The following is a 71,443-nucleotide window of genomic DNA, read 5'->3' as shown; positions in this document are numbered from 1 at the left end:
CAATAAAGTTTCTTCACAAAGGCCGTAGACGTACGTAAGAGTCGTTTAGTATAAAAACCTGACCTACCAAATTTAGGACCATGGTCGAAGAAGCACGGATTCTTCAAGTCCATTAAACTGTAAGATATATTTGCAACAGTTAGTATTAATTAGATGCATACCCTCTTCAGAGATTTCAGGATCTGACCGGGACTAACGCCAAAAGGAAGAAATGAAAAAGTCGAACTGTTTCATATTTTTGCAACAGTTAATATTAATTAGATGTATGTTATAACACGCACAAATTATAATTAGAATGTTGTAGCAGGAAACACTACCGAAACAGAAGCACGTAATATTTGTGTTTGTTACTTGAGTTAACTTCAGAGAATTCAATAACAATGTTTCTTACATATTCCATGACACAATAACAACTTAACTGAGTATAATAAATCATAGTGCCGTGTGGTTCTCGGCACTTTAGAATAGGATCACTCCATATCTATTCCATGTTTGTCGGAAAAGCTGATGAAGGGAAAGACTAATAAACTTGGGATTATTATTTTAATTTCAATTCCATCATAAAGTCATTCAGCTGAACGTGGCCTTTCAGTATTTTCGAGATTGTTGGCTCTCTCTACCCCTTCAGGGATATAGACGTGATTATATATTAGAATGCATGTATTAAATTATACAAGTACACCTATTTTTTAATTGCAGTAGATTTAGATGGTTGCAATTTATTATTCTTATACATACATACATATGGTCACGTCTTTATCCTCCCGGGGTAGACAGAGCCAACAATCTTGAAAAGACTGAATGGCCACGTTCAGCTATTTGGATTAATGATAGAATTGAGATTCAAATAGTGACAGGTTGCTAGCCCATCGCCTAAAAAAGAATCCCAAGTTTGTAAGCCTATCCCGTAGTCGCCTTTTACGACATCCATGGGAATGAGATGGAGTGGTCCTATTCTTTTTTGTATTGGTGCCGGGAACCACACGGCACTATTCTTTTTCATTATTATATTCTTATTCTTCTTCAAAGTTAATTCCTCATAACTTCCAAATCTTGGATAGGCGCACTGTCATCTAGTCCAAGCTAAGGTGTCATGGATCGTGTTTGTTTCAATTGAAATCCTTATATTCTATACTAGATCGGAAACCGTAAAACCACGACCATCCCAAATTACACGACCTTCGCGACCTACAGCTAAAAATAAAATAAGGAAGTGCAATTGCGGAAAAATGTGTGTGTGTTCGTGTGGCGATAACTTCTAAACTAAGGTCGAGGGAAGGCCGCCGTACTTTGCCTGCTCTGCCCGCATGTCTCGTATATATTACTATTTATTGATTTACATGGAATTTGCATAAGAATTTATATTAGAAATGTATATTATGTTCCCGAAACGACATTTGCCCCTCGGGCGCAGTAAAGAGGAATTGATGCTCAAAAAATTGGTTTCAAAGAGGTCTCTAACCGCCTTTCTTCTTGTCAATTTATTGGTTTTATAAGTATACCTTACAGGTTCAAATTGAATTAAATTTTTAATGAAAAAAAAAACAATACGTTTAAAATAAAAAAAAGGATTGCTTGCACGAGTAGAGAGATTTCACAACATTGAGTTAATTTCTCAAAAACTGAAGTTTTGAAAAAGATTTTTTTCCATTTTTGTAACAAGGTTACAGAGGCTAAAAATAAAAGTTTCCGTTAATAATTATATGAAATTTTTCAATGTTACGAGTACGGCAAAGCAGCCTTCCCTCCGACTTCCGACCGCATCATTTTTCTTCAGTTACTTCTAAAACATTTCCCGTTTCATCTCCGCAGTGAAGCTAAGATGAATATTTTCAATAAATCTTACATGTATACGAGTATTACTCATAAAGGATCGGTAGAACAACGGTTAAGGCGACTAAAGGAAAATGTGTAATGTGCAGGTTCACGGTTCAAGGCCTACCGCTGCCATGTGCAAAAGACTTTTTACTTTACCTACTATTAGTTTGATTATAAACCGATGTTCTTACGATAAATTTGGCTAGAAAATATGAAAGCTTATTCTATATTTAAATCAAAGTTTTCAGTAAAATATTACAGGTTTAATTTTGTTTTTAATGTTATATATGGTACAGTAAGCAGTTACCGTACTATTACATGTAGGTATTTCTCCATAAGTCGCCGTCTACTAAAACTGTGAAAAATGTGATCTTATTCTTTCTATTGAAAACAATCTGCTTCTAATTTTTGAGACTGTTTACACTATGCAGGGTTCTTAGCAATTAGAAATATATAATCTCTGTCTACCTAAGGAAAAGATGCACATAAGTAGGTATGTAAACTCAACTCTACTTTCTATTATCATAGTTAGGCGAACGTTTACGTTTAGGAATCCTTGAAAAATAATCTCTATCAGAATCATTTAATTCAGGCTAATGAACAAAATGTTCCAATGCACTTGACCAACTAAATACAATAATTATTATTATACTCATTACCATGAGGAGACCATCATTACGGAATTTTGAAGATAGGTATTTAGCGCGACAAATGCTAATTTATATGATTAGAAATATGAGTACATGAATTTGATGGTAAAGATTTTTAGAGAGGTCACTCATTTCGTAAATTATGAAAGTATTTAAAGTAAATAACTAAGTATATATAAATTAAAATTATGTATTATAAAATATACTTGAAAAATTCCTATTTAGCTGACATAAAAACGAACGAAATATTAATTCAGTAATCAGGAATTTCATATGATACATGAAAAATAATAATTTATAGATACAAAAAAAAATATATATTTTTATTAATGCATAATAAAATTATTTTGATAATTATTTGTAAAATCATTAACTCCCCATTCCAAAACTTTTTTACTAAATACATAAAGTAGCCAAGCAAATTTCAATAAATTCGTAAAAACATAAAATTTGGTCACCATATCACAACTTACTTACACCTGACATTGAAAAGAAATATTTTGATAACAAAATACATTTATTTACACAAATGACAGTTCCGCGATTCCTATCTCTTATCAGCCGAGGCTGTTGCGCGAACCTGACAATGAATTCTTTATAGTGTTGTTCCAATAAAATATCGACATCGATAAAATACTTGAATAGTAAAAACAAACAAAAATTGCTAAGGTTTTACATACAAATATATTAAATTACACACACAAACACTTAATTAATTTTGATAAAAAATAGCAAAATTTTTTTGATATATAACTATTCAATGTATGGAGAGAGGAGCCTCCTGGCACAGACATTCAAAAACTCAAAAGGAAATCAGCGTGTACTAAAATTAATGCTCATTTAATTATTATTATTTTTATATGTCAGCTCATTTAAATATTTTAATATGTCATCGCCATCTCGTAGATAATCACCATCATTTTCAATATTATTGATTAAAAGTTCATAAAAAGTTTATTATTGTCATAGCTTATACAAGTCAGAGAAAATTAAGCCCGCCGTAACGAATATTTACAAAATACAAAAATAGTTTTCATTGTTTTCATTTATGCCACAAGGTTGTGGATTTATTTGTAATTTTAATTATCTATCATTACGAAATCTTTGGTTTAAACCTCCTTGGCAGAATATAATAATTATATTTATCGTACCTTTACTATCCCAAACTTATTGCTATATAATAATACACCTAAATAAGAATAATTCCCTTTGTTATAATGATTACGTAGTTACTAACATAATAGTTGTACATTCAGCAGATGCGAGTAAGTAATATAAAATGCGTTTTATTTCATCATTTTTAATATTTTGTAAATGATCAAACCGTTTAGTGCCGTGTGGTTTCCGACACTTTAGAATAGAACCACTCCATATCTTTCCCATGTATATCGTAAAAGGCGACTAAGGGATAGGCTTATATAATGGGCTAGCAACCTGTCACTATTTGAATCTCAATTCCATCATGAAGCCGTACAGCTAAACTAGGCCTTTCAGTTTTTTCGAGACTGTCGACTCTGTCTACTGTCTGGTTATAGACGACTATATATATATGTACATATGTTGTTAAGGAGAAATTTAATAACGTTTAACATTTACCGTCACTTACGAGTTTACCTGCGAAACCCGCTGTGCACAAAAATCTATCGATACTTTTAAACGTGCGGCCCCATCACTAAAACTATAGGGGTCAGACCTTCAAATGCAAAGGAGGGTCACTTCAGTACAAATCATAGAAGTTATATATCCTTATTTATATCACTTAACTTTTAGTATTGGACGCACTTTGACACGGCTGGTGTTAGACTTCAGGACTTTTTTTTAAATATATACAGACATATAAATATAACCTAGACCCACTTTGAGTTGAGGAAATATATACACTTGTATCTAAGTGTCAATCAACAGATAATAATTTGTCGCAGAGGAAATGTGTCGTTTGTTTGTGATTGTTCTAGTGTTGTTTATGGATTGTGGATTATGTTTCGTTAATCGTAAGTATTTAAGAATAGAATCTATTTTTTTTCAAAATTGGATACAAGGTATCACTTATTGACATCACATCACTTATATCTAATTATAACTACTACCGCTTCCAAAGCGCATGTGAAGAAGAAGCGGCGGAACAAACTACACTGCAGCATTTTCACCGGACACCAATTTACAAATATCGAATCTTAATCGTGGACGAATGCATATTGTCTACATTAAAAATATATGAATGAATTACTTTTCACGAGGGACTTCTTCACACCCTTGAAAATTTTCAGAAAAAAAAGGAATGCGAGTAACCAACTATGTCCGTACTAAATTTAATCCTAATTGATCCAGCTGTTTAGCTGTAAAAGCATTAACGGACAGTCATAACAGACAAAAAAAAACATTTTTTTGTGCAATGAAGAGAAACAAACAAAATGCTGCAGTGTACATATACTGTTTGTTCCGCCGCTTCATCTACGCCTGCGCTTTGGAAGCGGTAGTACAAATACCGCTTCAGCGATCAGTCAGCGATACCTTGTATCTTACTTTGAAAATAAATTTATTTCTATTTTGGCATACATACGTAGGTCCTATAGTATGTTAAAAAATAAGTATGGATGGAATAAACACTTCTTGCTGTAGAAAAAATAGAATATATATTTAATAATAGTGTAATCTACAGTATAATTTTTAAATGATAAGATTTTTCGCACAGTAAATTTCCATTGGTGTTAACATTTTTATTACACGCGGACAACACCCTGCGCGGTTTTCTTAATTAGAATAAGTTTTAGTTAAGATAAGTAAATTCTCATTTGTTTAATCTAAATAAATAATTTCAGTCCTTCCGGTAATTTCAGTCTTTAACCTTTATGGTATAAACAGAACCAATAAGCCAACAATGATGTTATATCTGAATTAATAACGGATATTTTTTTTATCTAAAAGGAAGCATTTGTTGGTATTTCCATAACCATACTTTCATACTAATGTTATAAAAAGGAAAATATGTTTGCTTGTTTGTCCACTCTTCACGCTGTAACTACTTGACATCATGTGTATATACACATTCACACATCTGTAAATCTTTATAAAATATACATCCTCAATTCATACACATCTACACACTTGTACATCTTTATAAAATTTGTCACTATGCTATATGGCACATTTCTAAACTCAGGTTCCATCAAATTACTGACATGATCCAGGTCTGATATTGTATTAGTAAAAAGGCTACAATACTATATGGTGCTCGCGGAAGACGAAGTTTTCGCCTAATACATATCTATATCCCTTGCGGGGTAAACAGAGCCAACAGTCTTGAAAAGACCGAATGCCACGTTAAGCTATTTAGCTTAATGATAGAATTGAGATTCAAATAGTGACAGGTTGCTAATCCATCGCCTAAAAAGAATCCCAGTTTTGTAAGCCTGACAAACAACGTACAAAATATTGCCTTAGCCGACCAACTGACTGACTTATAAGCTGAGACTATTCTTTATCCTTATCCTTTTTTTCTTCTTTTTTAGTAGCCGATGTCGAATGCGGAATCGATATTGCCCGTCACGGCCGTATCGTAGGTGGAGAAGACAGTTTGCCAGCGGAGTTCCCCTGGGCTGCTAGTCTCTGGAGGCAGGGGACTCATCAATGTGGCGCTACGGTGCTGACAGACCAGTGGTTGTTGACTGCTGGACATTGTATTTGCAGGTATATATATACATACCTATACTGATGAAATTGATTTTTTATAAAGAATTCCCCTGGGATGCTGGACTTTGATGGAAGACAACTGCAAGATTTGTGCTTGGAAGACTCCGATACTGCAAGATTTGTGTTAATAATCACTTATTCAAATCCGTTAACTTTTTCAATAGTATTCGCCTAGGCGAATACTATTGAAAAAGTGTCCCCTGTCGCTGTAGATACCTAGGTATCTACAGCGACAGGGGAAGGATTTCTACTAGTTTCCGATTAGTTTTAGACAGGAGATTGAGTAGTGTAGATGATAGAAATTAGATTACCATTGTCTTATTGAATCAACATGTTGATTTTAAATAAATGATAATGAAATCTTCTATATTCTTACTTTACACTACTGATTAAGTACCTTTTTCCACTTGAATCCTGGAAGAAACTTAATTAACCAAATTGATATCCGTTTATTTTTGCAGTGTGTTCGATGAGTTCTACAAGTCCAAACAATTGACAGTTGTGGTCGGGTTGACTGACATATCGTCGTCTCAGTCTAACGAACCACTCTCCAGAATAGTTCCTCACCCTGAATACAGGTAAGTATTGTACACATCGTACTGGTATATAATAATATTGTATAATAATAATTATTCTAAATTCTTATATAATAATTGTAAAATAATAATTATTCTAAATTCTTATTTAATAATTATATAATAATAATTATTCTAAATTCAATGACTGTTTTCTATTTATTGTTACATTTCTTTTAATGTGCATTAAAGAGTTTACAAAAAAACAAACAAACTGTTATCTAAGCTAGGTAAGGTTGCATAGTTGCGGACATCATAAGAGAATCTCTGGGTTTAAAAAGGTACCTGGCTTACCTACTACTGGATTGTGGTCAGAACCGCACTTCGTCAAGGAGAGGTCATAACCGGGAATAACGTCTATAGTGATGATAGATAAGATACTGAAATAGTTACGATGACTAAGAAGGAAATTTCTAGGGAAGCGTAGTCATAGAAGAAAATAGTTTTATTACTATGATAAAAATATCCTAGTTTTTGGACTACGGGGGGATCTCTCGGACTGAAATGTTGAAGAAATGTATACTGATGAAGTAAATATACCATTAACTCGTTTTCAATTTGTCACATACTAATTCCAATTGCAAAGGTGTCAAAATACGCGTGAATTTTATTCTGGTAAATTTCTAATAATTATATTTGGGCAAATAAATTATTTAATCTGTTCAAAAGTTAACGTTATTTGACAGCTGTTAATAATTAACAGTTGTACAAATTTACATTCAATGAAGTTCTGAGATATTCTGTTATTGTTTGCTATTTTAATTGAGATGCCTAAGAGATTCTCAGTCGTAATTAAATTTCATATTTCAGTTGAGAAAACTTGAATTTATGGCTGATATAGATAGAAGGAAAATTTGACTTTATGACGTTATTTTTTTTATTTGAGTGACAAATGACTATAAAAATTTCAACAGATTTGATAATAGAGTATTTAATAAAAGTGAAAAGATATCGCCTCTATAAAGTGGTCCTGGAAAAACAGCGGTAGAGTAGATAAGGTATTCGATATGTACTCACTTGTTCTCAGTTTCACCTAGATATATTTTGCATTACTTCATACTCGTACCTGTCTAAATAAGCCGTTCAAAATTTGAGTAACATTTTCTTTCGATCCATGCAAATAAATCAAAGTGTGATCATCGTTTTCTCTGTCCAATTTAAAGGCAAACGTTTCCTTAAAATACTCGTAGGTATCTAACTAATCAAAATGTTTCACCAGTCAAATTAATCTCAGAACAGTCAATGTTAATTAAGTTAAAAGGTACTTAAGAGAATAGCCAGTTGATTTATCTGTACGCCGTTTTATTTTAATAATACTATGAAAGCTTTTCTGTATGTCTGTTCGTGTCATTATTTTTTTCTTAGGCAAGTTCTCTTTAGTTGTTTTGTCACAATTCAGCTGTAAAATTTGACAGATGAATTATACTCTAAGAACTCTGAACTGAAAATAAACACGTAATAAGGTGCAAAGTTTTAGAGTCATTCAGATTTTATGTACAAAAGATTATTTTTCCGAGTTCAGTTCAGCTCAGTACCCAAGCGAAGCCACGGGCGTCCTCCAATGTCAGGATAAATTAAATTTACGCCAGATGAATGTCAAAATCCTATCTGACGAGTTTCCTTTACACGTTGATAAACCCTTTGATATCTAAATATAATTTCGAGATGGTTCATTGCAGGGGAAATGTTCCCTTTTTTACGTGGGCTAGGTGAAATATTATGGCAAACATTGTTTTTTAAAGTACGATTGTGCCGTGCAGTTCCCGGCAGTTTAGAATAGGACCACATCATTATATAGGCGACTAAGGGAAAGGTTAATAAACTTGGCCTTCTGATCCTATAAGTATTTATATATACACCTACTTAGGAACTTAAAAATACTTATATCAAAAAATGTTGATAGTGTAGACTCATACTGAGATTTTGATCCTGTCCCCAGATGCAACCGCAAGTCCAACGACGTGGCGTTACTGAAGACAGCACGACAACTGAAATGGACCAATGAGCTAAGGCCTGCGTGCTTGCCGCAGCCTCTCGCGACAGACTTCAGCGGCGCTTTGGCCACAGTGGCTGGGTGGGGGTTCACCCATGAAGACAGAGGTAAAGGTAAGGGATTAGTTATCTACATACATAAAGACATTAACACGTCTCTTTCCTAATGGCTAGACATGGGTGAGACAGACAGATCTTTTCTTTTTGCCTTAGACATCAACATCACTCAGAAAGGACGCAAGAACTTACTTGTCATACTGATCATCGCGGGAGCGAAGCCGCAGGCGAAAGCTATGTACTATAATCCATACTTATATGAGCAATGCAAAGATATGTCTGTCCGTCACGGCTAAACCACAGGATTTTGAGTGAATGCTAAGGTCAAACATGGGCTTCTCTGGAAAACAAAGCCAGTTAGAAATAAAAAAGATATGAAAAGTTAATAACTTTTTAAAAAACCGGTTGTAAGAAAATTTCTGTTTTTATCTAGGGTCAAGACCCAACGTCTTACAAAAGACGGTGGTGGTGGTAGTGACGAATGAAGAGTGCAACAACTGGTACCAGTCTCAAGGCAGCAAGGTCAAGGTCATCCCCACTCAGATGTGCGCGGGACACGAGCAAGGTGGCAGAGATTCTTGTTGGGTGAGATTTCAGTTTAGACCAAAATTTGTTGTATTTTAATATATCTTCACTTGCCTTGGACTTCCGAATAGGGACTGTACGAATCTGTTACCAGTTGCGAGTTACCTATAGTTCTCTAGCTTGGGGCCTTCCATAAAAGAATAGGCTTATCATAACATCAAAAAAATTATAGCGGCACAAAAATATTAATGACACTACGCTGTTACCCAGCTTTTTGGATCAGACCGAACCCATACATCAGTTTCTAGCTAATCGGTAAAGATCTATCATTAAGCTGAACGTGGCCTTTCAGTCAGCTCTGTCTACACCGCAGGGGATGTAGACGTGATGATATGTAATGTTATATGTTATGTTTAAACAATCGATTCTAGGTACCTTGTTTATTGATAGTTCCGTATCACATTTACCTCAAAGTCTCCATAAATTTTATATTCTCAACAACTTCTTTACGTGCGTTTATAGGCTGACAGCGGTGGTCCACTCATGTTCAGAGAAGACAATCGCCACGCCATGGTAGTGGGTGTCGTCTCCACTGGGAGCGGCTGTGCCAGGGCCCGAATGCCTGGGGTCTACACGCGCGTGTCCAGATTCACCGATTGGATCAAACAAAGCATTGAGAACGATAATGCTAGAGCCGGGCTGAGCTGGTATTCAAGGCGTCTATGAAAGTGAAAAGTTGTCATTAAACTTGAATAAAAAAGTGTCTACAGTCTACTTAATAGTAAATCCAAAAATAAAATGCAGTTTTGAGAGACAACCATCTTAAATTAACGAATATAACACAAATGTATCTTCTGGCTAAAATTTTAATTCAGAGGCATGAATTCAATCAGTGTTTAGCCTAAAATTCAAATATTAGTCAACAATTATACGTACAGCGAGAATTTACCATAAAACATTCTAAATTCTGCTGTTCCTAGCACCAGGAGGCCTTTGAACTTGATTTACATCTGTATCTCAGGGCCCTTCCAACTCTAGTGTAGGCGTTAGCTAAATAAAAGCAATTGTGCCGTAAATAGTTATGAAATGAATTTCCTAACCTATAAATATTTATTTATTTAAAAACTTTATTAAACAACAAAATGTAAAAAAAGTTGACCGAACAGAAAACTTTAAGTTTGTGGTAAAGTGCACAAGTGTAAGCATACAAACAAAATGCATAAATACATACAAGATAAATATGTATATTAGTATATTACATACATACATACATAAACTCACGCCTCTTTCCCGGAGGGGTAGGCAGAGACTACCTCTTTCCACTTGCCACGATCCCTGCATACTACATTAGTATATTATCAGGTAATAAATCTTAAAGATACAAGTACCTGCTTAGGATTTTACAGATTCAATGTTGGTTTGTTACAATATAAAAGATAATCTGCTATTTCCTAATTATGATAATTTAGAATGAATTATTAAGGTTGATTTGAGTTTACTATCATGGAAAGTATTTAACGACCTGCCGGCTATAAATCTTTGGGTTAATCAGGTTGACAACAAATTGATTATTTGGAGACCATTCAATGCAATTAAGATCAATTGAAATTGACATGTTTATAAGTGAAACAAACTCAAGGCTTAATTAAGTTTTATTGGACATTTTTTTATTTAAATATATCAAGAATTATAAGTAATGTGTTACAAAGAAATATCTGTGATATTACTGTAAGTTGTACAATTATAAATGTATTAAATTATTTCAAATGCGAATTTTCTTTTCTTTACAGTACTTTTCGAAATCTTTCTTACTGTTCACGATTACTTTGAAAAGTTGTTTTCCCGATTTTTCTTCTATATCATCTTTTAAAGAATTTAACGCATTTTCTAATGCTAGTTTGGATTCCATAATTAATGGTTTTATTTCTTCCAAGGTTTTCGGCGATCCATTACTTTTTGTCTTTTTTGCTTTCAATAGCAAGGCTGAATGTAGTTCATGCTGTAGAACAGCATTATACAAACTTAATCTAGCATTACCTGGATCTAATGTCTTAGTAATAATAATTAAATCTTTACACATTTTTATTTTCTTATCTAATATTTCCTCTGACATGTAGTTCGGCTGCCTTCCATACAGTTGTATCAATGAATGTTTAATTGAATATAAGTGATAATGATTCGGATGTAAAAATGTTGATAATCTACAAAGAAGGTTTTCCAATGACGTAACTGACCCACCCATCATTTGCACATTTTCCACTTCTTCGCCCATTTGTGAAATAATCATGTTAACTTGGGAATTATTAACTTTCATAGAGCATTTATTACATTTCCAATCCGTTTCATCATCTAAAGGTTCTTCTGGGAGATGTATTCCATCACAAACTTGATTACCTTCACCTAGACATTTCAAAGCGCTCAAATATGTACCTAATTCTGTAGGATCACTACATCTAGGGCATCGACAAGCAAAATATTTGGTATCTTTCAAGTGCTGCCTTCGAGCTTGGGTTCCCCATAAGGCATGGCTGTACATTGTTGTAATGTGGTTACCTTTTTCTACCGGAACAACAACTTTGACTGTTATTCTGTACATGTCATTTTTATCTTTCGCTGATAGAGTAAATGTATGTTTAGTATTTGGTATACAGCTATGTTCCATGATACATGTATTAGTATATAAAGCTAAGAGCTCTGTGCCTTCAGGTACACGAATTTCTAAAGCGTTAGTATCTATAATACCACACATTTCATGGATCAGTTCTGGTGACACCCTGGGAAGATATTTGTTTCTGATATCTTTATCAGCCTTATTTATAAAGTCCATAAGATACTCAACGATGAATTCGTTAGCTTCACTGAAAAAAATAGGGATTACATTAAATCTAAATATTATTCTATTTAAATTTTATCAGATGTTTGAAGATTACTAAGAACAAATTTAATGATTCGTGAAATATTCTAAAGAATTTCATGTCCATTCTAAATACGGTTTTCCGTCCAATAAACTTCAATACTGCTCTATCGGCTACGTACTTGACTGAACATTTAATATATTAGCTAACTTGGACGACTTATTGATAAACTGGATATAAAAAGTCAATAATATCTTAATCTTACTTATTTGAGTTTAATTTTATTTATTATTACATTCATGCATATATGTTATCACGTCTTAATGTCTTGCGGGTAGATAGATGGTATTACATACATATTTGTAAATAATATATTTAGAGTAAATTTTAAATTAGCTAAAAATTTAATTTCTAAGATGCGTCAGTTATTGAATGTGCTATGACTGATTGAAAATACTTGAAAAAGTATTTTATCGGTCTTCAACCTTCACTTATTTTTCACTTTCTTTTATTGCATCAATTTTTCTTTTCGCATTCAACTTTACCAACAAACTCCAACTTTGTACCTCAGAAGGAAAAGCAGAGCCTCTATAAAATTGTATCTTTTCGGCTCTGTTATCCCATTTTCACAGCTCACTGTAAAGCCAAGTCTATCCTCATACCATGGCAAGCGCGATGTTGTTATTCACGCCATAATAAAAAGAGAATAGTTTTTCGTGCGATAAAGGCGTCACGCGTGCCATAGGTACTACGGGGGTCTGAAAAATATGACACTTAGGACAACTTATTAAAGTTGAAATTTAATCACACGAAAATAAAGCATGCGTCTTTGTTCTCCTTTTTAAAAAAAATTAAGCTTTACGTACTTTATTTGTTTTAGGCTCATTAAATTGATTATGAATTAATTATGCGTTAAAAGAGGGAATGAAAAATTTACAGAGAATTTAAAGTAGCAGCAGAAGATCTTCCCTTTGGTGGCGGTCGAAATAAATCATCGCTCCCGCTACAATCTTTTACGGCGAACGAAGTCACGGGCAACAGCTAATGGGTCAAAAAATATATTTTAACCGAACAAGTGACTTACTCATAAGCCTCGCTGCCTGGCATACGGCACTCCATGTGGGATTGCATGTTGGACAGTTTCTTCCACTTCTCCTGGTCAACTGTCTGAAGCAATAAGCACCTCAGGGGGAGCAGAGCATCGTGCCTGAAAATCAAATCAAATCAAAATATATTTATTTCTTTAACTAAATGGTACATAATTTCACTGTGGTCGTGGCCTCCTATTAAGTGAAATACACCTGTATCAGGAGGTCAAGCTCTTTCATAGCCAATTTTAATAATAAAGTACCTAATTAATAAAACACAACTGTTAACAATAAAAGTATTACAAGAATCAAAAAACAACTAAGAGTGTGTATATAATAATAGTTTAAAAAAAACTAAAAAACTACGCTTTTATTGCTAATCAAACTAAAAAATAGAAAATAAAAATTAATGACAAAGGAATTATAAAACAGTAGTAGCAAGTCGAACAATCAGTTATAGTCAATTACCTCCGATTAAAATTATAACAAAATTAAATTTATAAACAAAACAATTTAAATCTGATTAAAAAGCGTGCCTTTACAACCAGGAACGCAACAATGTTTACCTGAAGACATCGTGGCACTTTCGTTGTAAAACTGTCTTTCACAAAAACAAACACAAACTTGGGACTCCTATCTCAAATAATCAGGTACTTTTTACAGGAGTCCTATCTAAAAAATATCTGCACAACACAGTGAACACAGTCAGAGTCCAATCTCAGATGATAAAATCACACGAATATCCGGAAGAACAAAGCTCGACTCAACGGAAGATTCCACACTACAAATAACGACAAGTTATCAGCACAAAACAAAGTGCAAATAGGTAAATACACAGGCACCGGTATAAAAAAACAGAAAGAAAGTTTACAGGTTTTCTAATCGAATTCAAAACTTACTGCATTGCAAAACTTATTTGACATAAAACTGTCACTCATTTCTTAAACGAGTATTACAGTGTTGCTATTATAAATAGGCAAAAGATACCTAATGTTAATTCAAGAATTGCATTAATATGTTAAATACGTATTAAATATCGCAAAGTTCTGTAGGTAGTAACTTTATTCTTGTATTGTTGTAAATTTAGTTGTTCAATTTTCATTTATTACTTTTGTTTTATTACTTATATATTTTTTATTGTTTTAAAATATTCTACTAATTCTACTATTGTTTCTAATGGTAATTCTAAATGGAGCGATGCGATGAAATAAAAAAGCCTCAGGTTAATAGTAACATTATATGGAAATATATTACATCTCTTTTTGGACTCCTTATACGTCAGAACTTCTTGGTTTCTTGTATGGAGATTACTGGCACTGGTGCTATCTCTGTCTCTCTTACTCTCATACGAAGGATCTAAAAATGAATTTATTAATCCTGGCAGTTTTAATAAGGATAATGAGAAACTCTTATCAAAATATTGCATTGTCATCGGTCCTTGATACGTGTGCAAAGTTTCAAGTTGATCAGACGTTTAGAAATCAGTGAAAATTAAGCTCAAAGATTCCGTTACATACATACATACATACATACATACATACATACAACCCAAGCTAATAAAAGCGTAGTAAAAAGCAAATTGATCCAGATTCCGAACCCAAATGTAGAAAAGGGGAAGTGAATTTACCGCGTGAAAATGTAGGCGTATTAAAATTAATTCAATTACCGGTTTTAAATTGCACTGTAGTGCAACAGACAGGTATATATACATACATACACTTACATACATATAGGTAGTCTATATCCCTTGCGGGGTCGACAGAGCCAAAAGTCTTCAAAAGACTGATAGGCCACGTTCAGCTTTTTGGCTTGATGATAGAAATAATTATAATTAGGTATTTATTGGTTCAATTAAACCTCCTCTGTTTGTGACAGCAAAAGATCTGACCGTCCACGTAGTGTTCGTAAGAAATGACAATCAAAGCAGTAAGGGGTATTCGTAAATGAAATTGCGTACTTGAGTATATGGAATCCAATAATAACAACTCATACTGTCACTATAGTACCTATTTCAAACTTACATATAATTATCTATATTCATAATAATTGTATCATAATGTTCTAGGCATGATCAGACAACATGACAATGGAGATGTTCCAATCATTATCATACATTTACATTGAAGCAAGTGCCTTGGATGGAGGCCAAGGCAAGATGCATTCCGTTTTCTTCGGATTTAGGGATTTCAGACTTGGAATGCTTTTATCTTATTACGTTAATTGTAAGTACATTGCAGTATATTTTTATAGTGCCCCATTTTATAGTAACATAACACAACTCTTGTAACTTAATTATTTTCTCTGCGAAATATCATCATCTTACATAATTATACTATACATAAATATAGACACGTTTATATTCCTTGCGGGGTAGACAGAGCCAACAAATCTAAAAAGACTGTGCCAAAATAACGCCATGGAATCGGGGCCCCTTTTTACCGCATAAAATATTTCATCCTATTGCTCTTTGGCATAACGGTTTTGGCATAAAATATTTTAGCATAATAGGTCAGGTCTAAGAAATAATTGATTTTTGGCGTACGGGTAAATGTGACATAATCAACTTGTTTAGGTCAGGTTAGATACCTAATGCCTTAAATAGTTATGCGTAAACCTTTATGCGAATGAAAGTTATACTAAAAAATGATATATATACTCGTACTACTATCTCAGATTATGACTTCATTTTTATATTTTTTAATAGATTACGCCATAATGTAACGTTTGTATGATTTTTTAAAGATCAATGTGAAATCTTCTCGCCAGATAGTACAGCTTACCTATAATAATCACCCATATTGTCCAAGATACATTCGGGGCGAGAGCTGAGGATATGACATTCCACCCCGTGGTGTCTAGGGTCAGTGAGACCGGCACAGTTTCCAGAACAAACGGGCCACCCGCACCTGTAATTCGTTCCACAGATTATGAAACAAAAAGAAAGTATCGTAGGTAAAAAGCAGATATTAGGTAACACATTTTAATCCAATTCAAAAACAAAACAATAAATATATTTAAAGTGCATTCTACATACATAACCACATCTTTTTTTCCTTCCAGAGTAGACGAAGCTAATACCTAGTCTAATAAATACTGAGAAGAATTCCATTCAATTGTGCCGTGTGGTTCCCGGCACCAATACAAAAAAGAATAGGACCACTCCATCTCTTTCCCATGGATGTCGTAAAAGGCGACTAAGGGATAGGCTTATATAATTGCGATCTGTTTTTTTAGGCGTTGGGCTAGCAACCTGTCACTATTTGAATCTCAGTTCCATCATTAAGCCGAGCAGCTGAACGTGGCCATTCAGTCTTTTCGGGACTATTGGCTCTGTCTATCCCGTAAGGGACACACACGTGACTATATGTATGTATGTATGAAATCCTTAATTTGATAATAGTCGTGATTAAAATTGCTTGCCTATACATCCACCTGGCTTTAGAGCCAGGCGATTAGTCGCCTGGTGTGGTTTCTACCATCTCCTAGTGTTCATCCCGTTTAGACCCTCACTTCATAAAAGGGGAGCCCGGGGTGCGCCTTATGACCATGATCCTGGAATGAGTAAGTTAGGGTTTTCCAAAAAGTGACTCCCATCCGACCTCCGCAACCATTAAAAGGGGGCACCTAACCCACACTGGATCCTTAGATTACGAGTCGATGATCGTAAAAGTTGCACTAGATGAATGTGTCTTCCTTGGTACACTTTTGCGACATCTAAAGGAAAGAGATATAGGTATAGTAAAGTCTAGTTCTAAAGCCGTCAAGGGACATTGTGTATCAATGGATGGATACCTAAGTCTTTGTAATCGATAAGGAGTTTGCTTAAACATCTGATTATGCCAATTGTTTGGCTTAATATTGCTTTCTTACGTATGTATCCAAAAGTTTCCCTGTGAATTTTCCCAAAAAAGTAGCCTACGTTAGAATAAAATAGCGGAACAAACTACACTGCAGCATTTTCTAAATTTACAAATATAGATCTCTTAAATCTAAATCGTAGACGAATGCACATTGACGTTGACGACTTGAAGTAATTATAACTGTACAAAATTTTATTGAAATCGGTCAAGCGGTTCGGCAAAATACCTGAGAAACAGATAGACTTTTGCATTTATAATAATTAGTATTACTTGTGATTACGGTACCTAGAACACCTTTCGCCGACATCAGTAGACACCTGTTTATAGCAGCCCACACATGGCATAGCATCCAGGTTTTGCATGCCCTTGGGGCCGAAGACCAGGGGCCTCTCTGTCAGGACCAGGTCACCTGGAGCCAAGTCCCGTGCTGCAACAAGGTATCGGCCAAGCTCTTCTGACGTGCGAGCCTGGAATTTAATGACGTTTGTGAAATCATTGAAGGCGCTTTGAAAGCTTCACCTTAAATACATACATGTACATAAATAATTACATATAAATAATCACGTCTGTATCCCTTACGGGGTAGACACAGCCATCAGATTGAAAAGGCTGAATGGCTACATTCGGTTGTATGTCTTTGATGGAATTGAGATTCAAAATGTGACAGGTTTCTAGTTCCATTCCTTGACTGACTTTTGCAATCAGAATGAAAAAAAAAGTAGCTGGCATTTACTAGTAGTACTACTTAGTTACTTAGTTTAATGTCATTCAGTTTTTACAGAAATTAAGTACTGGCTCAAAAGTAGACTTAGTTATTTAAGTTATTTTGTGCTACAACTTAATTATTTTACGCATACGGCTAAGAGGAAAAGTGAAAATCAAATACTAAATTCGCACTCACATGTTCAAAGCTCACGTTCTTATCTTCAATGAATCTCATTGCTACTGAACAGAGGACATAGTACAATGAGGCTATTTTTAACCATAATGCGTTTCTAATAGTCATTAATCAATCAATCGCTAAGTGGGTATATTTTTATTTCATTTTTATTTTTAGCGACATCTAGCGTGAACGGTTGTAAATATAAACTCTTTGAAAAGCAGGGCGACAACGCAATTGAAATTGTAAATTTTTTATTATGTGAATAAGTCTCAAGAAATGCCGCTAGAGGGCGTTGATAATAAATATGGTTTCCATAATTTTCAAATCAACGAATACGCTATTTTAAGCGATGGATAGTTCAAAACAACCTGTCATTATCTGAATCTCAATTCCATAATTGAGCCATTCAGCTGAACGTTGGCTTCAAGTTGCGAGACTGCCTACCCCGTAAATCAGAAAAACGTGATTTAGATAGAATGAGCTAATTAAAACAGGCCCATTCCATATCATTATTTAAAGCGACCAACGTACTTTCTACCAAAATTATTATAGCGTCATGTATGCATATCTATTACAAAATCTCTACATGAGACTCTTTCAGGCTTTTCTATTTAGTTTCAGTTATAAAAGTGAAAGAGATATTTTTGTAACAATCTTACCTCATAAGGCACGTCAGCATTTCCATTTTGTGTCATTCCTGAAAACAGAAACATGATTTAAGGTGGTTTCCATCACCTTAGAATAGAACCACTCCATATATTTCCCATGGATGTCGTAAAAGGCGACTAAGGGATATGCTAAGAAACTTGGGATACTTCTTTTAGGCGATGGGCTAGCAACCTGTCACCATTTAATGACAATTCCATCATAAAGCCAAATATCTGAACGTGGCCTAGTATTTTCGTGACTCTGTCTGCGTCGCAGGGATATAGACGTGGTTATATGTATGTATGCAAAAGAAAATAAGGAAAACCTGCGCATAAAATTACGGATGAGAGTTAGTAAACTCAAAACAGCCGGGGGCTAGAACTATAAATAAATTTAATAAATTTATTTATAGAAAATGATAACTGATTAAGGCCAAAGTCGCTCACTCCTAATAAATCGCAAGGTCGAGAGATGTTGGCATTATTTCAGAGTACGCATAGAATCAGTCAATGTGCTTACATCAAAAGTTATCAATGGTTTATTTTAGATTTCGATAGGGACCATTTTTTGACATACATAGTTACATAGCATCTTTCCACTTGCCACAATATCTGCATACTTCCTTCGCTCTTCCTGCAAGCTCGGTGGTTTCGGGTACACTTGACCTGACCCTTTGCCAGCACGTCCTTAATTTGATGAAGATACGTTCGTCTAGGCCTTCCCACTACGACCTTTCCCTCCACAATCTCCTTGTATATCTGCTTAGTCAACCTGCTTTCATTCATCCTCTCCACATTTACATACCATTTTTTAAATCTGATTTTAAACTTTCGTGTTACATTAGACTATTTATAAATAATACAGGTATTTAACGCACATGTAACGTACCTTAATTTTATCTCGGACTTTTACAATGATACGTTACAATGATACGTGGTCACCGAGCGACTCCAAAATGAAACGTTTCAAAACATGTATTATTAATAAGTACCTGAGTGACCGAGCGGTGTTCGGTGGATGCCAGAAAAACCATATAATAACTTTTATAAAAAGAGACAACTGTTAAAATAGTACAAAAAGAAATTAATAGAAAAAATAATTAAAAGTGGGTTTAAAATTTACTCTTTCTTCCTTTATTTACCTTAGCCTTTGATTCAATGAAGAAATCTCAGTTATTCCATTTAAAATAAGGATGCTTGCAAACTAACTTCTACATTGCCATATTCATTTAAATACATACTCTCTCTCTCTCTTATCGCTCATCTCTGCGTGTTCCCGGTGTCACCCTCCACAGAAGTGTTTCGGGGCCCGGGGTCCGCCTTCCGACTTCTCTCTCTCCACTTGGTCCGGTTTTCGGCGTCCTAGTTCGTGTGAGTGTAAGGTTAATTATAAAAATTTTGTTGTACCTATTCATTGGTAAAAATAAAATACATATATGTATATACATACATACATAAAATCACGTCTATATGCCTTGCGGAGTAGAAAGAGTTAACATTCTTGAAAAGCTGATAGGCCACGTTCAGCTGATATTACATAGATATTTACAGACATACATATAATCACGTCTTTATCCCTTGCGGAGTAGAAAGAGCTAACAGTGTTGAAAAGACTGATAGGCCACGTTCAGCTTTTTTGGTTTGATGATGGAATTGAGATTCAAATAATGACAGGTTGCTAGCTCATCGCCTAAAGGAAGAATCCCAAGTTTATAAGGTTATCCCTTAGTCGCCTTTTACGACGTCCATGAAAACGACATGGAGTGGTCATATTCTTTTTTTTTATAAAAAATAAAAGTACTTAAATAAAAACAATTCCATCACAATTGGCAACCCTATATGCTTCTAATATTCGTTTCACGCAATTTCATGGAACTCTTCAGAAATCTGAAACTGGGCGATGTAATTTTAGCGCAAGAATGGGGTCGATAACACGCGACGATAAAAGTGACCCATTTCTGTGCCATCACTATTCTAAGTTTTTAATTTATTTACTAATTAGTCCGCGACTTCATCCGCGTGGTCTTCACTCTTTTTTTTCGTAATTAAAAGTTGTCTTCCTCAGAGTCAACTCCATCAGTGAACCAAATTTCATTTAAATCGGTTCAGTGGTTTAAGCGTAGAAGAATAACAGACAGACAAGAGTTACTTTCGCAATAAGTAATTAGTAGGGAGTTTTTGCCCGGAGTTTTCGTTGCGAGAGATATTTTTTTAAATAATGATTTTGACTTCATACATACATACATATGGTCACGTCTATATCCCTTGTGGGGTCAGACAGAGCCAACAGTCTTGAAAAGACTGATAGGCCACGCTCAGCTATTTGGCCTAATGACTGGTACCGGAAACCACACGGCTTTGTGACATCCAGTAACCTAAATGGCATACCGCCCAAACCGCTACCGCCGCCGCTCCCTTGAGGAGTAGGCAGGGACTACAACCGTCAGGACGATTTAAAAATATATAGCAAGAAGCTAAATCTTATGAAAAATATCATTCTACAGGGTGACTTTTAATTCAACTGCATAAATTTAACTGTTAAGTGTACTCATCTAAAGGATATTTAAAAACGTTAAAAGAAAAATATCGGTTCATATTTCAGAAAGTACGAAAAAAAATAAAAGTATCAAAATCCACGATCCTAAATACGTAATATCATCCCGGCCGGCGGAAAAGCGACGTGTAAGATTCAGAGGTCAACGACACAATTCATTCAGCTGAGCGATCTCGTCAACTCTGTACTTTACTTGATCTTGATACTAGAAAAATAATTTATTCTTCACACATTTTTTTACATGTTTAGTTTTAATTTCTTTTTGTAGTATTAGTCTTAAATAAAGCGTGTGACGTCGTTTTTGAGGGTTTTTAAATGTGAAAATGATGACGTTTAATTTAAATAAAAATAGGCTCAAACGGCTCAGAAGCATGGGTATAGTCTATGTTTAAAAGGATGCAGTTGTTTTAAATGTCACCCTGTATATAAAGACCGATCAGCTGACCAATCAAATCGTTTGGGAGAGCAAAAAGTTTCCTAAGTCTCCTTTTATGATATGCATGAAAAAAATATTAAGTGGTCCCATTATTAAGTGCTGGGCACAACACGACAACAAACAGTACTACTAAACTATAATTCGGAATGTTGGCATAGCAGAGGGCTTCAGTGTTAAATTATATCTATCCTACAGCTAATTCTAATTTACGATCTATTAATGTTTCCAGAATTACCAACATTTGAAATGAGGTTGCGCGAAGAATCCGCTTAGTTTTATCACTAACTAGTTGCTATTCAGAGGTTTGCTTGTTTGGAATTTAAAATGAAGTAATTCTAGACAATTGTTAGTACCTAGATTCATCTTCCTCCTGGCAGTAGTCCCAGTGACATCTTCACCACTCTGAAGAGGAGCCCAGGATACGCACTTAACTTTGGATCCCGGATGGAGGGAGTCAGGTTTTTATAGAACCTCCACAACCATTGTAGGGGAACCTAAACCGTATTGCATCATGGTAACACATACAGTTGCCTGAATGTGCATGTTACCTAACGATGTTTTTCTCTTGTCATAGCATCGGTTAGTATCCAAACTAATGTAGGTATATAACTTTGAAACTAGCCACTGGATACATGGCCGAGATGGGATTTGAACCTGTGCCTTTATGCGCATTTATAGATTCGACCACCGATGCTTATTGTTGGTAGATTAAGGTGTTATAAACAAACTTGGTGTCTAAGTATCTTAAATAGACGTTTAATTTATGGTTACATCAATCACTAGCTGTGCCCGCGTCTTCGTCCGCGTGGAATAGTTATTTTGGGCATCATTGAAGCCTTCAAGGATGAATAATTTTTTTTTCACGTTTTCCATTATTTCTTCCTAATTGTTGCAGCGTGATGTTATATAGCCTAAACCTTCCTCGATAAATGGTCTATTCAACACATAAAGAATTTTTCAATTCGAACCAGTAGTTCCTGAGATTAGCGCGTTCAAACAAACAAACTCTTCAGCTTTATAATATTAGTATAGATTAGATTAATTAACGAGGTCCTATATTATTTATTTTTTAATTCATAGCAGATTGACATTAATATTCTTCGCATTGGTAGAATTTATCCAAAATTTAAAAAACTGTAGATTTTATAGACTATTGAAGGATCAATCCCATAAACCTAAGCCTTTTACTAGGACCTAACTAGGTATGTACCTATAACATATAAAAGTATATTTAGATTAAAAATATAGGTAGTATGTTATAATCGAAAATATTACATTTCATTGCTAACTTGTAAACAAAAACTTACCTTAAAAAAAATTATTTATAAATCCTCAATTTTAAAACTATTTTCATTTAAATACAAAATCACTCTTCACTTCACGTATTTTTTATGTACAAATAAAAAAAAATCATCTGCGTATGCGCACACTCACCGACTCGAGTGAACTTTTATGACTACGGCGGTCCAGAAACTATGGCTTACGTAACCTTGTGTGAATGAAGAATGGGATTATCCGAGTTCATTTCCACTGGGCTAGGAAAGGGAAATGATGATGTTAAAAAAAAAGAAAATTTGCAGATGATTAACATGAAAATTTACAAAAAGAATCTTAGCTACCTGTCCTCATAAGGTTTTTATCACTCAACATACATTATGTCGTATTCATCCCTTACGGCGTAGAGAGAGACAGCAGTCTCATGAAGACCCCTTCGGCGAAATTCGAAACTAGTTTCGAAATAAGAATTTTTTCTTTCTTCGAGACTAGGGCCCTTTTAGTTAGATAGCTTAACGAGGTGGCTATCATCACCTAAAAAACATCCCAAGTTTTTAAGCTTCTCCCTTGATAGACTTAAGAGAAGCAACTGGCGGCTGGCACACAATATACTATGCACGAAATAAATGTGCTTATTCTCATGAGCACTCTTGACTTTTTTTTAAATACCAGTTACTATGGTAGTTTAATTTGAATAAATTCACGCCAACATGACAACTAAAAATTATTGAAAACATACCTACCTCCATATGAAAATTCTGTTTCATAATTACGCTGTCTTCATTTTATTATTGTTACCTAAGTGATAGGTACATTTTATTTACCATACAAATACAAATAAAAAATCTAAATAATCAAGGTTTGTCGGGTCACTAAATTATAGGAATGAACTCGTTAACAAAATTTTGCACCTTTTAATGCAAATGGATTCCTAAGTAAAAATGTATATACTTATAAAACTTGATGAGTACTTAAATTGCTGGAAAGCACTTGATTAGTGGTCCAAACTTAGTCTGGACCATTTTTGAAGACTGCATTAAGTTAGTTCGCAACAACATTGTTTCGTATTTAACTTATCTTAATTAAATTGATATGAAAAATAAGATTATTTATTTCGAAAATATATGAGTGTGTGTGCATGCAGTTATCATGTTTCTGTTGAAATTTCGACTTAGACAATCACGTCGCACCAACTTAACTAAAATTTGAAAATTTAACAAAAGATATTAATGTAATTATTTTATTTACGCAATTCGAATTCTCGTACGAAATAACACAAGTACTTTTGTTACCTACTTGTTCAATATTATCTCATACAACAGCACATCTGCAAACTACATCAATCCCTTATTTTCTTGGCACGTCTCCGAGCCCATGGTGATAATTATACATATCTATTTAAAACGAGTATTGTGTTGGGAACCAACCGGGGCGGCCGTGTCTTTGTTAAATGGATCAAAAACGAGAAATCCCAACATGTGAAGTTTGCCAACAACCGGCAAACCAGACCTGCGGAGGATGCAAACTCGTATACTATTGTACAAAGGCCCACCAGAAACTAGGATGGAGGGAGGGACACAAATTCAAGTGCTGTGCTTTCAAAGTGCAGGTGTCAGACAAGATAGGAAGACATATGATAGCGACCAGGGACATCAAGGCTGGGGAAATGATCCTCAAAGAAAAACCAGCAGTAATCGGACCCAGGATCAGTTGTGCACCCCACTGTCTAGGATGTGGTAAAAAACTGGAACCAATGAAGATTGAAGACAAGTATGATTACTACAAATGCTCGATGTGCAACTGGCCTATGTGTGGACCGAAATGTGAAAAGGCCGATGTACATAAACCAGAATGCAAAACTATGTCGGATAGAAAGTATAAGTGCACGATAAAATATGAGAAGCCGGACAAAAATGAGGCTGCTTATTGTGTTATTTCACCGTTACGAGTGTTACTCATGAAAACCACCAATCCTCCTCAGTATGAAAATATTTTGAGTTTGGAATCCCATTTAGAGGACAGAAAAGACACACCATTGTATCTTGTTTTGAAAGCAAATTTAGTGACTTTTATAGTCCAAGTATTAGGAATGCCATTTGATGAAGAAACAATTTTAAAAGTGGCTTCAATTTTTGATACAAATGCATTTGATGTTAGGTCGGTTGATGGTACTAAAAGGTCAAGAGCTATTTATGTTACGGCATCTATGATGAATCACAATTGCAAAGCTAACACTCGTCATATATTTATTGGTGATGATTATATTATGGCAGTGATAGCGACAGTGCCAATTGCAAAAGGTGAACTGATTACAACTACCTATACACAATCATTATGGGGCACCTTGGATAGACGAAGACATCTGAAAAACAACAAATGTTTTGACTGTGAGTGTGAAAGATGTACAGACCCTACAGAATTAGGGACGTATTTAGGAAGCATTTACTGCTCTATGTGCAATGGTCCATTTAGTAACCCAGAATCCACCAAGCGGCCCATGTTAATATCAACAAATCCATTAGACGAAGGCGCTTTATGGAAATGTGAGGTATGTAATCATTTTATTCACGGACGACAAATGGTATGGGGAAATAATGCCTTATCACAAGATTTGAATAAACTGAATAAGAATGGCCCCAAGGAGTTCGAAGAGTTTATCGAAAGATATAGCAATACAATGCATCCCAGTAATCACTTGATTGTGCAAGCAAAATTAGCACTGATTCAAATCTATGGGAACTATAAAGGATACACACTTTCAGGTAAGTTGTTTGAAACTTCATTCACATTACTTACATTCAAATACCACGGTATTTGAAACACTTTTTTGAATTTTGATTGAAAGAATGGTATTTATATCATAATCCATTTTTATTCAAGTTCGAAGAAGCATCGTCCAAATGGGTCAAGGGGGTACAAACATTAAAATGAATGCCAGTGCAATTATCCATTAGTGTGACATGACACACGTCTTTCTGCCAAGACGTAAATCACGGGAAAGAATTCCAAAATGTTCATAAGTGAAAGCAAGTGTTTAGAAATTAATAAGTATCTTATAACTTTTCATACAACGTGGTTTTACGAATGATGCAATTTGCCAAAGATGGTCACAAATATCTAAACTTTTTATTTTCAATAACTTCATAATTCATTATTTAATTAGAGTTTGATAGTAAAAGAATAAATTCATTACATTTAAAAGCAAGCGGACGAGCAACGGAATAATATTAAACCTATTTAAACTTACTTTGCAGAGTTACCAGATCATTTACTAACCAGAAAAATAGATTTATGCCACGAACTTCTCGAACTTGCTGATAAATTGGATCCTGGTTTCACAAGATTCAGAGGAACATTACTGTTAGATCTTCAAGCTGCGATGACTATGCAAACTAAGAGAGATTTCGAAAATGGGAAGATAACCAAGGCTGGAGCACAAGTAAGTAACGTAAATTCGACAAAGAAGATTTTAAAAATTGGCTACCATTATAAAATCTTCTTGGCGTCAGGCGTAGAGGTAATAGTTGTTTCTTGGTGATGTTGTCAGCTCTAGTTTTAACCAATAATGGGCTGGAGTAGGCTTATGTTTAGCGGACTTCCTGTGTTGGTACGTGATGATGATGTTTTCTCTTTTGTTAAGCTGTTTCTTGCAGACACAGCTAATTTCACTTCTTGATTGCCTTTCATCTTAACTTTCATCTCAATGTAACACGATTATCTATTTTTAATATTGAGTTCAAGATCGCATATAATTCCTGGCATAGTCAACGAACGATTACTGTAGAAGTACCTACTCATATAATTTTTTGAAACTTGATATAAGTAAGTTTTACCTACTACATAATTATAGAATCAAAGATCTAGTAGGATCTTTCAGTTTGTTTAAAAGTACTTACTTACCAACTAGTGATATAATAATAAATATTGTGTTACCGAAACAAATCTAGTTAAGGAATATTGGAAAGCTGCCAGCTATCAGCGATCTGTTGCGCAAACAGTTCGCCACAAGTTGTCCGAAAAAGCAACTGTAATTTTAATATTATAAAGCTCGAGTCCTCTTTCAGATAATGAAAATATCAGGACGACACAAAAAACCTATGGTAATCATAATCAACAGCTTTTTCAGAAAAACGGAATCATCATTTTATGAGTTCGTTTAAAGTCGAGGTAGTAACCATGGAAAATGCTAATTTATCCATAGTTGATAAAGAAACATATTTTGGCTTTTCGCAAATAAGACGAAACAGGCTCCCTTATATTTAAATTATTTGGCGTTCACCCCACTTGCTTCTTCATTGTGGAAAATTCGGCGCCCACGGCTTAGGTATGGTTATTCCAACGAGCTTGCATGAAGCGAAAGAAGTATGCTGGGATCGTGGCAAGTGGAAAGATGTAATCTTTGCCTGCACTTCGGGGAAAGAGGCATCATTATAAATATGTATATATATGTATGTATGGCTTGGCGGATATGGCAAAATGCTTTAAATGGTATTTTGAAAAATACTTTAATTTTCTATTCGCAGGATCAATTGATGGAAAGCATGGTGTTGCTGCAAGAAGCCACCAACATCCTAAGGGTGGAACCACACATGAGAGATGCGTTGGAAGCCAAAATACAAGATCTGTCTAGCCAGCTGGAACTCGGTGAAGAATTGACAAATGGAAATGGTGTCTCAGAATAATCACCAGTCCCCTTATTCACGAACATTGACAAGCCTGTCTCTAACTTCCCTATCTTTATCTTTGTGGTTTACTACAGAGTAAGAGGAAGATGTTTCATAAGAAGCTTCCATGCTGATTCTGGTAGTGAAAAAAACACAATGTGCCAGCTGCTAATCTTCACGTGTAGAAAAGTCAATCACGAGACAAGCTTATAAACTTGGGCTTCTTCTTTTAGGCGATGGACATAGCAATCAGTCACTTTGAATCTCAATTATATCATTAGGCCATAAAGTTGAATGTGACCTTCCAGTCTTTTCTAGATTGTTGGTTTTGTCCACTCCATAAGAGCAAGAGCAGTGATTAGATTATGTAAGAGAAAGAGGGTGGATAAGACTTATCAAAGTTCATAAATCGAACCCGGAACTATTAATCCTAATTTGTTTTTAATCCACCTTGCTTCATTAAATTTATGGTTTTAACTGCGGCTGTATACCTACTCGTATTTACTGTATGCTAAATCCCAAAAATATATGCATCTGTTACTTAACTGTTAAGAAATAATTATAACGAATGATTATGATAACAATCTTTTATTTTATTACTTTAACCATACTATCTTCGTATGGGCAGATACATTGAATACAATAGAAAGTGGATTAAAGTTATATGGAAACGTAAGAGAGAATTATAACTTATTGCAGTTTTGAACTTGTTACTCGTACTTTACATGTCATAAGATCATTATATGACATGCATTCTAACTTATGTATTAAATTGTGAACGTTCCTTTCAAATCACACTGGTGTAACTCTGGTAGGTTTCATGGTAATTTCATCATTCTTTATGCTAAAATCTACTGTTTCTTTGTTGATGTGCAGAATATTTTTGATGACATGTGTGAGTTTCTTGTTGGGGCGCGGCGTGCTTTCAATTACGAATATCTTCTCTGTATGTTTATCTGTGACGACTACTTGTTTTCTGTGCAGCTGTAAAATTAATTTTTTTAAATTATTTAAGGACCATTGCACGTATTCCACGAAGGAACTCAGAGCTAGAGGCTTGAGGATTATGCCCAAAAACAAAGATGGCTGAATTTATATGATTAGAGCTGTTGCATTTTAAGGATAATTTTAACTTATTTTTTCAATTCTGCAATGGTTCCTATGGAGGGCCCTGAGCTCTGATGAGACATAGCCTTAATAATATTCGTAGGACTAGCCATATTAATGCATTGAGTTCAGTTCGTAAGTCGTCGCAGTGAGGGTGGGCAAAATCGATGACAAAGCATCTATTTGTTATACATCTAGTGGTAAAAAAATTTAAAAATTAAAAATAAAATACCATAGCACACACGCAGCACCACGATCCAAATTTAAAACAAGCCACCCCCGGCGTTCTGTCCATAGCCTTGCGCAGTCTGGTGTTGGTGAAACCGTAAATCAGAGGGTTGACTGCGCAGTTCAGGTACATGAGATAGTTGGCGGCAAACCACATGCTGTCGTAGCTGCCTTCGACCTAAAAATTACAATGATAATAAAATTCATAAGTGCCATTAAAAATATGGATTATTATCCTGGTAAGACCGAAGAAGTAGTTACTAAAAATTAGAAGCATGCTGTAGAAGTCAACCCTTAAAATAATAAACAGATTGGGACTTCTGGGATTGGGGACAAAAATTGCGTTCTAACTTCAAAAAAAAATTAATATACTAATCTAACTGGTAATGTTAATCCCAAATACTCACCGAATTGATATCATTGCTCAAATTGTTCCTCCAGTAGATGAGGACAGTGTACGGCAGCCTGCAGACGACGGCGGTCATCAGCACGCACGCCGTGATCCTCAGAGCGCGGCTCCTGGCCTTGGTCACAGCGTGGCCACTGCCACGGGTCGAGAGTTCACGAGCACTGCACTCCAAGCGCCACATTATCGTGCCGTACTTAGAAGAAAATTGATATATTTAGCGATACTTTAATAGAGCAAAAAAAGTTGACTGCTGAATTTTCGGTAGGGTTAATACTTACATACATACATAAAATCACGCCTCTTTCCCGAAGGGGTAGGCAGAGACTACCTCTTTCCACTTGCCACGATCTCTGAATACTTCCTTCGCTTCATCCACATTCATAACTCTCTTCATGCAAGCTCGGCGGTTTCGGGTACTTTTGACCTGACCCTTTACCAGGACGTACTTAATTTGATCAAGATACGTTCGTCTAGGTCTTCCCACTCCGACCTTTCTCTCCACACTCTCCTTGTATATCTGCTTAGTCAACCTGTTTGTTGATTAGGGTTAATACTTCCTATTTCAATTGTAGGTATTTTAAGCAAAAAAAAATTCACAGTTTTTTCAAAATCTCACCAAAATCTAAAGAATAGTAGAGAGAAAGAGGGAACGTAACAGAAACCCATAGTCAGAAATGAAGCCATAGCTTTCGACAAGAATGGCGCAGCAACCAATACCTCTTAAATTCCTCGTTTTCTTAGCTTTGAGATATATACTTACAGTCACAACCATTAATCCCAAGGGAATCCAGACGAGTAGGGTAAGAGTGAAATGCCAATATATGCCGAGCACTTCAACATCTTCTACGCAAAAAGTCTCAAGATAATCTAGCCACTGCCGCTCCTGAAATAAAACAAAAAATTCTAAATAAATAAGGGATATATAATCTTCCTAAAACTAGTCGCAGTTTGCATCCTCACCTCTGTGAAAAGGAGCCCGGGTGCGCCTATGCCAAGATCCAGGGGTAAGTTTGTTTATACGAACGTATTCCTAACGTATTTGTTCCATACATCATATATATTATGGTCACGTCTATATCCCTTCCGGGGTAGACAGAGCCAACAGTCTTGAAAAGACTGAACCGCCACGTTCAGCTATTTGGCTTAATGATAGAAGTGACAGGTTACTAGACCATTGCCTAAAAAAGAATCCCAAGTTTGTAAGCCTATCCCTTAGTCGCCTTATACGACATCCGTGGGAAAGAGATGGAGTGGTCGCATTATTTTTTGTATTGGTGCCAGGAACCACACGGCATCAATACGCATGTTCCATGGTGACACAAAAGTTGTCTAAATGTGCAACTTACGACTTAATCGATGCTCCAAGCCGAAACCCTAAAGACAACACATCAATTTACCGTATACTCTCTCCTTAATATCCAAGGCAAGGATAACACAATAGCGATGAACCAAGTGCAAAATATGGCTTTTGGAGCCACATTTCTTGTGACCCTGGCGTCGGCTGACAGCGCGGCTGCCGCTAACCTGTCGTAAGATACCAACATGACAGCACCAACTCCTGCTAGAAGTAATGTTGCTGAAACAAAAAACCAAATGGTCTCTTTGGAAAATTTAAAAAGAATGGGTTCTATTGCACATGTAAACACACAGCTGAATTACATTCCGTAAAAATAACTAAACGACTAGAGAACAAATGTATCGATAACTCATCAAACCGTAAATGAAATTCCTAACTATGATTATATGTATGTGTATGATAATGGTACAAAATCTAAAATCTGCCTTTAGCGTATAAGCACAACTTTTAAGCATTAAGCCGATAATAGGACATAATGACACAGATATCTTTCTGAAGAGAAGCCCAGTTTGCCTTTTACGACAATAATCCTGGATTGGGCGGAGTCAGATTTTTACACGGAGTGACTTCAATCTGAGCTCCTCAACCTTTGCAGGGGAAACTAACTCATGTCGAATCATACTTTGGATATGATGACACAGGCATACCTTGCAAAAACCCCTCAAATTGACACCCAAAAGTCTTCAACACGTACTGTTGGTAGAAATCTCTGACCAGCATGAACCACGGGCAGAAAATCAACGTGATCAGGTCAACCAAAGCCAGATTACCCACGAGGTAATTGCTGGCACTCCACAACCATTTGTTTCTGATAATCACGATGATAATAATGGAATTCATGAAGATACCGGTAATTCCAATGGCTAGCATGGCCGTGGTTTTTATGGCTATCTCTTGGGCGGGTTTTACGTGCCATAGTATGTTAGGGAATTCGTATTCGGATGTGTCGATCTGAAATTAAAGAAAGAAGTACGAGTAGGTATATAAATGTACACGCATTATTATAAAAAGATGTCGGTGTCAACTAAACTCACAGGCTTCGGAACGGATTTGGCAAAAATTTGTTATACAAACTAATCGTAGGCAAGTCTTCCATAAGAAAAACGGGAGATAGACTTTATAAGTACATACATACATAAAATCACGCGTCTTTCCCGGAGGAGTAGACAAAGAATACATCTTTCCACTTGCCACGATCCCTGCACACTTCTTTCGCTTCATCCACAATCATTTGTATTTTAATATGATGCAATAAAAAAAAGTTTGTGTGAAATAACTAGTCGACTCTAGCAGAAATACACGTATCACGACTTTATCCCTTACGGAGAAGACAAAACAATTAATCACTTGTTTCGAAGACCACGTTTAGCTGAATGGCTTCATGATGGAATTGAAATTTTGAAATAGTACGGAAATGGTGCATAGGAAAAACATTATCTTCATTGACTTTAACAATCTGCACGAGAAGTAGCTGGTGTACCACTATGATTTTTTCGCACGGAACCACTGTTATGACTTTTGCAATTTTGCTCATAGCTGATAATCTGAGTGCCATATTGTCTCTTACAAACTTAGAACCTAACTTCCAACTTACGTACAAAAATTATTGTACTATAGACGTGATATTAACAAATCAATACTAGAAGTAGAGTTAGGTTTGTAATCAGTAACGAACAGCAAAATAATACTAAATCGCGTATACATAACATTAACTCACATTTGCTATTTAGAACCCCTACTTATTAAAAAGTTGGTTAAAATCACTCAATATCAATTTAAATCGATAGATCACAAATAATACATACGTTTATCAAGTCCTCTTCATCCATTTTGGCACATTTACTATTCTGTGCCTAAAACTGACTCCATTCGTGTGATGAATAAAAACATCGATAAGCCAAAAATAATGAGACTCTAGAGGGATAACATTTTTGAATCAATTTCATCAACTGATTTTAAACTTTGGCGTCGCATTATTATTTATTAAATTTATGAATAATACGAGTACAGGTATAAAATGCATGTAAATGTACCATTATTTTATGTCGTACGTTTTAAGATAAAATTTTATCTCTTTTCCATGGATGTCGTAAAAGAAGACTAAGAGAATAGGAACACACATAGGAGAACATGGAAACTTGCACTAGATGAAAATTTAGTGCAAGATGAAAATTTAGTGCAAGTTTCCATGTTGGTCCAGTAGCGATGAAAGAACATAGTGGGCGTTAGCTGTTATTCTTCAAGTTCTGATTGTCAATCAAGGGCAGGGCTAATAAACTTGGGGGTTTTAAAGCAAAAGGTTTGATTAAGGCGTACTTTATTAAACTAATGTTTAGTGCTGTAACCTCCTTATTTTATAAAACCTCTCGAGATAAGCTTGCAGTAGTCCATTACCATGAAAGCTTCGTTATCAGTAGATATTGTCGTGGTCTGGAACTTTTGGACATGCGAAGTTCATGTTTTCAAGGGCATTGACCGTGATGATTGAACGTTAACTCTAATAAATTATTTATGCGCTTCTCACCTATAAAAAAGTCGATTTAGATCATACAGGCGAGAAAACGCACGAATGTTTTATTTGTCACAAGAGATATTGTACAGAATAAAAATTAGAAAAATAAATATAAGTAGGTACATTTGCGTATTTGTTAAGGCTGAATAGAGAGTTTGGCTAATCATGTCAGAATTGCGAGTAAAGTAAGGAATCTTCAGAGTTGAAGAATTGTAGGAATAACCATGAATATTTTTGTAAAATTGCATATAGCAGGCTAGTTTCGACGTCATTTTCTTATAATGTAGAGCAAAATATACATCGTGACACATTTTTCCAAAACAAATTAAAATTTGAACCAATTTTATAACTGAATAAGAAAGTAATGATAGGGACGACTGTAGCAATACCTTAATATGAATGTCCTAAGCTCCGCCCGCGTAGAATGAAATATCCTGTTAATTCCATTTCCCGCGGGAGTTCCGGTAAACCCTCACCCCTAGACAACATAAGGAAACCGCATGTCAAATTTCAAGTCTCTAAACCTATCGGTTTAGTCTTGTCTGTCAGTCAGTCAGTAACTCAATAAATGACCCAAGCCATCAGAACATTCTTGACTATTTACTTATTTCATTTCATTTAATGGCCCTGTCTATCCCGGAAGGGATAAAGACATGATGTAATCTTTATTTCATGCATCACTTATCATTATTGCGGTTTCAAATCTCTGGCTCTGTTAAAAATACTTATAGATATTATTACAAATTGCCAATAGGAAATATTTTTTTCTTATTTGGATATCCATCATGCCTTTTTGGCGGAAACCCAAACGTCATGTTATTCTATTTATTAGTGTGCATTATTTTATTATTTAGTGTTCGTGGGCAAGTAAGTATGAGTGTTGGAGAGTGTTGCATCTTTTTTTGCGTCTTTAATGACTTAATCTTGTCCCAAAAAGTCCCGAGAAATTACAAAGCACCCACAGGTACTTACTCGATCGTACTCGTACAAAGTACGATTCTATGAACTGTCTAAACTCGATCCTGGCAAAAATAAGCTAATGAAGAAGTTTGATTGCCAAAACGAAGAAAAGAAAAAGACTTTTAACTTAAATGTCAATGTCATCTTGAGTCAATAAGTTAAATCATTTTATCAAAAATATTACTTTTTCTGACTTAAATTAAGATTGTTTATTATTGTTTACTTATCTTTAGAATGGAATCCCAAATAAATGCAAATTTGACTGTATGTAGACTGTGCCTTGCCACCAACTGCCGTTTGTTTACGATAGCAAATACTCCATTGCAGTATGTGTATGAGAAAATTACCAATATTGATGTAAGTATACCATTAGGTAAGTATTGTTATAGTGCATGTATTGAGAGAAAACCTGCGTATTCAGGAGATGTAACAGGTGTAATGATCCAGTATGGTATAGGTTTGTGCTCAAAGGTTGATTGGGATGTTCAGACTGATCTCCAGAGATATGAAAACGTAACTATCATTAGGACCAATTAAAAATTTATTTTTTATAATATCCCGGGCTGTGAAGAGCTTATGACAGACGGAGGCAACAATTTCATAAAGAGAAAGGCCATGTTCAGGGTTAAGATTCAAATAGTGACAGATTGCTACCCTATCATGTAATAAAAGAATCAAGCTTCTGAGCTTTTCCCTTAAACAATCTGCAAAAAATGATAAGTACCTTTTATTTCAGTTAATCACACAAGACATGAGACCCACAACATCTTGTAACATATGCTATGCACTTCTGAAAAAATTCCACAAATTTATGCAAACTACTAGAAAAGCGGAAATATTACTTACAGAAATGTACAAGGAAAATGTTGAGGTAAAAAAAATTGGTTTGTTTGTTTCAATATTTTTGTTTGTAACGGGATGACAAAGATAACTGAATTCCAAGACTTGCAAACTGATTTAGTTATGAAAAACATACAGAAAATCTTTACTCTTGCTTGCAATTTTATATCATATGAAAACATGCTTATGCTTAAGATTCATTCCCATGTCAATTTCCAGAAATAGAGATACCATAAGTCTCTGAAAGATCAACACTACTTTTTGGTGATACTGACAGAAACGGGAAATTTTAGTTTAATGTTGGTGGAACCACTACTAGGCTATAAAGAATCTCCTATATTGCATGTAAAATTATAACCATAAATTTATCCTAAACTTATGCCAAGGTAACATACAAACCTTACCTTTTATACCTTTTTACTTTCAGGTAATCAATAAAATATTATCAGATATAGATGGGCAAGCCAATGGATTAAACGGATCATTGAGCATTTTCAGACTAGATTCTACTGACATCCCACCGCATGAAAGTGTACAGCACAAAATTAAATTAGAGCCTGTTTTGGAAGGTATGTGATCTATTCATTTAAATTAAAAGAATCGATGAATTTAAATTTACAGCAAAATCCAATCAATTGAATTTGCTGAAAATCATATGAATAAGCGGGTAGTATGGTGGGCACAGGATATAGCTGTGCCACCTTGCCTTGATTGGTGTATGGGAGGTTGCCCAGATATCTTATATTATTTGGCTTATATTGTTATTAAATTTAAAACAAATAGTGACTAAGATATGTTTAAAAGTAACTTATTAATATTGCCTTCTTGTCAACATTTATGCATAGAAAAGGCATGGCTTTCTATGGAGCTCCCTGAGCGTAAGAAACTGAAATTTGGCAATTAGCTCTTATGTGGTCTAGAGATGACTTCTTTTCACTTAGGTGGAGCCGCGGGCGTTCAAGTGAAGTGTTCTATGGCTTAAAAGCATTCTATATAATATAAAATTATCATTCTCTCTTGCAGAGTTATCTCAAGACATGACTACTCCCTTTAACGATGATGGTTGTGATTACCAAGATGGTGCTGAGCAAGAAGAAGTGCAATATGATTTAGATACAATAGTCAAAATGGAGGAAGTGGTTTCTGAAGGTAGATTGCCATCCAATTTACTGATTTGAGTGTTTATAAAGTTCTATTTGCAAGTTTTAGAGAAATTTTATTTGGTTTATACTTGGAATTCAATGGGTTTTAAATTAATGACATCTGACATATGTACTTAGTTAGTAATGAGATTGTGTTATTTCATATTTGAAGTCGAGGCTTTCTCAGCACATTACGTTGCTTTTCACAGGTCCTGCCCCTGCAAACAACTTAAAACTCAAGATACAAGATTTAAAGAGAAAGACTAGGCAGATTCCAATAAAAAGTAAATCAAATGAAAATAAAAAAATTAGACCTAAAAAGAAAACTTATGAGTGCGATGTCTGTAAAAAACAGTTTGTTAAAAACTCGCATTTGACCAGTCATTTGAAGACTCACACCGGTGACAAAGCACACCAATGCCATATATGTGAGCGCCAATTTTCTCAGAAACAAAACTTGAAAGTCCATTTAAGTACGCACTGCGTCGAGAAACCATACGAATGCAACTTCTGCCAACGACGGTTTAGAGCGAAACGTAATTTGCAAATTCATTTAGTCACACACGAAAGCGAGAAACCGTCGTTTATTTGCGATGTTTGTCAACGTGTTTTCCATCATAGATGCAGTTTGTATTATCACATAAAAACTCACTCTACAATGCGGCCATTTCAGTGTCATGTGTGTCATCAAGGCTTCCGAGAGAAAAATCATCTGTCGGTGCATTTAAGAATACATTCGGGCGAAACTCCATTCGTTTGTAAGTTCTGCCAGCGTAAATTTAACAGCTCCGGAAGTTTAGTTAAACATATTAGGATACATACCGGTGAGAAACCATACGAATGCAATGTTTGCCACCGACGGTTCACGCAAACATCACATTTGGCCGGCCATTTAAAGACTCATACTGGCGAGAAACCACACGAATGTATGGTTTGTCAGCGTCGGTTTTATACAAATGCTTTACTCAAAATTCATTTAAGGACACACACAGGTGAAAAACCTTACGAATGTAATATTTGCCAACGAAGATTCGCCAGAGGAACACATTTGACACGACATACAAGGACCCATACTGGAGAGAAACCTCATGAGTGTCATATTTGCCATCACAGATTTATTCAATCAACAGATTTGAAAACGCATTTAAGAACACACACAGGCGACAAACCATTTGAATGTAGTATATGTCAGAGTAAGTTTAATTTAAAAAGCAAGTTGAAGAAACATTTTGAGACACATTCGTCTGAAAAATCTGTTGATGGCAATAGTTGATAATTGATTGTGATATAAGTCTTAGTAAGTCTAAGTACTTATTCGGGTGTATAAGCTTTAATTATCTTAAGCTGCGTGTACACTTAGCTTTTCTTCTATGGACTGTTGGAAAACCCGACAAGCTATATTCAGTTTACACGTACGTTTGCGGCTCGATGCCTTCACAGCTGACACATAAGAGTCAAACTACCCAAGTACTGCAAACTCGCCTCTATTACAGAGCTCTAGAGATCCTTGCAGGGTTCATCGTATGAGCAACAGAAATGGTAAAAGACAGACAAGATTAGATCTGAAAAGTAAGTCCATACAGTGTTAGTAAATATAAATAAATAAATCTGTGCAATAAATATAGATTATTTTTATTACCCTACAAAGATGTATAGTGTATATTGAAAGTACTATTAGTTCAATAGTATCTACTATATATATATATATATATATTAGGGTGCTTCAAAAAATCTAACTTTAATTTTTTTTGTGGGGCACACTCTCATTTGATTTCAATATAAAAATAAACGAATACGTATTTTTTCTTTTTAGAATTAAGTGAAATTTAGAGGTCGCTACCGGTCATCAAAGTTTTGCAAAATAAACTCTATTTTGTGCAATATGACTCCGGTACTTTAATCTAAACATGTCCCTGCAAGTTATCTAAACACGCCGCAAGTACATAAATAAACCGCGTACAAGGACTCAGCATTGTTCTAAACAAAAAATATCGTGTTAAAACGTGTCACTATCGCAAACAAAGTAGCCAGTGTGAAGACGTATTTTTGATAAGTCCGCCAATATTGTGATTGTGGTGAATAATGGCGTCTACCAGTAAAAGTGGTGTAACAACGCGAAAAAATACTGATATCTGGTTAATAGGACATGTCACACCAACTTTGTCTCATGTAAAACTTCCGTCTATCAAAGAAGTAATGAGTTTATTTTTTTACTTCAAAACTATAGAGAAGGATCAAAATAACAAAGCTGCGGGTCGTGCGGCATACAAGGTTATTGAAATATGGGAAAAAGCCAGTATTCCCACTAGACTTCAGAAACATGTCGTAGCAAAAATACTTAAATATTTCTCTGAATGGCAGAAGCTTAAAAAAAATAAAGAAAATAAGAAAAAGCGCTCAGCTCAGATACAATTAAAGGAAGAACGATGGAAGCAAAGTCTGGATTGTCTTTTTGATATCGCTCATGCCAGTGCTTTAGATTTGATTACTATAGAGGAAGACAAACAGTTTCTACTTGCACAAAGAACAATGGGACGTCCAGGACAAATAGGCAGCCTAGACAGAAAATTCGAACAAATACAAACGATCAAATCACAACAGGATGAAAAGTTAGAAAAAAGAAAGGTGCGCGAATCAGAATGTATAAAACGACTAACTGAAAAGTGTGAGTTGTTGTCATCATCTTCATCGTCTTTGGAAGGTATTGAAGAATCAAGTCCACCTATTACTCCGTCGCCAAAACCATCTACATCGATTACAAAACCAAAAAGAAGTAAGAAGATAATAGTCGACGACCGTTTGGCTGTAAGTCTCGACGTTGCTAAGCTAAGTGACCGAAAAGCAGCCATTGTTTTAACATCAACTCTTAAGAGCGCAGGTTGTGACGTTTCAAGTTACAACATTAGTTCATCGTCTATTCGCCGTCAACGAATCCAGCGCCGACAAAAAATTGCAGAGTCCCTTAAAAGTGAATTCAAGCCCGAGGTCCCACTAACCGTTCACTGGGATGGTAAAATGCTTGAAGATATAACGGGACATGAAGTTGTCGACCGTTTACCAATCTTAGCTTCAGGCCAAGGAATAGATCAGCTATTAGCTGTTCCAAAACTGCCAAATGGAACTGGACAGGCAATGGCCTCTGCTGTTGTTGATACCTTGTTATCATGGGGTCTAAGTGATAAAATCAAGGCGATGGGATTTGATACCACTGCTTCAAATACTGGGCGAATAAATGGAGCCTGTACTTTACTTGAGCAAAAATTAGAAAAACCGCTATTATGGTTGGCGTGCAGACACCATATTTTAGAAATCGTACTTGAAGCGGTTGTAGTTTTGGCATTGGGTTGTTCAAGTGGGCCAGAAATACAGATATTTAAAAAGTTTCAAAAAAACTGGCCTCAAATTGACCAAGGAGACTTCAAACCAGTTACTTCTGACCCTGACACATTAAAGGATGTCCAAGATATAAGTGACACAATGATTTCTTTTGCCACACAACAGTTGAATCAGTTTCAACCACGAGACGATTACAAGGAGTTGCTAAATCTCATTGTGATTTTTTTGGGAGGAACACCAGAAAAGGGCGTATCGTTTAGAGCACCTGCAGGATTGCATCGAGCCAGATGGATGGCGAAAGCAATTTATGCTTTAAAAATGTATTTATTTAGACAACAGATAAAAATTACAAAAAAAGAAATCAAAGGTTTAAGAGATGTTTGCATTTTTGTTGTCCTAATTTACGCAAAATACTGGTACCAAGCACCTTGCGCGAGGTCAGCTCCAAAGAATGATTTACAGCTTTTGAAGGACTTGGTGGCTTACGAGAAGGTTAACAAATCACTGGCACAGGTTGCACTGAAAAAAATGACAGGACATCTTTGGTACTTGTCTGAGGAGCTCGTTGCCTTGGCATTTTTCGACGACAATGTTACAGCGGAAACAAAAGCAAAGATGGTCAGTGCTCTCGAAATTCAAGGGTCAGAAGATCCACCTAAAAGAGTGACCCTTGATCGTGACCTTATCCTCAACAAAAACTTAGAAGATTTTGTTACAAACAATACATTCACTTTTTTCAAAACAATTGGAGTGCCGTGCGATTTTTTGAAAAAAGATGTGAATTCTTGGAATTATGACAATGATTACACCAAATGTAAAGAATATGTACAATGTTTGAAAGTTGTGAATGATTTAGCGGAAAGAGGAGTAGCTCTCATGGAGGAATATAATCGTCTTCATACCACCAATGAGGAGCAGAAACAATATTTGCTTTTGGCGGTCAAAGATTATAGGAAAAGATTTCCTAACACAAATAAGTCCACTTTGATATCTTAATTTGATTTCTAAACATCTTTAATACGTTATTTTTAAAATAATTCATATTAAAATATTGATTTAACATCACACTTTAAAAGCTTCTCTCATTTTTTAAATAATAATGCTCTAATAAAAATTATTTCATGTCAAACATGATTTTTTATTTTTCTCTATATTTCAAAAGGCGGTAGCGACCCCTAAAACCTATTTAAAAAATCTGAAAAAAATCCCCCGTAAGTTTTTAGTGTTATGGTAACTATCGAAAAGGTGCCCGGTTACAATAATTAAAAAAAAAATTTTTTCGAACAATTTTGAAGCACCCTAATATATATAGGTCAAAAGTACCCGAAACCGCCGAGCTTGTATGAAGAGAGTTATGAATGTGGACGAAGCGAAAGAAGTATGCAGAGATCGTGGCAAGTGGAAAGAGGTAGTCTCTGCCTACCCCTCCGGGAAAGAGGCGTGATTTTATGTATGTATGTATCTATCTACTACTTCTGCTGAACTTAAACCTGTTCTTCAATAAATAGGATGGATGGGAAAAGTTAAAACTATCTAGTTGGATGAGATTTAATTTGCGTTTTATAAATTAAAACGTTTTTGGGATTTCTAAATGTGATTATGGATGCTTACTTCATGCGCCAGTCTGACTCGCACTTAGACAGCTATTTTTTTATGAAAAATAAATGAACTCACTCGAAGGTTTTTTCATTACACGTGAGCTTTTTGGAAAATAGCCATTCGGGGAAGCAGGGAATTGGCATTCAACAAAATGTACTCAAGGAACCGAACGGACATTTACTCAAGGCTGGATAATGTGAATGTCTTGGCTAAAGAATAAGGGCCTATGGGACTTTTTTCAAGCCTTTAGAAGCTATCTCCCGTTAATTACCCTTCATGATTAGAAAAAAAACTTCTGTCTGACCATGGCAACTTCAGGAAAACCATAGCGAAATGCAATCGAGCCATAAACCTTTGTTGGCTGTCCTGTGCAGTTCTTCGCTCGAAATAACTTTAAAAAAAAGTTCAAATGTCAAAATCAATTTGCTTGGTTTACGTCAATGTCATTTTATCAATGCTTGTCATCTGTTGTGTAAACTAAAATCAATGACAGAATTGTAAAATTCGCTCCAAAAAACTTTTCGTAAAATAAAATTTAAAAAATCTAATGAAAATGCCAAGCGGGCAATAATCTACGAAATAATGTTTCCTTTCAGTCTAGGGAACTTTGTACAATATTCATTATTGTTTTATTGCTTAGTTAAGGTTTCTGTGCATTGAAAATGTCTGAACATGAAAAAAATGTTAAATCGCAATTGGACCTGTGTAGAATGTGTTTGGCTTCGGATGTGTTGCTTTTCTCTATCGCTAATACCCGTATGCAGGCAGTGTACGAGAAAATCACAAGGACTCCTGTAAGAACCTATCATAAGTTCATACATAAATGATATCCTCTCCGGAAAGGGGGCACGGCTTTTCTGAAGATGTATTTATATATAGTTAGGTCTATTTTAGACACCAAAACTCACATTTTTAATACATATCTATCAAAATTAAATAATGACTATTTGTAGGCAATATAAAGTTTGTATTCAGTGATTTCTTACCTGTGTTTAGGCATTTCACAATGAAATAATTTATTTTTAAAATAAATAGCGTTTTCTTTATAACATTATATCATAATATATAACAGAATTTATGCTAAATTTGATTTTGTATATTTTCAGCTTGTTAATGGCAATAACAGACCTGTAGTAGTCTGTTACATCTGTCATGCTCAACTACAGAAATGCCAGAAACTTATGCTGTTAGTCAGTCAATCAGAAAATTTACTGTTGCACACAATGGGCCAGTCAAATGAGGTAAAACATTCATGTTTACTTCTGTCTTGCAAACTGAGACTGTAGACACATTATTACCAACTACCATAGCATGGCACGCACAACGCCGTTTATCGCGCATATAACTACCTATCGCTGTTCCGCTTTTATTATGATCTGATAAAACGGGACAGCCATAGTTTCTCACACAGTGTGATTAAAACAGTGGCGCTCATATCAGTGATAAAAATTAAAAGTTAATTTTTTTTATAAAACAAATGAAGAAAGCTATGAATGAAGTGTTTATGGAGAGGAATTAGGCTTTTAAATCATGCGTGAAATCAATTTTTAGGTGACTATGAAAAAGGAAGAAACATGTGGTCACAGAGCCAATAACTTGAGGCCAGCTCTGAAGACAACTCCAGTGAAGTATTTTGACACATCAACATTTAATATCCCAATATTGGTTAAGGATGTGTTTGAACATGAATATCTGCCAAAACCTGAAGTTAAAGGTATAAAACAGCACATAACTTGTATTATCTTAATCTTCGATCTATTATATGTATACTAATTCACAAATATAAAGCAAAAATACATGTACTGTACAAATAATAAAATAGTAACTGACCGCATCTGTACTTGAAAGTTGTTGCCAAAAAATCGCTAAGAATAATCTATATAAGACCAACAGAAGCTGAAAAGTGATTTAAGAATTTCTGTTTTGTCTCTATGTTTTTACACACATCCATCGAAAACTTTTTCTTTGTTTTGAATATGGTTTACTCAGATGCAGTCAGGCTTGGTCCAATTTAAAAACTGGTAGGTATGATTTTCCCTCCATCCCTCTAAGGGGGCCGACATAAAAGCTGACCCCCTGTATAAACAGGGGGCCAGCTTTTATGTCGGCGAACGAAGTCGCGGGCAACAGCTAGTCCACACAATAATAAGGAGGAAAGATTTTTTTTTGTATGTTTGCAGCAGATATACTCAAAAAGTACTGGACTTATTTTCACACAGATATAGAATTGATAGTCCAGAGTGAGAAAGGCAACTTTTTTTTTTCTGGAATTTCCAACAGGCGTCACGCTCCGTGCAAACGCTAGTACTTATTAAAATACTTATCATAGTAACTCCATTTATATATATATATGTGTTTACAGAAGAGCAATCACAATCATTGGCAGAATGTATGATATGTTCAGCAGTGGACATGCGTACATACAACATAGCTGGAACCCCTCTCCAATTAATATATGAAAACATTACCAAAACCTTTGTAAGTACTTCCTACTTCTTCATTCCAGAGTCCCTATTTCATATTGACAGTAAAAAACTGGAATTAAAAAATTTGCTGTGGTTATGTGAGAAGTTAAAAAAAAAATAACCATATAGATGTAAAAATCTGATTTAATATTACTATATTAAACAATACCACCACAATTTCACCAATGTAACTTTTTAAAAGTGCTTATCTCGGTACTACATATTATGTCGGCCTGTGTGGCGCAGCGGTAGTGCGCTTGTCTGTGACACCGGAGGTCCCGGATTCGGCATGATGAGAAATTAACTCTCTCTGATTGTCCTGGGCTTAGAATGTTTATCTATATTAAGTAATTATTATAAAATATACTGTCGTTGAGTTAGTATCTTTTAACACAAGTCATGAACTTACTTCGAGGCGAACTCAATCTGTGTTATGTGTCCCATATATATTTATTTATTACATACATATAATCACATCTACATTGCTTGCGAGGTAGACAGAGTTAATAGTCTTGAAAAGACTGAAGGCTATGTTCAGCTGTTTGGGTTTAGATGGAATTGAGATTATATTTATTATTTATTTATTTATAATTACAAAGAGAATTTCTCGAACTCCATGAGAGAAATCTTTGACTAACTACATAGCTTATTAAGTTTGCAGCAAATATGTCTTGATTTTTCCTAAAATATAAATTTCTATGTTTCAGCTTACCTCTACTAATAATAGGTCCTTGTCAGCGTGTTACATTTGCTGTTCTCAGCTCAACAAGTGTCGCAAATTGATGATGAGGTCCAAAAAAACGGAGACTATATTAACAGCTCTAATAGACAAATATTCTAAGGTAAATACTTCAAATCAAATCAAATCAAATTATTTTCTCTCAAATCTCAAGCAGTAAATATAGATTTTGAACCTACGACTTTTAAATCCTAGGATTTAAAAAGTTACCGTGTGGTTCCCAGCACCAATACAAAAAAAAAAATAGGACCACTCCATCTCTTTCCCATGGATGTCGTAAAAGGCGACTAAGGGATAGGCTTACAAACTTGGGATTCCTTTTTAGGCGATGGGCTAGCAACCTGTCACTATTTGAATCTCATTTCTATCATCAAGCCAAACAGCTGAGCGTGGCCTGTCAGTGTTTTCCAGATTGTTGGCTCTGTCTACCCCACAAGGGATATAAAAGTGATTATATGTATGTATAGATTATTGCATTTCACAGGTGTCCACAAAATTGGTGGACCTAATTGACCTCCCATCACATAACCTGGGCTTGCCATTGACCATCAGGCCAGCGGAATGTTGTGATTCATCGGATGGCCAGCAGTTGGTCTTCGTGGAGAAACCGGCTTTGAAGATTGAAGTTAAAATTGAGATAGAACCTGATGTCTATGTTGGTATGTTAGAGACTTGATTACATACATATTACATAGCAACCTGTCACTATTTGGATCTCAATTCCATTATTAAGCCGAGTAGCTGAACGTGGCCATTCAATCTTTTCGGGACTATTGGCTCTGTCCACCCCGTAAGGGATATAGACGTGACTATATGTATTTATGTATGTTGATTACATACATGTATACATAAATATAGTCACGTCTTTATCCCTTGTGGGATGGAGCTAATATTCTTGAAAAGACTGAAATGCCGTGAACTCGGGATGCTAGCCCATCCTACCGCCTACAAGAGGAATCACAATTTTAGAAGCCTATACCGTTGTCGCCTTTACGACATCCATGGAAAAGATGGAGTGGTTTTTTTCAAAACTGCCGGATACCACACGGCAAGCAAGCCTTGGTTAAGTATTTTAAAAAAAAGAAGATTGACTATAACAGTATACGCGGTATTTAGATTCATTTTTTTAGGCGATTGGCTAGCAACCTGCAGGCTTACTCTCGAACTTAATCTCAATCACAATTCTGTCGCAATCTAACATCTAAAATTCTCTTGAAATCATTAATCTTGAGATTGAGTTGGTATTGCGATTGTGTCATGATTGTGTTTTCCTTGGCGATTCCACTAAACGTCAATATGACAGTGACATACATCACCCTGTCTACGACAGAAATAGAATGAATGAATGAATGAAAACTTTGATAAACAATATTAAATTTAAGTAATTTTCAAGAAAATAATTCATTTTAATTGTTATTTTTATTAACAAGTAAAAGTTATTTATTAGTAAGAACTAATCTTACTAATAAATAACTTTTAGGCAAAAAATAATCAAATTGAATGTTTCAAACGGCGTATTTGGCTGTATGAGTATTTTCCTGTGCCTCTATATGAAACGTTCACCAACAATCTAAAACTGTGGTTTAAAATTTTTAGTTTGGCGCTCATAAGGTAAGTAATTTTTTCACTTATTAAAGTATTATTATAAAACGATTGTCACTAGTACACAAGTGATCTATCTTCAAGCAAAAAAACGTTAGTAATGCTGTATCATACTATTACAGAAATGGCAAACAGACCCACACAGAAACAAATGGCGGCGTTAGTGGAGTTCCTGGAGCGAAATCCAGGAATCGCGCGAGGCCTTCTGCGTACGCAGCAGGCCAAACAAGAAACCCGCAAAAAGTGGCAGGAGTTCGCTGAGTCCACTAACGCCTTGGGTGGGATAATAAAAGATGGGCAGGGTTGGGCTAAGGTAAGCCAGCATTAAATCAGATTTATTATATTAGTTCATGCATTATATACTAAATCATAATGATTTCCTTTTCATGCATTTCAGTATTGGGCTGAAAAAAAGTCGGTTCTTAAAAAGATCTGCCAACAAAGGGCTCAGGCCATGAGACGCACCGGAGGTGGCGTAGATGTGGTGCCGGAGCTATCTTTGTTGAAACAGCGCCTAGTGGCAGTCATGGGTGGGGACTCATTTGCCACGGGCACAAGGGGAATAGCACAAGACCCCTTTCCCCAAAGTAATGTAAGTAAAATAATATAAAAAGTTAAAAAAAAAATTGTTTATTCAGAAACCAAGAATTGACGTCAGTAATTTACTTAAAACTAAGTTTACTACCGCCTCCAAAGCGCAAGTGAAGAAGAAGCGGCGCAACAAACTTCACTGCTGCATTTTCTACAACGACGTCAATTAACTTACAAACATTATATTAAGTATATTGGCTATAGATTATTCTAACACGCTTAATGAAATAATAGTGTACAGTTAAAATTACATGAATTAAGTCTATGATCAGTAAAATAATATTAACAAAATTGAACTCTGAACTAAAAAATAACATTGAATAATAATAAGAAGTGACATTCATCGATATAATTCAGTTAAGTGATTTTATAATAACTTTAATTTTTTTGTTCGTTTTACAGCCTAGCCCCTCCATCTTGCCATCCACCAATGATGCAGCTGTACCCATTCTGCAGCTGCCTTCCACCTCTGCCGCAGCTTCACCCATTCTGCAGCTGCCTTCCACCTCTGCCGCAGCTTCACCCATTCTGCAGCTGCCTTCCACCTCTGCCGCAGCTTCACCCATTCTGCAGCTGCCTTCCACCTCTGCCGCAGCTTCACCCATTCTGCAGCTGCCTTCCACCTCTGCCGCTGTGGTACCTGAAGCTCTGGAACAAAATTTTCCAATGGAAGCAGAGCTTCAGGTGGAGCAGCCAGGCGAAACAAATACTGCGCCTCCTTCAGGTAGGCATTATATTTTTATTTATTTTAAAACTAGATGTTGCCCCGCGGCTTCACCTGCGACCTTATGGATGATGTTGTTTGTATTAAAATGAGACCTCCAAATGAGTAAAGTTGGACTAATTTCTTTATTATTATTATCTATATTATTCTTTAGGAAGTCGCCGCGCGCCACGACAGGCTCAACAAAATCGCCAGAAACGGCGAGTTTCTTTTGTGGGCTCACAAGTTCGGCGATTTGAAGAGATCGATTCGAGGCGCGTCAAAGCGGAGATGCTGCATGCGAAGGCCTTGGCTCAGCTGGCTGCTGCGGTCTCCGACTCGGGCGCACGGGTCGCGGCTGCTTTGTCGGATGTTGCTGCAGCAATAAGAGACGTGGGCGAGAAGCTATCTGAAAGACGAACATAATGACTGCTTATTTTTTTAATATTTTAGTATAGTCTAATAAATATACCTAATTAAATAATTTAATAGTTTGTAATATTTTTTTTATATTCCCGGCACCGATACAAAAAAGAATAGTACCACTCCATTTCTTTCCCATGGATGTCGTAAAAGGCGACTAACGACATGCTTGTGATTCTTTTTTTAGGCGATGGGCTAGCAACCTGTCACTATTTGGATCTCAATTCCATCATTAAGCCGAGCAGCTGAATGTGGCCATTCAGTATTTTTGGGACTATTGGCTCTGTCTACCCCGTAAGGAATATAAACGTGACTTTATGTATGTATGTATGTAGATTATATTAATAAAATATAAATGAAATGCGTCCTGTCATGCTGCATACACAACCGGTGTATGTCAACAGCCTTTACTCCTGAGATGATATTGCAACACATCAAACACACACGGGCTGCCCACAATTGTCGCACGAGGTTTGCTCTAGCTTCTGTACCCCTTTAAAAAAAAAATGAAAAAAAAAAAGATTTATTTTTCTACAACATACCAATATACAAAATTAAATTTATATTGGGAGGTGGACTGGAGCCTAAACTAGGTTAGACCTGCGGTTTACATTTGCAGCTCTAAGAAGCTCCACCTCTCTCTTGCTGTGCAGATTCTAAAACAAATCTCGGTATGCTGATGTTGTCAGTGTTCTCATCTTCCATTATTAAATGAGCCCGGTTACACATATTGTGGAGCACGCAGCAAGCATTTATGATTTAGAGTACTACATTATCAGGGTGGTAATGTAATACTCTATGCCCCAACAAACATCTCCAACGATTTTTGAGCACTCCAATAGTTAGCTCAGCTGTGTTGCGTGCTGTCACATGCATTTTAGTATAATGCTCCTCTGGAGAACCTGCAGCAGCATCCATGATCGGCGTCATCATATATTCCCTTTGTGCATACCCAGAATCCCCTAAAATAGTAGTAAAATGTACATAATAAAGTATGGTAAATTTACCTATATCATCAATATAAAAAAAAATATTTACCAAGTAAAGTTACAGATTCACCAGCATTAATCAATTGTATGAGATGATCTTTTACTGGATGCTGGTTCCAGATAAAACTATCATGTGATGCACCTCCAAATGCTGCATCTACACTTAATATATTTAAGTCAGCGTCACAGATCTGTAACAAAAATAAATTAAAAATAAATAAATAATATATGTAGTGGTAATTTAAAATAAGCTTATTATGAATTTATGTAATAAACATATAAAAGGGATACATACTATTAATACATTTCTTGAATGGAAATGTTTTCTGTTAAAATATCTTTCTTCATTTTCAGCAGGACGTACTATTGCCACATGGGTTCCATCTATGCATCCTATTATTCCAGGAATGCGAAATTTTTCATAAAATCTACAACAAACACAGATATTAACACACATTTATCTGCCAAATAAAATAAATTGTCATGTCTTAAACACAATTTACATACCTTCTTTTAATAACATTGCGTTCTGGAACAGTTTGAGGAAATTTTATGTATTTATGCAGGATTGTCAGGTGATTCAATGCTGCTGTCACATCCCTCAATGCCCGAGATACTGATTGTTGCGACATTAGAGTACCTAGTGAACATCCTACTAGGCGTTGGTAGCTGCCAGTTGCATAGAATGAAAGTGCTACTAGTATCTGTAGACCAAAACCAATTAATTAAGCAATTAGGTCCTTTTGCAAACTTGTTTGTATCACAAACTAACACAAAGTACTCACATAATTTAAAACAAAATTACCTTGTATTTTGTACTGATATCACTTCTTCTTTTAGGAGCTTAAGGGTTTTAGCTCTTGATATAAATAATGGAACAATGCACGTAACACGTGGTAACACGATAATTTCGCTTAAATTCGTCATCACTCATAGCAACTTCTTAATAAACTTGACGCATATGGCATAAGAGGAAATGTTTTAAATTTATTAAAATCATATCTTACTAACAGAATACAATTTACAGAAATAACAAACATAGACCCTAAAACTAATAATGAATTAAAATATCGATCTACAAATAGAGTAGTTAAACATGGCGTGCCTCAGGGAAGTGTGCTGGGTCCATTACTGTTTATCATATATATAAACGACCTCCCAAAAGTGACCAAACAATCTATGATTTTATTTGCAGATGATAGCACAATAGTAATAAAACCTGACATTCTAAGTAATTATGAAAATGAAATAAATTTGACATTAAAAAATATAATTAATTGGTTTGAGAATAATAATCTAACAATAAATTTGACAAAAACAAATATAATGCATTTTTATAATAAAAAGTTACCAAATATAGATATTCACTATCAAGATAGTGATATAGATACTGTAGACCAAACCAAATTTTTAGGATTATAAATTGACAACAAACTCTCATGGAAACCTCATTCAGAAGAGTTATGCAAGAAATTAAACAAATCTGCTTTTTCTTTATACAATTTACGTAAAATTGTAAATTGCAACACAGTAATGACGGCCTATCACGGTATTGTAGCGCCTATATTACGTTACGGTATAATATTCTGGGGAAATACTACTGAAAGAGAGGTCATATTTAAGGCTCAAAAAAAATGCGTACGTGCCATATGTGGACTTAAAACTAGAGAAAGCTGTGTTGAACACTTTAAAACCTTAAAAATACTTACATTACCTTCTATATATATCTATGAAATGGCCATTTTTGTAAAAAGTAACCCAAAATTGTTTCCGAGGTTGTCAGATATAAGCAGGCGGAATAGATTGCGAACACAATATTTCTACAATGTTTTGACAATTAAATGTAATTTAGCACAGGTTCGCAAAAGTGTAGTTGGAATAGCTGCTAAAATCTATAATAAATTGCCAAATTATTATAAAATGGTAGAATTAAAAATGTTTAAACAAAAATTGTATACATTCCTTGCTGACAAATGTTACTATTGTATTAATGACTTTTTAAATGATACATTTTAATAGAATTGACATGTGTAAAAATATATTTTAGTTTGACTTTTTTAAAATTTTGATTAATGTAATGAATTATTATATTATATTTGTATGCTGTATTGCAACGGCAAAACATGGTGTTTCAAATTTTATTTAACATCAATTTTATGTACCCATGTTTTACAAATAAACGATTTCTTTCTTTCTTTCTTTCAAGTGCTTTATCGGCGTACCGAGCAATCCTACGCAAATTACGCGTTTCTCGCAAATCCTTTCTACAGGCATCACTGAAAATTACACTTTGCAACACCAAACGAGCCATTGTATGCACTTTTTTACAAAAAAAATGTATACGCAATTTTCACAAAGTAACTATTTCCTTATTATGATTATCACAATAAATATCCAAGACTAACAAAAGTTCAACGCAATGTCGAGCTGTCAAAATGGCTTCAAGAGTAACGAATTCCCAAGTTCCAGAACACAATCTCAATATTAATTAGTTCACTCAATATCCGCCCTATTTCGCCCCAATGTGGCGCTAGTGTGAAATTCAAGAGTGCCAAATGACGTTTCTTGCATTGAGATTGGCATTGTATATTGGCATTGCGAGTCGAGAGTAAGCCTGCTGTCCCTTCTTGAATCTCAATTCCATCTTTAACCCATACCGCTGAACGTAGCCCTTCAGTCTTTACGATACTGTTGGCTCTGTCTACCCTGTAGGGTTTTTTGAAGCATCTAGATAAAGGCGGCCTTTGACTCTTGTGACTATTGGCACTGTCTACTTTAAAAGTAAAAACTTGTTCGTGTAATCAGTACAATTTGTCGTCTACAGGCTCACCTCAAGCTACAGAAATGGTCGCCTACGATGTTGACAATGCAGACGACGTCAACAAGATGGCGGATGCTGTGCAACGCGACTCTTGGGCGGACGTGCAAGAAGGCAAGTATCTATAAAATGGGAATTTTCAATAAGAAATATCAATTCAGTACAAAATTGTCATAGTTTGTTTAACTTCTGATGCTTTTGTTTGGCTCTGTTTTAGTTTATTCGGTAAATACAAAAAAAAAAACCGTATTTATGGATTATAAAATTCTACAAGGTAAAATTTTTATACAATGCAGCTTTTTGGACCCCGAAGAGATTTTGCCAAAACCGGGTGATCATATATTTCTAGTCATATCATTCCTAAACAAAGATATTGTAAAAAGTTATGTATCCGACACATTAAATTTCGTCACTTCTCTATCCAAACATATAGGTACTTTGATTATCATTTAATATTAATTTAATTGATCAACTGATTTATCAAAATGTAATTCCTTTCAGACTATACTCGTGAGAAACTGAAACGGAAACGTCGTAAATGCATAAAACAGTCCAAACAGACGATAGAAAATGACGCGGACGAGCCAAAAAAGGCGAGGCCGCGTAGAGTCTACAAGAAAAGAATACGCGCCTACGTTCACGTGTGTCAAATCTGTCAAAGAGTATTCAACAGAACCAATCATCTGAAGGACCACATGAAAATCCACACGGACGACAGACCTTACGAGTGTAGCGTATGTCACAGGCGTTTCATACAAAAAATTAACTTAAAAAACCATATTATGACTCACACAGGTGAGAAACCTTTTGAGTGTGGTATTTGTTCGAGTGGTTTCATAGCTAAGTCTGACTTTAAAAGGCATATGAATACGCATAATGAGGAGAGGAATTTTGAGTGTGATTTGTGTCATAGGAGGTTTACGCAAATGCCTTATTTGAAAGCACATTTGAGCACGCACACTAGTGAGAAACCGTATGAATGTAATATCTGTCAAAGGAGGTTCAGTCAGAAACCGTATTTGAAGAACCATTTGAAAAGACACGTTCAACGTGAATGATATACATACATATAATCACGCCTCTTTCCCGGAGGGGTAAGCAGAGAATACCTCTTACCACTTGCCACGATCTCTGCACACTTCCTTCGCTTCATCCACATTCATAACTCTCTTCATGCAAGCTCGGCGGTTTCGGGTACCTACTCTTGACCTGACCCTTTACCATGAATGATATATATTAGCTTATTTTTTAAGAAACAGAACTATTTTCAATCTCATGTGTTTCAGATATTATTTGACAAGTAAATGTCTTAATACCATTAAAATTACAGCAAAACCATAAATAAGCGTGTTAAGTTTTTGAAGAGTTTAACTAATGAATATCCATTTTGTACATATTTTCACACAATTTTTTTTTATTTACGCTCGTTTTGGGAAACTCTTTCTTTTTGAAGTCGGTTAAAAGAAGAATCATCAAAATCTGTAAGAACATACATTCAGAGCCCCCTTGTTACAAGTCTGTTAAAATGTTATAGTTAAGAGATTATATATACTGTTTATGTATCTTTAAGTTTTATTAATTAATAGTTTAAGTTTGTGTTACAAATCATTATCAGAGTAACAAATGTTTTATTCCCATCATGGTTATTGTTATAAAAAGTTTTCACAACAATACAACTACTTTTAGGATAGGTTTTATTTATTCTAAAATAGTTCGTACCTACATATTTGTGTCAACCTTATTTTTAAATAATTAATGAACTTTTAAATATGTAGAATAATATATATAAAACAGGTTTTACTTTACAGTTGTTCGTTTTTTTTTACACTTTAATATAACCAATTGCATACCCTACTCCTCTGCAGAGAGGTGAGGATGTAATCGGGACAAAAGCAAGGAAGAAGAAGACAAATGATAACCCTTTAGTTCGCAACAAGAATTGTATTAAAAATTGTTATATTTTTTTAATTATTTGATTTAGTAATGTAATATACTAAATCTAAAAAATATTTAAAAAATTTAATTATATATATTTTTTTAATAAATGGATGTTTAAAATACGTAACATTACGAAGTGGCCAGCATTTAAGTGTGCAAAAATACCGTTATGTATTTTTAACAATGCGAAAGCTACAGGAAAATAAAAATAAAATTTCTGTTGATTTTTTTAAAACATTTATTATTATTATATCTTCAAAAATATAGAATGGTTTAATGGAACTCTTTTAAAAACTGTCATGAACCTAAAAATATTATTGATCATGAAAATTTTTAAAACAGTTGCATTTTTTCTCAAAACATAATCTCAAATAACATTTAGAACATATAACAGTTGTCATACCATTCTTACAAAATTTGCTTTTGCCTGGAGTTGCTATGAAGTCAGGCATGTGACCCACGTGGTCACGGCGAATCGCATCAGAAGGCCTCGGTCCCGTCGGCTTTTGATTTTTTTTACTCACCAGATACTTCTGCCCTGACAAATATTTTAAAACCCCATTTCTTTGCTTTTTTGCTCTGGTTCCTTTATAGGGCACCATCATTTCATCAACACTGTACCAATGTTCTTCTTCTATTTTAAGACAGTTTTGACGTATTACTTCAAAAATCGGCCGAACTTTGAAATAACGATCATCATTTGGTTGGGTATTGTCGACAAAGTGTAAAAATTGACGTATCTGTTCGTAACGCTTTAAACTCAAATTGAAATTAAAACTTTTTAGAAATTTTTGAACGGCATATAAATTTGTGTTTTCTATAATTATTTTTATAACATCTTCATTAAAGAAATCGAAATAGTATTCAGATGGCGACTTTGATTCAGAGCCAAATTTAATAAAAGTTATTTCATCCAAAATTGCAGTTTATTTAAATCTGCCGCCTTCCCATTCAAAATTCAAAGGTTTTTTTAATGAATGCTGTCTTTTTTTTATCAACAAGGTTGGTAAAGGTCTCTTTCTTGAACGAGTGATCTTGAGCACACTTGAAGCTTCAGGAGTTGGTGGAACCGACAAGACAGATAATATTGATTGAATGGCAGGCAAATCTTGTGGTAAATTATGTGATGCGAGAACTTCGGAAGTAGACGGAGTGGATGGTATTACGTCTTCAGGCAAAAGCGTATCATCATGTGACTCGTCTATAATATTCAGACGCTCCAAAGAGAAATCTAGAGAGGGAAGTGCAGAACTATAAACAGTTTCGTCTTTTACTATCTCTTTGTCACCGTCTGATATACTGCTATCCAGAGAGATGAGGACCACAATCTTCTTCACGCGCTCTAAGCGCAACTTATGCTAGAACAAAATCAAGCCACCATTCATGCAAACACCCTCCAACACCATGGTTATTTAAAATAAAAAAGCCTAAATACATTGCTCATCATTTCGCAATGTTAGTTATTGTTAACATTCGTAACTTCGCCTCAATCACCGTTAGCTTCGCAATGTTAATTGTAGCTAACATTCCACTTTTACATGTTATAGAAAACACAAAATGACTTTGTTAGTAATATTTTGTACTAATAATTGTAGAATGCAAACATAAAAACATATTTAATGTAAAATATAACGAAAAATCATGCTTTTAATTAAATAAAAATAATATTTCTTACCATGTGCGCGGGAGCAGTTCGTGGTCGGGACGCTATTTTGTACCTCAATTTCAAAATTTACAACTTAATAACGTTTTATATTTTGCTATGGGTGGGTAGTGATGTCTTTAACTAACTTATCGAAAAAACCGCTGTAGAATCGATATTGTTTTGAAGGTAGAATTTTCGAAATGTGTGTGTTATGTATATCTAACGCTGCGAATTAAAGGGATAATATAACCTTATACATTAAAACAAATTCAAGTACAAAGGTAAATTTCGTTACACTTCCAATTTAATCCTTAGTGGTTTGAAATAAAGTCCAAAGTAAACCGTATTAAAATCTCTAACGTGTGGCCCTTTGACTCCTATAATTGATGTGCAAAACATAAGTAGTGGCTGAAATTGAAATAATTGCTGAAAATATGAAGAAAGAAACATTAATTACCGTCTTGACAAATAAATTATACATAGAACTTTAAACTTTTGGAGTAAGCATAAGCCCAAGGATCATAATAAGTCAACGATTTATTGCAAGCAAACATATAAACCAGTTTCATAAAATGAATAATTTATTTGTAGCATAAACAAACCTTTGGTTATATTTATTTTAATTTGTTCACTTCAGAAGTAATCTTTTGTACTACTCATCTGTTCTAAAGGCATTACCGGTTCTTATCCTGTAAAAAAACAACAAAACTTCTGTAGTGTTTAAGAAAGCATGTCCTAAAATAGGTAAGTCTTTCATCTTCAGTCCGAGATAATGTGCCTCGCGAAGCAATATGCACGCTTAACTTTTTAAATTAACTTGCGGACTCTACATTGTTTTAGCTCCTTGGGAGATGCGCGGCGAAGTTAATTTTAGAAGACGTGCAATCTCACACGACGCCATCTTTAGTGGTTTAAATCACACAAAGTATGTACTAAAATATTGTGTTCAATGTCTATTTTTTTGGGTTCCGTAGTTAAAAAAATTGAGTTACTAATATTTAGTAGATATGTATTAAAAAAATCCAATGAAAATTAGTTAAGAAAAAGCGAGCTTGGCCGGTTTTTTTATTGGAAGTATAATTACATCGCAAGACTTTCTTAGCAAGTAATCAATGCTTGTAATTGTATTTATAAGGATAATTAAATACCATAAATTTACTTATTTAGCTACTAATTGGCACTTCAGACAATTCAGCTACCTACGCCCAGTACATTTAAGCTTGTAAGTAAGTACTATATTCTTTGTGAAGGGTAGAGATCACTGAAAGAATGGGAATTTCGGAGTATATCCCAAATTCCCACAAATGAGAATAAAATTCTTCGTTTTACGCGGGCGCAGTTGCGAGCAGCTCTAGAGTTATTACTTATTTGATGATGAGTACAGATAAGAAGGTACCCAGGTGCATTATTATTTCGAAATGCAACATAGGTAATGCACAAACACCCCACTAATTTCAAGACTGCTAATTTTACCAGAAGCTAACCACAATGGCGACGGCAATTTTGTATGAATGAGGTTAACTTACACATCTCCCAACAAAATACGCTAAAATGAGCTTTATTGTGTTGTATTATGGCGTAACATAAGTGGTATAATTTTGTAAGTGCATAATAGAAATCGTGACATGGTGTGGCGACGTCTAGACGTGTTTTCACGTCATTTGCGACACGTTTGTGTTTAATAATATTAATGGTGACATAGCCTGATCATAATGGTAATTTTAATTAAAAACATTTTTAATAACAAGGTTTATGAAGGCAGCTGTGGCAGATCGCATTTGTCATAAATGACAGTATGTCGCCACCGATATAGTATTGTAAAAACACAGTCAGAAGTCCACAGGTCTTTCAGTGACATAAGACACGCGAGGCACGGGAGCAATAGCATTAAGGCCTAAGAACACACAGACAGGTCTGAAATTAATGAAATTTGTACGTTGGAAACGGCTAACCTGCAAACGTACCTACAATGAACAGAGATTGAAGGAAAACTAAGTTAAAGATTTAGGTTCCTTATATTTCGTCTCAAACGCCAAATAAGTAAGTACCTATACTATAAGTCTACATTAATTTGAAAATAAGCCAGGTCAAAAGAATATTTTTTAGACGGCAGACTTCATTCTTGAAAATTGTTTTAATATTAGGTAATCCTATCAAATCATACAACTGAATTTTGAAAAGTTCTTTTTAAAGTTTATTAAAAGGGTATATCCCTTATAAAGTACATTTCCAGCATAATAACAACACATAACATATACACAGTACCTACCTACGTACTTAACTCAATAATGACTGCAGACGGTTCCGTACAAATACAAGAGCGGAGACAAAAGAATATTTAAATCCCACAGACTGAGAAATCTAATAATGTTGAAAAATTCCGAGACATGGAGGAATTAAAGCTGATTGAATGAAATCACGTGGAACGCAGACGATTGGTGTGCCGATGTTTCATTGACGTAGACAGCCGTTATTGATTCTTTGGATCTTTGTATCAATATAATGCACTCACTTATACCCGTGGATTCGCTCGTAAAAATGATGTCTGATGCGTTTTTCATGGGAATCATTAGATTGACGTCAAACGCATTATGTTCAGTTATAGATTAAACTTTTTAAGGTACGACGTATGTTTTCCGGGTAGGTTATAATTAGGTACAATGTTTCAATAAGGTACAGTCTTAACAAGAAAGGTTTCGAAGGCATTTTTATTTGGTAAGTAAATGTTAAAGCATATTTTCCTTCAATTAAATAAAAGAATCTTCACAAGTCATCTCCAATGCGATACGCAAATATGAGCAGATTTCAATGCACCGACCTTAGCTGGGGGCGATTTGAAGACTCTAATGTGTGCACTTCTTATCGTGGAGACATGCAGTCTATAGACTGGACTGTTAGCAAAAAAATGCAGATATGATAAGTATATTACTACTCCATATAACCTATGATGAAAATGGATTTAAATAATGTTTTAAATATAATAAAAGCGAGTCTGTCTGTTACACGTTCATTATTGCTAATAACTTTTGGTGGAACGCGCGACGCCATTTTTATCTCGCGAAAAACTATTGCTTTCCTATTTCACGTCATACCTAATAAAAAGCGAAACAGGAAAAGTTCCATGCTACGGGGCTAATAATATGGCGTCAAAGATACACATTATTAACACACAATGTTATGAATAAGATCAGGACATGAACCCATTCTAAAGTGAGTTTGTTGTTGCTTTCACGCTTTAAATATCTTAAATAGAAATTGTTTTTTTTTTCAAAACCTAGTTTCTTTGCCGACAGTATCTACATTGTAGAATTTCACATTATCGGGGAATCGGGAGCATTTGAAATATTCATACGTTTAGAAAGCATTAATGCGAGGAGGTTTATCATAAGTGGCTGCTTCTGTCTACAGACGATTTACTGCTCGATTTGGAATCGGAAATTCTGGAGTTGTATTCCTTGTGGATTTCACTTTTTTATTTCCTTTAAATAGGTACATACATATAATTACGTCTTTATACCTAAATGGACTTAAAAGCCACGTTCAGTTGTATGACTAACGATGGAATTATCCAAAAAACGACTAGGTACCTAATTCAATGCAGCCGAGAAATCTCAAGAGGAAACAATATTATTAATAAGAAATCTCTCATTTCCCTCAGCATTTGAAGACTGAATAATCAAATGATATAGAAAAGCGCCAAATATGATTATTCCCACACCCCACAGTTTTCAATGTAAATAAATTAACGGAATAAGCTTAGTCATTATTTCGTATTCATTAATTAAGCTCACATGCGGAGCTTAAACCAATCTTGAGAACAATTGCTTTGCTCGAGTGCCGGGGTGGCCATGATTATGGGAGATCGTGATTTTTACTTTTTTTATTTGTTTATGTTTTTTTTGAGTAGGTAATGTGTTTGTTTTGATTCCGATATTGAGGTGTTTGTATATGTATGTATGTATATCTTAATAACTGAGATAGAATTAGTGGGAGTTAAGTTTTGTAAGAAAGGCACTATTAATTATTAATGTTTCTTCGTAAAATTAAAGTTTACCTATGACTTCCTTTCTTCCTGGCGCAAAAAAATGTCATATTCATGGATATGTATCTATACATATATCACGTCTTTATTCCGTACGAAGTAGACAGGGCCAATAGTCTCAAAAAGATTAAAGCCACGTTCAGTTGGATGGCTCATGTTAAAATTGAGATTACGATAGTGAGTGACGAGCGTATCAAATTCGCCTAATGGAAGAATCCCAAGTTTTCATAGTTGACTTTACAAGCTACTATTGTATGCTATATAAAAATTCATAAACATATTTCCAAAACTGCATGTACCTTCCTGATAATTAAAGTGAAATCCCGAAACATTTTCATGTTATTCACAATATTTTTTTAATGTAGACAATGTGATTTCGTCCATGATATAGATTTAAGAGATCTATATTTGTAAATTGGCGTCTAGTGATAATGCTGCAGTGTAGTTTGTTCCGCCTCTTCTTCTACACATGCGCTTTGGAAGCGGTAGTAGATATAATTAGATTTAAGTGATGCGACGTCAATAAGTGATACCTTGGATCCAATTTTGAAAATAAATCTATTCTATTCTTCTAATTTAACATTAGTTTTTTTTATAATCTGGTCATCCTACTCCGAAGACAAGACGTGTATTACTCTTACTCAAAGTTTTCTATAGAAATCGCGAAAGAAAGGATCCACCCCCTCCACCCCCCCCACAGAGGAGGTAACAATAATACGTTCACACACAATTTCGTTTTGCAAATGCCTGTTCTGTTTGGGAACCAATCTGCATATTTATATGTTTGTTTGCTTGCTCTTTACGTCTGCACTCTGAATTTTAAATTAAGTATTTAAACACGAAGATTCTTAGGATTTCGTGACTTTATTCGAGATTTATAGCACAGTTTTAGCAAACAAATAGGTTCGGTATAAATGTTTGACTGAGATATAAATAATGTATGCACGTAATAATATATTTCTACAAGTACCTATATACACATACATACATAGGTACATATGGTCACGTCTATATCCTTTGTGGGGTAGACAGAGACAACATTCTTGAAAAGACTGATAGGCCACGTTCAGCTATTCAAATAGTGACAGGTTGCTAGCCAATCGCCTCAAAAAATAATCCCAAGATTGTAAGCCTACCCCTTAGTCGCCTTTTACGACATCCATGGGAAAGAGATGGAGTGGTCCTATTCTTTTTTGTATTGGTGCTGGGAACCACACGGCACTACAAAGTATTTTTGCAAATAATATCTATCTTATAAGCTTTGGCCGGCCTCATCGCACGTGTGGTTTCTTTTTTCGCAATAAAAAGTAGCCTATGTTTTTCATCGGTGTCAACTTTATATGTCTACAGTAAAAATGTCATCAAAATCGTTTACTGGTTTATGCATGAAAGCGTAACGCAGATATTGACTGACAGACAGAGTCTAGAAAAATGTAAAGTTTGCTGTCCCTAAAAGACTTTCAACTTTATAACTCCTATTCCTTGATTAATTTTCACAATATGTGTGGGACAGAGTTGCAGCTGACTTATACAATGTTTTTTCGCCGGAAAAACTATATGAAAGTAAATAACATTAAAGATAGAAAAAAGTCAGCTAGACGACTTATTAATAACACGAACGTGTCCTTAAAATAAGCTAAAATAGGAACAAAAATCCTTAGTACTCCCGGGAACCCTTAACAATGCTTAATAATGGTTTGGAATCGCGATACGTTCATTAAGACGCCTTTTGTTCCGAAATGTATTTTGGGGGTAGGCAAAAATTATAACATACAGTGCGACGTGGAATAAGTGGTGAAATATCAATGGATAGGGCTGCCACTCGAGGGGAAACTGAGTGAAATTAAGGTTGGAAATACACTTGCATTTAAAAAATAAAAGTTTAAAATTTTTATGTTTGTGTAAATAAAAAATGTAAAGTTTTTTTCTGTTTGGTCAGCTGGTTGACTGGTAGAAAATGGCCAAACGGTATTAAGTCCGCCTTTTGTACAATTTTATTTTTGTTCAATAAAGTTTTAAATAAATAAGTATTAACAACGGTTCTGCATATAGGTAATGAGGTCGAAAATTTTGCAAAAAGAAGAAAATTATTTTAATTACGTACAGTTATTCAGTTATTTGAAAACCGTATGTAGATAAAGGCATAGCTAAAACTACTAAGCATATGAATTAATTATATGTCATATTTACCAGAGTTGCGTTAATTTAATCAGAATTGTGTTTACGTAAAAGAAGTAAATTTTTTGCAAGAAAATCTTAATAAATAAAATACATCAATAATGACAACCCTACTACACACGTCAGCTAAATATAAAGTAGCGACGCCTCGCGTTAACGCTGAGAAAACACCCAATCCACAGGGTGCTCTAAATTAATTTCGCGAGCCAGATGAATAATATCCGATTCATACGTTCTTCTTACTGTCGCGTGTATTTTTTGTATTAAATTTAGGTCATTGCGACTCGCACACTTAGATAAAGAAAATCTGAACAGAAATTCGTGATTGTTATATTTATTTATTGGTTAGTTTGGTTCAGTTTAGGTTCATAAGATCTTAGGTGCTTGCTTCCAAGTTAGTTGATCCACGTGAGTTTTGCATTTACATTGCTCAAAGGCAAAGAAGTCCAAGGCCGAAATTCGGAATTCGTCCCACCTGGAGACCCGTGTGCGCTTTTGCCGCTTAAGCTTAAGTGTTCCGCTGTAACAGTGAATGCCCTTCAGGCAAACTACGTTCTCATAGTAAAAAAGTGGCTTTCAAGTTTTAATGTTCCCCTTTTTTTACTAACGACCAATGAATACATGTTATGATAAATTGTTAAATTTGTTAAGAGAAAATTTTATTTCATAGCTATGTTAGGTAGTCGTTTTTTACCCCGGTTAAATTGTAAGACAGGGGTATCCTTTGATACCCCTGTCTTACAAAAAGTCTTTGTCTTAAAGAAGTGTAAGTTGCTTGTAAGTACTTTTACTTTTACTTACAAGCAACTTACACTTCTAGCCAATCCCACAAAATTTATTGTTATACTGTACCTAGTTTCAAACTACATTTTGAACGCGACATGTTTTATTGTAGAAATCTAGAATAGAATAGAAATTTAGAATAGAAGTACTTTTATATGCACATGTATTTTGTGGCGAGAAATAAAATATAGGTAAGACGGTTGATTATTTTTTAACTTCACTTATCAGATTCTTATTTAAATGAATAAACGCTATTTTATTTCATTTATTATATAACTGATATGGAAGTTCTACAAGGTAAGAAATACTTAGTCATTTTATTTATAAAAAAAATGAATAAACATAAAATCAACCTGTACATGATTACCGCCAGTATTAATTCGAAATCGCAGCGCGGGTGAACGCGCTAAATTAACAATGCTTTACGCGTGACTTTACTTCTGTTGATACTTGATTCTTATCAATTTCACAAAGTGTTTGATATGAATAGATATTAAATTTTCTTTTGCAAAGTTTGGTAGTGAATTTTTGGGTAAGAAGCAACTAACTATGAAAATGAAAAAAAAAATTTGTGCATTTTGCTTTGGGCGATGGGCTGGCAATATATTATTACCTGAATCTGCTACCATACTACTTTGGACTATATTCTTTTCTTTATTTGGCTAGATTATTAGATCTCTCTATTGGAGGTGATACATACATGTAGGTTTAGTGTCCGTCAGTTGTAAAACTTTTGCCATATAATATGTTAACTTTAACAAGATTTTGCCATTTATCAGAAATCTTATAAGTACCTATAACTTACATTACATTTACATTTTAAAATGGTTTTCTTAATAACAATTTATTTTGTAGAAAAACCGTAATATTAATAAAAATTAAAATTGAATAGGATATTTTGCTGTTATTCACAGACTTTACACAGAAAAAAAACAAACAAATAGGATATTTCAAGCTATCATCTAGAATAGTTCTGCTATCCGATGAAAGATGGCGCTAGTATGCAGTTTATTTGTTAGTTTATTTTTATTGTGAACTTGCAAATAATACCAAAGACGGGAAATACCTATTTGAGGAAAGTGAAGCATTTATGTATGTTTATATTCGAAACAAGCTTTTGCGCGCGGATTCGCTGCCGGGGGTAATTTCAGAAAAAAAGGACCTAACCTTAGTGAACCCGAAGTTCTATTCTATATCTGTGGCAAATTTCGTGAAAATCAGTCCATTTGTTTTTGAGTTTATTCGTTACAAACGTACAAAAATACAAATATTTTCTCTTTATTAGTGTCAATAAAAAAAAATCAAGTTCAAGTTGAATCTAATATTCGGCACAACAAAAACATCGATATAAAACCGATGCAGTATCGATTATATTCGTCATAACATCGATTTGATATCCGATATCAGTTAATAAGACGTCAACACTTGCTATCGTTTACATTGTTCTTACTGTCTGTCTATCTGTTCTTTTGTTTTGTTAATTAGGATAGTTAGTCGAGGATGACTCGCCTTTTAGGAGATTACAAAGAGGAGTCATGTTTTAATAAGAATAACAACAATATTAAACCTACTTACAATAGTAATTAGATTAAATCTAACATATCAGGAAAGAGTCATCGGCACGTTAAACTGTTTTGAATGTAGTCTTTTTGTTACCATCATTCGGTAGGTACTTTTTTCTGTTGGTTGTTCCCATGTCGTAAAAGACGACTAAAGCCCCTTCTTAATAAGCTTGGAATAATTGTAGGCGATGGGCTAGCAACCTGTAAATGCATACATACATATAGTCACGTCTTTATCCCTCATGGGGCAGACAGAGCCAACAATCTTGAAAAGACTGATAGGCCACGTTTGGCTTAATGATACTGTTTGGCTAACAACCTGTCATTATTTGAATCCCAATTTTAATTCTATCATTAAGAAAAACAACTGAACGTTGCCTATCAGTCTTTTTAAGACTGTTGGCTCTGTCTTCCCCGCTAGTGATAATATGTACTTATGTATGTACAAAACCCAATGCCATACATACATAAGGTCACGTCTATATCCCTTGCGGGGTAGACAGAGCCAACAGTCTTGAAAAGACTGAATGGCCACGTTCAGCTATTTGGCTTAATGATAGAATTGAGATTCAAATAGTGACAGGTTGCTAGCCCATCGCCTGAAAAAGAATCCCGAGTTGCAAGCCTATCCCTTAGTCGCCTTTTACGACATCCATGGGAAAGAGATGGAGTGGTCCTATTCTTTTTTGTATTGGTGCCGGCAACCACACGGCACAATGCCCAATGCCATATGACATCAATCAAGTGAAAGAAAAACAGAAAACCCTACCTATTAAAAAGTAAAATAAAAAAAACTAAACTTATACGTACGAATCGATATTAGATCGATTTAAAATCCAACAAAAGACAGGATGTGGTCGTCGCGTCCGAACGCGCATGTATCTTGACATAATTTACTTGTACATTCAAAAAATAATCGGTATTCCTTTTTGTTGAAAAGATAAAGTCGAAAGTTGAAGGACTATTGGATGAATCAACGGTATTAGTAGTGTGGTAGGGTCGCGTGCGTGCAAATCGATTATCTTAAAGGATTAACGATTGTGTGATTTGAGATCGAATGTCTGATTCGAAGATTATTGTGGTGGAAGTTTATGAATGTAGATCTATATTAAAACTAGTTTCGCCCGCGTGAAGTACCTTTTGTCTTACTCCGTACTCTATACCTACTACATGAAGGAAAAATTTAATGAATATTGGTTAAGTGGTTTTGACGTAAAAGACGGACAAACAAACACACCATATTTTCACGTATCGGTAAAAAATATTAAGAGGACAGTATTTAAAAACGATTTATTCATTCTTTTACTTACTTTACTTTGGGCTTTCAATCCAACATCTGAGAGTGTATTACGAAATACCTATAAAGCTTTAGATAAAAGGGAAAGGTAAAAATGTTATTTTATTCTAATAAAATTGCAAGCAAATACATTTTGTTCAAAATCAAAATTATTAATTTGCCTACTTAAATTCTGCACAAAATAAGTAATAAAACAAGTTTCACCTCTTAACCTTTTCACTTTAAAATATAACAGCAATAACAATAAAGCCAGATATTTATAGAACAAGGTAAATAGCTCGCTACAGTTCTTAGCTATCTTCAGACCAATCTTTAGTCCGTGCTCTCGTTCGAACTTCATTTCCCAAACGGATCGTTCCCACGGCGTCTGCACATCACTACTTAGCCATCAGTCTTCTTCAACTAAAGCTTGGAACAACAACTTGATTTTAAACCAAGTAACTAAAGAAATAAAGTCTACTATTACTCGTTCCCGAAACGATTAGAGATGCGTTCAGTTTAAACTTCGTTCCAATTTCAAAAGACTTTGTTTTCTTTTCTATTAGGAAAATTTGAATTTTGTACGTCTCGTTATAAGGTTGTGTTTTGTTTTGTCCAATACTGGCAGCTGAGACTGTTTCAGCGTAGCGAATGTATGTAATACGGTATTCAAATATTTCGTGAATCATGCGCATTCGTGTGTATAATTACGTTTTTACCAGAGCTCGGTTTATTATTCAGGGATGGCCAAAGATATTTTTCTATGAATGAATGGTCTGAAAATGTAAAACAGGTACCTGGTTGAAGATAGGAAGATTTGCTTAGTTATTACAAAGCATTACCAATAATTGAAGACATACCATTGTATCAATCGCACCAATTACATAATTTGAATCTCTGTCGATACCAAAATTCAAGGAACTAAAAGGATTATAATGTTTTCGTTAGTTATTAAAGTAGTATTTTAATGTTGACTATCAAGTGAGTACATAAAATAAGTCCCTGTTAATATCAATAAAAACATATATAAACACAAAAGGTACATAAGGATATATAAAACACATAAGGATGTAATTTTAACCAGTATTGAAATGTTAAAAATGATTTTGAGTACCTAAGTATTTTATTTATGTATACCTAATAGGAGAAGGCGGGAATTTCTTGCCCAATTCGCGAGGATTCTACATCTTTGCTCGTATCCACTAAAAAAAAAAGGAAAAACTGCCAACCCTGTCATAATTATAACGGGCCTTGCGTAGATCAGTAGCGAATTTGCATTTGGCCAGTATCACGTCGCGGCTGATCTGTGACCTCCTTAATAGGAGCCGTCGGCTTTTTTGAAATCTTCAAAATTCGAAATTCATTCCGATTTCTTTGAAATTGTAATATGTAGTTTGTATAAAAGTATTGAATATAAAAAAGGATACGGACGAATTGAGAACCTCTTCCTTTTTTGAAGTCTTAGAAGGTTAAAAAAAGAAATTAGGTTCCTTTGTCTTTCTTACTAATTACTCCTGACTAGGCCTTTGGGCATAGTATATAAAAAATAATGAAGATGCCGTGTAGTTCCCGGCACTTTAGAATATGACAACTCAATCTCTTACACATCCACTTTCCTGAATGTGCAAGTTTCCTCATGATGTTTTCCCTCATCGTAAGAGCATCAAAATAATATAATCATTTACTAGATTTACCCAATAGAAATGTAAATTACTCGTATAAGCAAAAGTACCTGGGTGACGGAAAAATTTTTTAATGTAGTAAAATTAAAAAATTAAAGTAAATTATTAAGTCTGGTAGGTACTATGAAAAAGACTTAACTTTCCAATTTTTACATACATACATACAACACATGGTCACGTCTATATCCCTTGTGGGGTAGACAGAGCCAACAGTCTTGAAACGACTGATAGGCCACGCTCAGCTATTTGGCTTATTGATAGAATTGAGATTCAAATGGAGACAGGTTGCTAGCCCATCGCCTAAAAAAGAATCCCAAGCTTGTAAGTCTATCCCTAAGTCGCCTTTTACGACATCCATGGGAAAGAGATGGAGTGGTTCGATTCTTTTTTGTACTGGTGCCGGGAACCACACGGCACAATTTTAACTGCCCCAGATACTTTAATGTTTTCAGTGAAACGTAACCCAAATGAAACCCTAACTGGGCAATAAATAACTCCAAAGAATTGTAATTAATAATGCAGGAATAATATCCCCGAAGAAATAATGGGAAAGCCGCGAGAAGGGTTGCAAAGAATTAAGAATTAGTGGGCCTCATTTTGTATTTGCGTGTGCCGTGTGGTTCCAGGCGCTATAAAATAGATGTCCTTTGATAGGATTTCACAATCTTCACGGGATGAGAAGAAGCTGGCACTGACTTCTTTTCTAGCATTACAACTTGCTCTAAATGATGTGCCTATTCCCTAAGTCGACTTTTACGATATTCATTGGAAATAGGTGGAACGGTCCAATTCTAATGGTCCGAGAATCACACTCCTCTGCTGGTTTAACCCCACTTTTTACCTTAGAATGTCCTTAATGTTATTGATAAAGTTTGTAAATTGTTGATGTTGATTGTTGTTTTTTCTTTTACGCATGTATGTACTATGTATCGGATTTTCATAAGCATTAATAAAGTTAAGACGTTGGAATATATAATTAATTTTTTAAAAAAGATAAAAAGTTAAAATAAAGATTTCAATAATTTGAGTAAGTCTAAAAAAAATCCTGTTTCTTGGTTCATGCGGACGAAGTCGCGGGTAACAGCTATTAATAATACAAATCCAATGCGTGTTTGTTCTGTTGTGCAGTATTGTCAATGGATGGGCGTGGTCACGACTCGGGAACGAAACGGACCTTTAGAGATTGCGAGTCGCGTGCAATTAGTTGAACAAGACTATCATAGAGATATCTATGTAATGGTTATGAATAATTTCGCAAATTACACGCGCTAATTTATAATACAAAGGAACACAGGTTCAAGGCCGTGTGGTTCCCGGCACCATAAGAAAAAAGAATAGGACTGCTCCATCTCTTTCGCATGGATGTCGTAAAAGGCGACTAAGGGAAAGGCTTATAAACTTGGGATTCTTCTTTTAGGCGACAGGCTAGCAACCTGTCACTATTTGAATCTCTATTCTAGATATCATTAAGCCAAACAGCTGAACGTGGCCTATCACTATTTTTAAGACTGATGGCTCTGTCTACCCCGCAAGGGTTATAGGCGTGATTATATGTATGTATGTCCAAGGAAACTAGTTATAATTTTCAACCAGTAAAAGTACCTTATGTCCATGTCCAGACTCTTATTATACTTATTTAAACCAGAACGAAAATTGAAATAAAAAAATAAAATGAAATTTTTCTCTATAGTATGGAGTCGGCCAGAGAGGCCAATTATGAGTGCATATTTCACAAAAGTAAGAGTAACACAAGACATATTAAGTATGTCTTATCCAAGTTTGTTAATATCCACACAGTAACCGTAAAACAATTGCCAAATAATATTACAGCATGCAAAGTTTCCATGCAAAGGCTTAGAAACTAGCTGAGAATGCAACAAGGAATATGCATTGATGAGAGAGATAAATAATGATTTACCGTTTCATGTCCAAGATGGATTAACGTAAGCATAATACAGGGTGAAGCAAATTATCCCAACTGATATTATAAATGAGAAAGTTAGTTATTTGTTTGTCGTCTCTTCACGCGTTATTTACGTACAGAAAAACAATTATGATTCCGGAGAAGGACATAGTGTATTTTTGATGCCTGTAAAAACTGTAGTTCCCATGAGATTCGCAAAAATCCTGTATTCTTTTGCGGCGCTAAATTCGTGAGTGTAGGTAAAAACCGCGCAGGCGACTTAAATAAATAGCTGCGAGTAAAAGCTAGTAATATTTTAAGTAAAGTCAGTTAAGGAATTGAAATATTTGAAGTCAAATCATGTCGAGTCGATTATGGTTCAGAGACACATCCTCCGCTCCTCTCCTGTTGGTTGAGGATGTGATTGGCACTAACTGCTTCTGCTGTCTTGCTTTTTCAAAGGAGGTGTTAAGGTGTCAAATAAATTAATAGAATAATTTGACAGTTCTTAAGCATTGTGAAAGTCTAGTAACAAAGTACTTTTCCGAAAAGTAAATTCTTAAAAAAAATAAATATATGTTTATCGATGTTTATTGTTCTTTTGTCAAATAGATGTGCTTATTTTACAAGTCATAGTAACTATATTATATTTGCATTTTCTTTTAATTAATTTGCAAATTTAATCGTTCCTTTGTACCTAATAAATTATTATTTTTACAACTTGATATTACAGACAATAAAATAAAAAAAATACCAATAAAATCAATAGCACCCTGTACATAAACAACAACATATTGGCCACCGGCCGCAAATCTAGCCATTCACAGAAACGTCATATATTAAGATTTGTCAGCAACAGATATATATTCTGATTTATAGTTACGGCCCCCACACGGCGAGTGACCGATTTAGATAAAACATAGCGCGCTGTGTATATTATTATATCTGTTTTTGTATCACGAATGCACCTGATGTATGGCTGCTGTTTTTGTGTTAGGTATTCAGAGGAATTGCGGCCATTTTGGTTACGATTGTATTGGATATAGTTAGAATTGTATCATATATAATTGAGTAATGTTTTAAGGTAATACACGCATATAATAACGTCTTTATTCCTTTCGAAGTAGACAGAGCCCACAATCTTAAAAATACTGATATACTGATCTGTCTGATATAGACGTGATTATATGTATGTACATATGTATGTAACAGAATTCTCTGTAAAAATATTTCCCCAAATCTCACCGCCACTAAGATTCGGGGCCTCGGCCTCGCTAAATCTTTGGAGGTATGCATGGACCAAGCGTATGTTTACCTATGCATGTATATCAATGCGACTTCAGCCACCCGACTTATGTCCGTACGATCAGGTCAAGCGGATACCCCCTTAATTATCGAATATCTTAATTGGATTCACTCAGTCAAGCATTATTTATTTACACACAGCTTAATCCTTCAATAAACTGTAGTGGGGCCTATTCACTTGTACTTTTTATTAAATAACTGTTGTTAGTTTGTTTGTTTGTAATATCTTTGTTACATAGAAATTTGCACAGTAGCAAGAAAATACCTAGTACCTACATAGTTATACATACATACATATGATCACGTCTATATCCCTTGTGGGGTAGACACAGCCAACAGTCTTGAAAACACTGATGGGCCACGTTCAGCTATTTGGCTTAATGATAGAATTGAGATTCAAATAGTGACAGGTTGGCTAGTCCATCGCCTACAAAAGAATCCCAAGTTTATAAGCCTATCCTTTAGTCGCCTTTTACGACATCCATGGGAAAGAGATGGAGTGGTCTTATTCTTTTTTGTATTAGTGCTAGGAACCACGCGGCATTTGTTGGTTACATACTACTCTGTCAAGAAAGTAGCAGGAAAAGATCAATAATACACAAACTGTTTGTTATTCATCCAAATTTATTTTATCACCTTCAAAATATGCTCCTATAGAAACGATACACTTACGCCAACGAATAATCCAATCATCAAAACATTTTTTAAACGCTGTTTCCGGAATTGAGGTCAGTTCTCGCCGCGAATTCTCTTTTATGTCTTCTACCGATTGAAAACGGGTGCCACGAAGTGGTAATTTGAGTTTAGGAAAAAGAAAAAAGTCGGCTGGAGCCATATCTGGTGAATATGGTGGTTGCTCGATGGTATTTGTTGAGTGTTTGGTTAAAAATTCGTTCACAATGATGGCCTTGTGCGAAGGTGCATTATCATGGTGCAAAATCCAAGAATTTTCTTTCCACAAATCTGGCCTTTTTCGTCGGATTTGCTCTCTTAAACGCCGCATAACACTCAAATAATATTCCTTATTTACCGTTTGACCTTCCGGCAAGAATTCCGAGTGCACAACACCGCCATAGTCAAAGAAAACAGTCAACATGACTTTGACTTTTGAACGACTTTGGCGTGGTTTTTTCGGTTTCGGTTCAGTTGGAAGGCGCCACTCCGAAGCTTGTTGACTAGTTTGCATGTCAAACTCGTAAACCCACGTCTCGTCACCAGTAACAATGCGTTTCATGAATGTTGGGTCGGAATTGACTCGTTCTAGCATGTCCTCAGCGACTCTCATGCGATTGAGTTTTTGAAAAAAATTCAGGTCTTTTGGGACTAGCCGAGCGGCAACATGTTTCATACCCAAATTATTAGTTAAAATGGTACGGATCGACTCGTGAGATACAGAAAGTTCGGTGGCTATCTCTCTCAAAGTTGAATGAGGATTTTCAGTCACTATTTCCTTCACTTTTGCGATGTTAACTTCAGTTGCAGACGTTGATGGCCTACCGGAGCGAGGCAAATCTTCCATCACATCTCGACCGCTTTTGAACGCTTTGTACCACTCATAAGCACGAGTTTTTGATAAAGTCGATTCACCGTAAGCCTTCTGTAACATTTTCAGTGACTCCGAACACGATATTCCATTGGCAATGCAAAATTTAAGACAAACTCTTTGTTCGATGTTTTTATCCATTATGAAATTAGCAATACACACTAGATATGATATAACTAAAAATAGCACTGTATTTA

The 71,443-nt window shown here is 35.0% G+C and overlaps 7 protein-coding genes across 8 annotated transcripts; 4 read left to right on the top strand and 3 right to left on the bottom strand.

Annotated features, from left to right (window-relative positions):
- Nucleotides 1–4,361: 4,361 nt before the first annotated feature.
- On the top strand, nt 4,362–10,040 carry LOC106134220 (trypsin-1-like). Its single transcript, XM_013334213.2, has 6 exons — nt 4,362–4,459; nt 5,978–6,155; nt 6,620–6,736; nt 8,673–8,839; nt 9,216–9,367; nt 9,830–10,040. Exons 1-6 carry the CDS (start codon nt 4,396–4,398, stop codon nt 10,031–10,033), a joined length of 882 nt encoding a protein of 293 aa, XP_013189667.2. The 5' UTR covers nt 4,362–4,395; the 3' UTR covers nt 10,034–10,040.
- Nucleotides 10,041–11,051: 1,011 nt separating this feature from the next.
- Nucleotides 11,052–18,060, bottom strand: LOC106134221 (SET domain-containing protein SmydA-8). The gene is made up of 5 exons (XM_060948889.1): nt 18,012–18,060; nt 17,396–17,577; nt 16,031–16,156; nt 13,247–13,369; nt 11,052–12,165 (listed from the first exon to the last, which is right to left on the bottom strand). Exons 1-5 carry the CDS (start codon nt 18,048–18,050, stop codon nt 11,070–11,072), a joined length of 1,566 nt encoding a protein of 521 aa, XP_060804872.1. The 5' UTR covers nt 18,051–18,060; the 3' UTR covers nt 11,052–11,069.
- A 6,289-nt stretch (nt 18,061–24,349) lies between these two features.
- LOC106134222 (SET domain-containing protein SmydA-8) lies at nt 24,350–27,631 on the top strand. Its single transcript, XM_013334216.2, has 3 exons — nt 24,350–25,667; nt 26,160–26,344; nt 27,429–27,631. The coding sequence occupies exons 1-3, from the start codon at nt 24,356–24,358 to the stop codon at nt 27,585–27,587; spliced, it is 1,656 nt and encodes a 551-aa protein (XP_013189670.2). The 5' UTR covers nt 24,350–24,355; the 3' UTR covers nt 27,588–27,631.
- Nucleotides 27,632–28,178: 547 nt separating this feature from the next.
- On the bottom strand, nt 28,179–32,597 carry LOC106134278 (red-sensitive opsin). The gene is made up of 7 exons (XM_013334279.2): nt 32,476–32,597; nt 31,318–31,621; nt 30,711–30,889; nt 30,074–30,196; nt 29,312–29,506; nt 28,909–29,082; nt 28,179–28,553 (listed from the first exon to the last, which is right to left on the bottom strand). The coding sequence occupies exons 1-7, from the start codon at nt 32,497–32,499 to the stop codon at nt 28,362–28,364; spliced, it is 1,191 nt and encodes a 396-aa protein (XP_013189733.2). The 5' UTR covers nt 32,500–32,597; the 3' UTR covers nt 28,179–28,361.
- A 1,702-nt stretch (nt 32,598–34,299) lies between these two features.
- LOC106134337 (zinc finger protein 883) lies at nt 34,300–37,731 on the top strand. Its single transcript, XM_013334356.2, has 5 exons — nt 34,300–34,499; nt 34,879–35,013; nt 35,410–35,551; nt 36,006–36,131; nt 36,334–37,731. The coding sequence occupies exons 1-5, from the start codon at nt 34,377–34,379 to the stop codon at nt 37,395–37,397; spliced, it is 1,590 nt and encodes a 529-aa protein (XP_013189810.2). The 5' UTR covers nt 34,300–34,376; the 3' UTR covers nt 37,398–37,731.
- Nucleotides 37,732–41,527: 3,796 nt separating this feature from the next.
- LOC106134336 (zinc finger and SCAN domain-containing protein 12) lies at nt 41,528–53,020 on the top strand. 2 transcript variants are annotated; one of them, XM_060948780.1, is made up of 10 exons: nt 41,528–41,853; nt 42,166–42,300; nt 42,611–42,773; nt 43,422–43,537; nt 44,232–44,366; nt 44,748–44,922; nt 45,988–46,178; nt 46,263–46,457; nt 46,859–47,180; nt 47,335–47,585. In XM_060948780.1, the coding sequence occupies exons 1-10, from the start codon at nt 41,722–41,724 to the stop codon at nt 47,583–47,585; spliced, it is 1,815 nt and encodes a 604-aa protein (XP_060804763.1). In that variant the 5' UTR covers nt 41,528–41,721. The 2 variants fall into 2 exon arrangements, with proteins under 2 accessions (XP_060804763.1, XP_060804764.1); XM_060948781.1 differs by lacking the exons at nt 45,988–46,178; nt 46,263–46,457; nt 46,859–47,180; nt 47,335–47,585 and adding exons at nt 51,396–51,503; nt 51,891–53,020.
- On the bottom strand, nt 48,342–49,275 carry LOC106134223 (putative nuclease HARBI1). Its single transcript, XM_060948782.1, has 4 exons — nt 49,079–49,275; nt 48,867–48,999; nt 48,621–48,762; nt 48,342–48,544 (listed from the first exon to the last, which is right to left on the bottom strand). Exons 1-4 carry the CDS (start codon nt 49,201–49,203, stop codon nt 48,342–48,344), a joined length of 603 nt encoding a protein of 200 aa, XP_060804765.1. The 5' UTR covers nt 49,204–49,275.
- Nucleotides 53,021–71,443: the final 18,423 nt, after the last annotated feature.

This window comes from Amyelois transitella, chromosome 17 (assembly GCF_032362555.1).
Source record: "Amyelois transitella isolate CPQ chromosome 17, ilAmyTran1.1, whole genome shotgun sequence".
Taxonomy (NCBI): Eukaryota; Metazoa; Arthropoda; class Insecta; order Lepidoptera; family Pyralidae; genus Amyelois; species Amyelois transitella.
The sequence above is the reverse complement of the archived record's forward strand: the minus strand, read 5'-3'. Positions and strand labels throughout refer to the sequence as shown.

Coding starts and splice junctions, on each gene's coding strand:
- LOC106134337 (XM_013334356.2), top strand. CDS start 34,377: ATGGAATCCCAAATAAATGCAAATTTGACTGTATGTAGACTGTGCCTT. Junction 35,014..35,409: donor TGTACAAGGAAAATGTTGAG/GTAAAAAAAATT, acceptor TTTTACTTTCAG/GTAATCAATAAAATATTATC. Junction 35,552..36,005: donor ATTAGAGCCTGTTTTGGAAG/GTATGTGATCTA, acceptor TCTCTCTTGCAG/AGTTATCTCAAGACATGACT.
- LOC106134221 (XM_060948889.1), bottom strand. CDS start 18,050: ATGAGATTCATTGAAGATAAGAACGTGAGCTTTGAACAT. Junction 16,157..17,395: donor GTCGGCGAAAGGTGTTCTAG/GTACCGTAATCA, acceptor AACGAATTACAG/GTGCGGGTGGCCCGTTTGTT. Junction 13,370..16,030: donor AATATGGGTGATTATTATAG/GTAAGCTGTACT, acceptor TTTGATTTTCAG/GCACGATGCTCTGCTCCCCC.
- LOC106134278 (XM_013334279.2), bottom strand. CDS start 32,499: ATGGATGAAGAGGACTTGATAAAC. Junction 31,622..32,475: donor ATGAAGAGGACTTGATAAAC/GTATGTATTATT, acceptor CTTTAATTTCAG/ATCGACACATCCGAATACGA. Junction 30,890..31,317: donor ATTTGAGGGGTTTTTGCAAG/GTATGCCTGTGT, acceptor TTTTTGTTTCAG/CAACATTACTTCTAGCAGGA.
- LOC106134223 (XM_060948782.1), bottom strand. CDS start 49,203: ATGTCGCAACAATCAGTATCTCGGGCATTGAGGGATGTGACAGCAGCA. Junction 49,000..49,078: donor CGCAATGTTATTAAAAGAAG/GTATGTAAATTG, acceptor TGTTTGTTGTAG/ATTTTATGAAAAATTTCGCA. Junction 48,763..48,866: donor ATTCAAGAAATGTATTAATA/GTATGTATCCCT, acceptor TTTTTGTTACAG/ATCTGTGACGCTGACTTAAA.
- LOC106134336 (XM_060948780.1), top strand. CDS start 41,722: ATGTCTGAACATGAAAAAAATGTTAAATCGCAATTGGACCTGTGTAGA. Junction 44,367..44,747: donor TAATAGACAAATATTCTAAG/GTAAATACTTCA, acceptor TGCATTTCACAG/GTGTCCACAAAATTGGTGGA. Junction 46,179..46,262: donor ATGGGCAGGGTTGGGCTAAG/GTAAGCCAGCAT, acceptor CATGCATTTCAG/TATTGGGCTGAAAAAAAGTC.
- LOC106134220 (XM_013334213.2), top strand. CDS start 4,396: ATGTGTCGTTTGTTTGTGATTGTTCTAGTGTTGTTTATGGATTGTGGA. Junction 8,840..9,215: donor CCATGAAGACAGAGGTAAAG/GTAAGGGATTAG, acceptor GTTTTTATCTAG/GGTCAAGACCCAACGTCTTA. Junction 9,368..9,829: donor GTGGCAGAGATTCTTGTTGG/GTGAGATTTCAG, acceptor GTGCGTTTATAG/GCTGACAGCGGTGGTCCACT.
- LOC106134222 (XM_013334216.2), top strand. CDS start 24,356: ATGGATCAAAAACGAGAAATCCCAACATGTGAAGTTTGCCAACAACCG. Junction 25,668..26,159: donor TAAAGGATACACACTTTCAG/GTAAGTTGTTTG, acceptor CTTACTTTGCAG/AGTTACCAGATCATTTACTA. Junction 26,345..27,428: donor TAACCAAGGCTGGAGCACAA/GTAAGTAACGTA, acceptor TTCTATTCGCAG/GATCAATTGATGGAAAGCAT.